The 72089-nt window shown below is 40.0% G+C and overlaps 2 protein-coding genes across 2 annotated transcripts in view; one reads left to right on the top strand and one right to left on the bottom strand.

Annotated features, from left to right (window-relative positions):
- SMAD9 (SMAD family member 9) overlaps window positions 1–15019 on the top strand; it is a 25369-nt gene extending 10350 nt beyond the window's left edge. Inside the window, exons 4-5 of the mRNA XM_059996046.1 lie at window positions 8353–8609; window positions 11510–15019. Of these exons, the coding sequence (XP_059852029.1) occupies window positions 8353–8609; window positions 11510–11653 (401 nt within the window). The 3' untranslated portion in view covers window positions 11654–15019. The remainder of the gene's footprint in view (window positions 1–8352; window positions 8610–11509) is intronic.
- Window positions 15020–25952: 10933 nt separating this feature from the next.
- Window positions 25953–47651, bottom strand: RFXAP (regulatory factor X associated protein). Its single transcript, XM_059996196.1, has 5 exons — window positions 47219–47651; window positions 33431–33631; window positions 32635–33389; window positions 29032–29139; window positions 25953–27415 (listed from the first exon to the last, which is right to left on the bottom strand). The coding sequence occupies exons 1-5, from the start codon at window positions 47649–47651 to the stop codon at window positions 27305–27307; spliced, it is 1608 nt and encodes a 535-aa protein (XP_059852179.1). The 3' UTR covers window positions 25953–27304.
- Between the last annotated feature and the right edge of the window lie 24438 nt (window positions 47652–72089).

Genomic DNA, 72089 nt, shown 5'->3' with positions numbered 1-72089 from the left:
GCTGGATGATTATTTATATCAGGTGAAGTTACCTTTAGAGACTGAGAAGCCAGGCAGTTTAAAAAATCGTTGAGTTATTAATGTCAGGAAGCCTTTGGTAGGTGATTGGGGTTCTCTTGTGTCCAGGCTTTGTTACAACAGCCGAATAAGCACAGGCCTCACTGGGGTCTGGCTGTGATGCTTTTGGAGCCTGTCTCATTGGCATAATCAATCCCAGCTGAGCATGAGGCCTCGTTGAGGATTTTAAGTTCTTTTCTTTTCTATTCGAATAGTTGGCAGTATCCGAATGGTGCCTGGTTGTCCACTATTCTACTCTGGAATCACAGGTGTAAAGAACCTTCAGAGTCATTTGATCTTTTCTCTCCCCATCTATCACTTATACCACCTTGGGAAGTAGCCACAAGCCTTTTATTTCAAATTTCCAGGGGAGATTCATTATTTCACTTATGATGCTTCCTGTATTCTTCCTAACGTACGTCCTAAATGTCTCCTGTTGTAAACCTACAGACCATTGACTAGAGACAGGCTGAGTTCCTTCTCTGATGTTGACTCTTAATGGCAAAAGTTACTTTCTGTTTATTTTATCCTGTATCTTTCCATAGTAGCTTTGAGGTGGCTTACAAGAAACCTTTACAGTGAAATGATAAATGAAAAATAGAAAATCAGGAGCTGGGGGTGCGTGGGAGAGAAGAATACAGGTATGTCATCTCCAAGAGTTACCATTGTAATTGTAACCATTGTGATTGTGATTAAACTTTTCCTCTGGAGGTCAGAAAAAGGAAACTTAATCTGTAATGTAACTTTTATCCCAAAGGAGGAAACACAGTCATTCCTCAAAGGAAGTAATATTTTGACTGAAATCTTAAATATCTCAGGTATGGTTTTACTTTTAAATGATTTTTATAAGAATCTTTAGGTGAAATCTAAAGGTAGAATGTTAAAACGTAATGTTGTAGAGCTGTTTGCTAAAGGACTTCACAGATTGGTCTGCATATTAGACTTCTACTTATGCCACTTGATCTAAAAATATAATTAAAATATGCAAGGACTGTTAAATACCTTCTGGGAAACTTTCTGCAAGTAGTTTGTTCAAGGTGCTGCTGATGTGGATGGACAGATGTGGAGGGTTGGTGTCATGTTAGTAACTGAGAGATAATCCACAGGGTCAAAAAAAACACATAGGAGCAAGAGCCAGGACTGGTGACCTGTTAGAAAAACCAGCCAACCTAGAAAATGCTCACCTGGATGGAAGGGCACTCCACCCTCAACATGGTCCCCAAGGCAAAGGCACAATTTTCTCAGAAAGCTGCTTTGGAATTGTCCTAATGTGAAAAGATAAATTTTTTAAGGGGCTACAAGCCATGCCATAAAGCATGGCATGGAATATTTCAAAGCAAGAGCTATTGGTTTCTGTGAGGTCAGGGGGCTCTCTCTCAGGGGCCCCCATGGATTATCTGGTTCTGAGCTGCGTGGCTTCCTGGAGCACCAGCCTGAATAAGTTTGCAGCCAAATGCACCTTGAGGTTAGTGAATGAGTTAACGTGTTCTGTGGAGCTAGTTGCTAGAGACAGTCAGACTTCACAGCTATGCATTCATCTCGCAAATATTTATTGAGCATTTAATCTTAGCCAGACGGTTCTGCCACTAGGGATGTAGCAGTGGGAAACAAACAAGACAAAACAAAAATCCCTGGCTTCGTGGATTACCTACAACTAAGGAAAGACAAACAAGAAATAATACACACGCACGCACACACACGTCAAATGATAATTGTCCAGAGAAAAACAAAGGATGGGAAGGGAATGGGGAGGGTAGCCAGGGCAGGCTTCCTAAGGAGGTGACATTTGAGCCGAGCGCTCAAGAGGGAATCGACAGTGTCGGTAGCAGCGGGGAAAGCTTTCCAAGCAAAGGGAAACAGCAGGTACAAAGGCCCTGAAGCCTGCCTGGCATAGTGAGGAATAGCAGGGATGCCACAGTGAATGGAACCGTGAGCAAGGGAGTGAGGAAGTCATAGAAGAGGAGACAGGACCAGGTCTCAGGGCCTAGAAGCCATGGAGAGTGCTTTAACTTTGCCTGTGTGACATAGGAAGATGGAGTTAAGTTGGAGTTTATAGATCTGAGTTTTCACTTCAGAAGGATCCCCTGGCTGTTATATTGAGATGAGACTGTAGGCGGGGGTGGGGGGTGGGAGGGAGGCGGGCAAGGGTGGAAGGTATCTACCAAAAAAAAATCTTTTTATTATGGTTAATTATGGGCCATTTCTCCCCTCAGTAGTTATCAGTTGCTTTGAGGTCACTTCCGGTTTGTGTTCCTTGCCACTTAAGTTAGGGAAGATGGCTGGTCCTCTAAAGGAAGTTCATGCCACCACCGGTCAGCAGTGCATGTACTTTGAGTTGTTTTCTGTGGCGGTGATGGTTTATGCTGACTCACCCATGCTCTTTCATCCTGCTTTCCATCTAATGCAATGCACTGTGAGGCAGCAGGCTTGGTACCAAGCCTTTAGTTGTGTCCTTACAACAGCAACAAATCTATTACTTTGACCTCTCCAGCCAAGTGCTTTAAATAGCCGTAGGCTAGTTAGCACTAGAATAGCCCGGGCTGCTGCTTCAGTGTCAGAGGCAGGGCTTCAAAGAACCTGGAAGGGTGCATTCTACATGAAGTCTGTCCATATTCTTCCTTGAAGACCAGGCAGACCACTTGAACCCTTTCAAATGACTGATAGCTGCCCCCACTGATTTTCCCTAATGTGTGTGAGGCACCCTGGCAGACTCTTACTCATATTATTTTTATTGTCACCCTACAAGTTAGGATTTCTTAGTCCCGTTTTATGGATGAGGCAATGGAAGCTCAGAGAATTCAGCAGCGTACCCATGGTCCCACGAGTGATGTGGGTTTGCACCCATGGCTCTGTCTGTAAGGTCCCGTCGCTCCCTTCTGCTGGAGGGGAGGGACCCTGCTGCTTTTTCATCTCGGCACCCCTCTTAGTTCAGCACTTGAGGAGTTGAATCTTTCGATATGGAATGAAAATACTTACCATATGCTGCAGGCATGATATGTCAGAATCACCTCTGAGATCTTGAAATAAGGCCCTCATAGTACTAAAGTGACGAAATTTTACAATGATTTACTTTAAAAATGTAAATCAGAGAAGATTTTGTGTTTTCCCCACAAGAATATTCTAGAAAAGGAGTACCTCACTGAGTTACACAGAGCTCCATCGGAGGATTATAAGGATCTTTACAGAAAAAAAGATGAAGAACTGCTGACATATCATACCTATCTGTGACTGCGCAAAATAAAGCAAAGGTTATTTCCTGATGTTTTGGGAGTGATGGAATAGCCAGGTTGGATCACTGGAGTATAAAACGTGCCTGCTTTCTTAGAGGGGCTTTTAGGATGGCCCCGATTTCCAAATAATGAGGAAAACCGCAGTTTTGAATGGACTGCATGGACATATGTGTGCTGCTCTCAAGGTCATTGAGGTTGGATTATATTTCTTAGAAATGCACAACTTAACACAATCCTAATCAATAGCACTGTCATTTCTGAGCACCTACGATTTGTGCTGTAACTGAAGTCAGAGCTGTTGACCTTGGTAATGAGCCTGTGCCGGGTTCTTGGTGTGAAAGGACACTTGGAGCAGGACAGGCAGGTTTCTCCTTTGCAGCTGCAGACATGCGTGTGTCCTGGCTGCTGGCTGTTCTTCCTCTCACGGGAGAAGGAGTGGGTGATTATAATTCCTGAGGCATTAGTCCCAGGGATTGAACTTACTGAGGCAAACCAAGACCTTCCCCGAACATAATTATCATAGATTCCAAATCACTGAATTGCTTTTGGAATTAGTTTTTCACCTTTTAATGCATCTTTATTTTCTTGCACGTCTCAGCTTGTTCTGTAGAATCCTAGTAATGCTTCCATGTTTTATGAAAGGAATTATCCTGAGGCAAGGGTTTGGTTTGTCAGTTCCTTAGAAGGAGGGTCTGCACCTCAGGGTGATTTTTTTTTTTTTAATAAATTTATTTATTTTTGGCTGCATTGGGTCTTCCTTGCTGTGTGCGGGCTTTCTCTAGTTGCAGCGAGCGGGGGCTACTCTTCGTTGTGGTGCGCGGGCTTCTCATTGTGGTGGCTTCTCTTTCTTGCCAAGCATGGGCTCTAAGCGCGCAGGCTTCAGTAGTTGTAGCTTGCGGGCTCTAGAGCGCAGGCTCAGTAGTTGTGGCGCCCGGGCTTAGTTGCTCCGCATGTGGGATCTTCCCAGACCAGGGCTCGAACCCGTGTCCCCTGCATTGGCAGGCGGATTCTTAACCACTGCATCACTAGGGAAGTGCTCAGGGTGATTTTTGGATTGCTTCTTTCCCAATGGATTTAGTTTCCCAGTCTCAAAATGTCCTTTCCATTCTGCCTTTGAATGTGTATAAGGTTTCTCATCCCGGAAAAAGCAAATCCTAAAAAATTTAACACAGAATGTCATACTGTTGCAGTTATTACACAGGGCATTGCAGAATACTTCATATCATGAGAAAATGTTCACACTATTTTTTTTTTTTTTTTTTTTTTTTTTTTGCGGTACGCGGGCCTCTCACTGCTGTGGCATCTCCCGTTGCGGAGCACAGGCTCTGGACGCGCAGGCTCAGCGGCCATGGTTCACGGGCCCAGCCGCTCCGCAGCATGTGGGATCTTCCCGGACCGGGGCACGAACCCGTGTCTCCTGCATCGGCAGGCGGACTCTCAACCATGCGCCACCAGGGAAGCCCCACACTATTTTAATATGTGAAAAAAGTTTATAAAAGATCCTGTAGAGGATGATCCTAATTTTGTTTAAAATGTGCACATAAAAGACTGAAAGGTATGTGACAAATATTAGCTTTGAATATTTCTGGGCTGTGGATTTGTGGCTGATCTTTATTCTTTGCATCTCTGTATTTTATAAATTTCCTCTAGTGGGTTTTGTTGCTCCTGTGAAGATGGGGTGGGACCGGGCATGTCCAGGCATGCTGGGGTCACTGAAGTAGTGGTGAGAGAGAAAGCATCACGGTTCACCCACCCTGGCAGAGTCGCCGAGTGTGTGAGTGCACAGTGGGCATTCAGTGTAGGTCAGTTGGGACCAAAGCTGCTTGTTCATCATATTGTCCAGAGAGACTTAAAGTCTTCAAGTATAGCTTTAGGGAACTGACTTTGCTACCAGCCCAGAAGTGTCTTTGTGTGAATTGGAAGGAACCCATTTCTCAAGAGAAGTTACTGCCATCTGCTGGAGGAGTCTTCTAATAACTGTACAAATCTCGGAAGACTGAGGCACACCCTGGGTTTGTGCAGTGCACAGCTGCAGGCACTGTCCTGGGCGGGCCCACCTCCATCCTCTGGACCAAAGCCCTGGTGTAGATCTGGAAATCTTTACTTTTATATTATTTTTCAATCATACATTAAAAAAAATTTATTTTGGAAAATTTCAAGCTTACACAAAAGTAGAGTCATGTAACAAATTTTCATATGACCATCTCCAGCTTCAATAATGAGTCACATTCTGTACCGTTCTTTTCCCCTGTATTTTTACAAGAGTATTTTGAAGCAAATCTCAGACCTCGTATCCTTTCTCCCATATATTTAAGTATATGTCTAACTACATAAGGAATTTCTGAAAGTATCATCATTAATCACCCTCAGAAATATGCACTTTCTTCAAGCTCCAGAGGGTCCTGACAGTCAGCCAGATTTTAAAATAGTTGTGCATCTTTGATGGGGAGTAAAGACTGGTGAGGCCCTTTGCCTTTGGGTTTCTCTGAAATCTTGATCTTACCTTAGATGGCCTGGACTCAAAAGAATGTCACCCTGCATTTCATAGAGTTTCTAAGTCAGTATGATTACACTTCTTCACAGCGACTAGTTGGATAATTCACTTGTATTTCAATAAATAGTGCATTTTTAATGGGAAAAAAATAAAATAAAATAGTTGTGCAGAAGAGAGGGCAGCAAAGCCAAGGGGGATATCAATTACAAACTCCAGGGAAGGTGTTGAGTTTGTGCTCATAAGTTCAGGGTGTTTTCCAAGCAGAGTGGAGAGGCATCAGGGTTCTCAGAGCTGGGCTGTGGGGTGATGAGATCTACTTTCTGCAGGGATATCCTTTCCCCACCCCCACTCCCACTCTGGAGGGGATTCATGCATATTCCTTCCACTTTGGGACATCCCCCTCTGACTGTTTGTGGGTTCCACAGCATTGGAACCCACTCACAAGCCTAGCTGAGCCGCTATCCTCCCCACCTCCCCTCCATCATCTCTGTCATTCAAGGCTGCAGAAGATGCCAGAAGGGACCGACCTGCAGCCTGACTCAGCAGATCCAAATCAAGCCCACAGAGTCCTAATTAACCACCACCCAGGACTCCAGACTCCCTAATCTCCTACAGGGTGGGTGCAGGCACACACAGATGGAAAACTCAGAGGAAGAAAGATGCAGCCCCGGAAGAGAGGTCGTCCGAGGTGTGGGTGCAACTTGCCCGAGGACCCCATCGCCTGGCTTCTCTCTCGTCTCAGGTAGCGCCTTCTTTGGGCGTTTACCCTCACTGCTCACTGTTCTCTATGGCGATCTAGCATCTCACACATGTGGTTTGAAGCCACTCTTCTGGCCTGTCAAATGGATGCAAATAAAATCCCTTGCTTACTTGACTCCTTCGATGCTGCTGTCTCTAGCCCAAATCCAGCCTCCTTTGCAGTGGGGTTGAACTCCCCCCGGTCCCGGTACTGAGGCCGGCCTGGGCTTCTGCGGGTGCATCCCGTCGGCTCTGCCCCCTCTTCTCGCTCAGGATGCTAAACTACTGCCTCCTTGTTCGGTCTCTTCTCTGCTTTCCATGCTCTGCCAGCATGTCTGTGGCTGCGGATAAGACTTTAACAGGACTGAAAATCCTCCCCTAAATAAACACCAGAGTCAGATGACAAAAATCTGTTCTCCTTATTAGGTTCTGGGAGGATTATATATTTGAAGGTCATTCAATTCAAAGACGTACTAAACACTTAGCAGCCTCATGTTCTGGCTCTCTTACCACCTGCTCGCTCTCACTTTGAAAAAACTCACAGCTACCCCAGAGGCAGGCCTTCCCCCTGGGAGTTTTTAAAGGAAGTCTGCTTGGATTTGCCCCTGCCTCACCTCCAACATGTCGCTGCAGCCAAGTAACTGTGTCCCAGCTAATTAGGACAGTCCTTCTGCCTTCTCCTCACGGCCAGGGCCACGAGGTGTCAGACCCCGGGCCATTCAGGGGAAAGAATGATGGAGATGAGGAAGAAAAGGGAGAGGAAGGCTGAGCAGAGGAGGGGAGCTGCTCTGATCTAGGTGCTGAGAGGGGAGCCTTGGCCTGAATATCAAGAGCTGTGCTTCATCATTGTGACCCTGGGTCCATTTCTTCAGACTGTGTTGGAGTCTGTGGTTGGGATACATAATACTGAAAACCACTCTTCCCTAAAACTGTATCAACGGAAAGGAGATGGGAAAAGGAAGCCATAAAGCTGGCGGGAAGTATAATGCAGAAGTGCCTCCATTGCTGCGGCTGTGTCCGGAATGTTTCCTAAATGCCGAGTTACGCACACCAGGGTCTGAGAACCCCTGCAGGTCAATTCTATTACTTTTAAATGTTTTTTTATTTTTAAAAGATCCAAAATCTATCTCTGTAAGTACATTCAGGATCATTTCTACAAACCCCTTGCCACTGCACAGTGATTGTATCTACAATCATGTTGACACTTCGTGCTGGACCATTTTGTTCCTGCTAAAAGGTTGGGGAACAATTGTTCTAGTCTTTAATACTCACTAGACTAGAACATCTTCATCTCATCTAACCCCAGTCCCTTGTTATAAATTGACGTGGAATCTTAAACCCAGACGTTTGGAGGGAAAGCAACAACTGAAATTTACTTTGAGCAGCAGCCTTCTCAGGATGCTTTGCCTTTCAGCTCTAAGAAAGGCTGAAAGAGATCTTCCTTTTGGAAGGAACAAGAGATCTTCCTTTTGGAAGGAACAAGAGATCTTCCTTTTGGAAGGAACAAGAGATCTTCCTTTTGGAAGGAACAAGCGTGAGATTGAGCAAGTGATGGGAGTAGGACACGAGAGCCTACTCCTGTGCTCTTGGTGCTGATCGTAAACCTGGGTTGCAGTCCACTTTTAAATGGACTCATGAAAAAAATATCGATGATAATTAAAGCAAGTCAGCCTTTGGGGCACGTGTGGTACTAATCAATGATTGGTGATATTAAAATTAACCTCACAGTTGATAGTCACATCTCTTGAGGTTACAGAGGTTGATGAGAAGGGAAGGGTGATAAATCCAAGCGAAAGTCGGTGCTGGTGTTGGAAGACTGTTTTTGCCTCGTAGGCGTGCATCTGTACTACGTTGGGGGAGAGGTTTATGCCGAGTGCGTGAGTGACAGCAGCATCTTTGTGCAGAGCCGGAACTGCAACTATCAGCACGGCTTTCACCCGGCCACCGTCTGCAAGATCCCCAGCGGCTGCAGCCTCAAGATCTTCAACAACCAGCTGTTCGCTCAGCTGCTTGCCCAGTCTGTCCATCACGGATTTGAAGTCGTTTATGAGTTGACTAAGATGTGCACCATCCGGATGAGTTTTGTCAAGGTAAGGAGTGCTTTCTTCCCAATTGTAAGATGAAAAATAAAAGCAAAAGCACTCTTTGGTTGATGTGGCAGTTAGACAGCCAGGGTAAGTAGACAACAGTTTGCCGGGGGGCGGCAGTCTCTTTAATTGTTTTTTTTTTGTTTTTTTTAAGGTAAATACAAATTTAATTTAAATTTTTATTATAAATTTTACAGTAAAACGAACAATATCCTACAAGTCAAAATTCTACCTACAGGTAATAGCAAGAGTAGGGAAACTACAGAGTCCAAATTTTACCAAACAATGTACAACTTTCCTGATCAGCAGCTTAACTGGGAAAAGCATGAGCTCTGTAAGCAAACAGATTTCAAATCAAATCCCTGCTCCCCTAACTAACAACTGATCAAACAAGGTAGCTATGCTATCTTTTTTTTAAACATCTTTATTGGAGTATAATTGCCTTACAACGGTGTGTTAGTTTCTGCTGTACAACAAAGTGAATCAGCTATACGTATACATATATCCCCATATCCCCTCCCTCTTGCGTCTCCCTCCCACCCTCCCTATCCCACCCCTCTAGGTGGTCACACAGCACTGAGCTGATCTCCCTGTGCTATGCGGCTGCTTCCTACTAGCTATCTATTTTACATTTGGTAGTGTACATATGTTAGTTGTTTTTTGGAAGAGCTCCTCCATGAGTATGAAATCTCTTGTTTAGCAATTTTAAGAAAATTCTTAAGCATATTACTTTTGGAGGAAAACCAAGATAAGATAGTTACCTGATTTTTTTTAACACATAAGATAAAGTGACAATAATTGTATAGAACTTAATGCTACAGAGATTCTTCCATCCCTCAAACTGCTGACCACCTATGGTCACTGCTGACCACCTATGGTCACTCAGTTAATGTTGAATTTACCTGAATCAAATAAGACACTCTCCTTACTCTTACAAAGCATACAGGCAAATGGAGCAGTCATATTTATAAATAAGCTACAAAACAGACAGAACTGACTCTAATACAAGATAGTATGAATTAAGTGCTGTTTATAAAGGTATAAACAAATTGGAATAGAAACATTATGGGGCTTGTGATTAATTCTGAGACAGCAGTAGATGTTCTGTTTATGAATATTTGTTGAATTTATCAAATTAGATCTTACTAAAATTGATGTGAAGGTTGGAGAACGGAGGAAAAGTTACTTAGCGGGAAGGAAAAAAATGGATTTGCACGTTGAAGCTAAAGACCTCACTTTCATTGTCTGCTATTTCATCCCTCGCAAAGCACTTGCAAATAATTCTAATATTTCCAAATCTGAGCTTGTTTATCAAACTGAGTATATGTTTTCCCATTGTCATATATTCATCCAAGGAATCAGTATGGCTTGTTGCAGGTTTTTTCAAAGTAAAATTTATTTATTAATCCTTTAAAATTATCTTGAAAAGTGTGTCCTGTTTTTCTATACTTCTTTTTAAAATTTTATTTATTTATTTATTTTTGGCTGTGTTGGGTCTTTGTTGCTGCACGCAGGCTTTCTCTAGTTGCGGCGAGCAGGGCTACTCTTCGTTGTGGTGCGCGGGCTTCTCATTGCGGTGGCTTCTCTTGTTGCAGAGCACGGCTCTAGGTGCACGGGTTTCAGTAGTTGTGGCACGCGGGCTCAGTAGTTGGGGCTTGCGAGCTCTAGAGCGCAGGCTCAGTAGTTGTGGTGCATGGGCTTAGTTGCTCTGCAGCATGTGGGATCTTTTCAGACCAGGGCTCGAACCCATGGTGTCCCCTGCATTGGCAGGAGGATTCTTAACCACTGCACCACTAGGGAAGTCCACTGTGTCTTTATTGTATATATAATTTTAGTAATTATTTAAAAAATAAGAATAGAGTTTCCAATTGAAAAACTGACTTCTTGAATCCATTTCTTTCATGGTGACAAAGCAGTTTTATTCAAATTTACTGTTAAGCTTTAAAAGTATTTTCACACGGTCAGGCAATTAAATACCTGAAAATCTTTTCAAACGTTCTGATGCTTCAGAGCCAGCAGAGGGCGTTAAATTGCCATTAACGAACAACCATTTGACTTGCGGTTACTTTTGTCTAGGCCTGTGTTTTTCAAATTAGGATGAAATGCCAATATCTCAGACGTAATTATTTCACTGTAATGTAAGCTTGCACAGAAATCTTATTTTGCTAAGATCAGCAAGATGTATTTCTCAGATATGCAACCTTTAAATTCATAAAACTACACAATTCACAGAAAATAAACTGTTATTATATTGCAGGGACTTTTAAAAACATAAATCCCTAGCAAATATAACTACAGGTGATCGATGTAAAAGAAATGTACAAGTTCTCATCACAAGAAAAAATTGCAACCATGTGAGGTGATGGATGTTGACTAAACTTATTATCTCTATTTTTACTGTCTCTCCTATGGATGGTCACAAATGGCAAATTGCCAGAAGTGAGCCAGCGGGGGAGAGGAGAAACAAGCTTTGTTCATCAATCCTGAATAACCAAGAGCACTCTCAGCCCTCGCTTTACAACGTTCAGATCAGTCATTGGTCTGTAGTGAGCAACCATCTTGTACAAAACATGGGTCTTCAGCATTAGGGGGTGAACATGAGTTCAAGTTCCTTTCCCTGTGGAAGAGGAAGTGATTTGCCAGGGTCTCCGGCATGGCTAGAACCCAGGCCCTCTCTAGGTCCATGAATTTAGTTGTGAACCCAGGAGGAAACCATGGATGGGGACTCAGGGTATCTGGTTGATGCAAAAGTCGTCCTGTACTTGCAGGAACGTAGAGTTCACGTTCTCAGGTCCCAGGCGCTGCCCCGGGTTGGGTGGGCTGTGTCCACCGGGCCTGCTGGGGCCTCTGAAGGCTGCCTGTAAAGTCTGGCACAATCACTCCGCTCCGTTTTTGCTTTTCAGGGTTGGGGAGCCGAGTATCATCGCCAGGATGTCACAAGCACGCCCTGCTGGATTGAGATTCACCTTCATGGACCACTGCAGTGGTTGGACAAAGTTCTGACTCAAATGGGCTCTCCACACAACCCGATTTCTTCAGTGTCTTAACAGTCTTGTCTTCATCCACATTTCTATAGGATAGATGCTATTGCAGGCAGTGGCTTATATCATTTCAGATTTGCAACTAACTGAAGTTTCTAAGTACATGTGTAAATACATATAATATATACTATTCACATTTTGTATCACCATTTGTTTTGTGCTTTCTAGTTAACCTGATGCCAGTACAGTGTAATTAGAAAAGCAGGTTTTTTGTGCCTACGCTCTAATAAGCAGCAGCTTCTTTTGTGGGAGAGAACAAATGAGAGGCAACTGTAGGAACAGTATTTGAAGGGTGTTGGTAGAATAAAGGCAGCTTTAGTCCACCATGTCATGTAAGGCATGTTGTGTGGCCAATCTGGAAAAATATTAAAACTGTTTACGTAGCAAAAATCAGGTACTAGCAGCACTAGAGCAAATAACACTTTAGGACAAAACAAAGCTACCAAACCCATAAAATTGAAATAACCTCACTGTTAGTGCTACTGGCCAAAAAAAAAAAAAAAAAAAAAAAAAAAAAATCAAGCTTTTAAAATCAGTTATGTAAGATAAGTCACATAAACTTTATTTCTGAAGTTGAAATGCCTATAGCTGGACTATTGTGCTGATATGAACGGTACATTTTAAACAAATTAAACTGTGATGGGAAAAGAAAGAAACTGTGAAGCTGAGAGTCATGTTGCCTCATTATCTACCACTGTAAAAAAAAAAAAGAATGAGTCTAATATGGGAAGATACATATGAAAATAGCATGAAATGAGCTATATCCCCCAATTGCAAAATAAGACCAGAACTTAGTCTGAGAATCACCCACGGAGATGCCTGCTTTCCACATAGGAAATCTCGGGTTCCTGTTTTCCTGTTGATTCGTGTCAGGCAGCTCTGCAGATTTCTGAGTCTGCACAGTGAGCTCTACGGCCATGTATGTCAGTCAGTCCTGTGTGCGGAAGCAGTAAACTAAGAGCATTGGACAAAAGCACCCTGTTTACTTATACCTTCTCACATTCCCATGTTCAGAGTCTCCAGGTGAGGGCATGCCTTTTGCCACATTTTCCTCACATGGTGGCAAATATTAACTATTCACAGATGACCCAAACAGTGGTGAAGCCTTTGAGAAAATCTAGGCACACTGCTGGGATCAAATTTGAGTTATTTAACTTAGTGTCTCTATTGATTAAATGATCTGCTGGTCATATGTGATAGCCTCTTCTAAAACTAAAGCTTCATACCTGGAAATACCTTCCCAAGTAAGATAATAATTTCACAATTCCTATCATTTCTGAGGAACAGTGGTCCTGAATAACAGGATATTTAAAAAAATGTATCCACAACATCAAAACCTGTTCTTATTTACCCTTGGATGATAAAGAGAGGAAAATTTCCCAAATTCCTAGGTACTTTCATATATATATATAATTCCCACCCACTAAACACTGCATTGCTTGGAAAAATATTTCACACACTTTATAAAATGTGTAATTTAAGAAGGTAATTATGCTTGTAACAGACGGTACTTCAGTGATCCAGGAGGTTTCTTCATTTATCCATTCTGTCTCAACTCTTTCTAGCATTAGTGCATAGTAGTTGTTTCTCATTAAATTGTATTCAAGGTAGGAATGATCATGTGAAAAAGACGTATGTGTGAGCTACTGCTGTCACCTCTTGTAATGACTAGTGTTACGTAATAGAAGCTTCTCTATATACAATAGAAAATATTACATTTTACATTAATGCTAGGTGGTCCATTTAGTGTTTAGCAAACTCCGTAGTATATTGGTTCATCAACTATGTATGTGCCTGGCACAATGTTAGGTACTGTGGAATCGAATGTAAACAGGAGACCCGTCCCAGCCCTCTGGAGCTGAGAGTCTTAAGAGTAAATCTGTTTGTAGAATCATCTTCATGTTTCAAGAACTTTTAAAACAAACCATGCAATCTTTCTTATGCTTGAAAAAAAGTATAATTTTCTTAATTATCTCTATTTTGAAGCTGATTTCCCTTCTCTTCTGAGCAATCAAGTAATGGTTGAAGACTTCCTTGGATAAATGATACTTTTCTTCTGTGTCTCAAAATTGAGTTTTTCGCCTTTTGCTTCCCTATTTTCCGATAATTTCCCCATCTCCCCTTTTCTTGGAAAAGGCATTAATATGGTGAAGTCATCCTCATACAAGTACTGTTGCATGAAAGAGCGTTAGGTACACGTGGTTTGGGCTCCAGAGAGCAAACACAGCTTTCTGAGTCTCTCCATCAGTGGTCAAACTCCTCCTCTGGTAATCTTATACCTTTACAGGATTAATCAGTACTAGTTGCTTATAAATGACATGAAAAAATACATTCAATTTTCATGCAGCTTTGGGAAACCAGGCCAAAATATTCCAGTGAATCCAAATTATTTCTTCAAAAAATAAATAATTAAAGTGGTACATATGCATCATTACCAGTCCTATCTCACCTTTATTAAGATACTGTGAAATTCAGAGGATTTAGAATTGATGAGAAGTTAATCCTTCAGTCACTGTAAGTCACATTTTAAATCAGCCTTTTAACATTTTTGCTGGCAAGAATTGTTAAAAATAGTAATGCAGTATTTGATTTCAAACTTCTAAATGTGCTCATTTAGCATTCATTCCTTGAGACAGACAATCCAAAAAATGTCATAGCATTCTTTTATAGGGTAATGAGCAAAGTGGACATGCTAAGCCATTAATTGCATCAGCCAAACATGTTTAAGGTTGCCATAGACGAGGATTGTGCAATAGAGAATAACAACATCTGGCCTGCTCACAAGACCCAGAACATTTATGGTGTTGTTCAAGCCTGTTTTTTGTGTTTTTTTGTTAAAAATTTGAGATGTGAAAAGTTGTTAGATGATATTTTAATACCTGCTAGTGCTTTGGAACTATTAAGATGTCACTTCTCAATACATTTATGTTTTGTTATTCTTTTCTTACACTCAGTATAAATCTGGAAAAGTTGTACAACAACCTAGCATTTAGAATTTCCTTTTCATTGTCTTCTTAGGAACTGAATACCCCCATCACAGCAACAAAAGCATTTTATAAGTACCACTTGCTAGACTTTAAGCACCTGCTTAACTTTGAGTATGTCCTGAATATTTGGTATATATAGTCAACAAATAAAGCAAAATATAACAGGCATTCCAAATTTCGTCTTTTCCTATTAAGGATTTAACAGCTGAACTATATGACAAGATTAGGTGATCCTGGCATATGTTAAATTCAAATTAATGTAAAACAAACCAACAAAAAAGAAACTATTTCTATTTAAGTAATGTTTTTGATTATTGTAGCTAGGCTTCAGTTATCCTTCAAATGCACACTTACACTGTTACCTGATTGTTTATAATAAAGAATACTGTACCTATGTGTCTTTTGGCTCATTTTTCCCTGCAGACGTCATAGAAGGATTTCTTGCATATGAGTCCTTAAGATAATCTTAAACCGTCCTATTTTGAAAATAGGATGTTTTTGAAATCCAACATCCTATAGAGAAATCAGGTAACAGTTTTGAATTAAACACCTCAGAATAACTGGCATTAAATATAGAACCTTGCAGGGAGGGATAAATTAGGAGGTTGGGATTAACATACACACATTTATATATAAAATAGAAAAACATATATTCATATATAAAATAGAAAAGAATATAGAACTTTGAAGATACTTTGCAGTAATTTTAGAAAGGATATGCATAGAAGCTTTTTTTCTGGATATTAGCAAATATTAAGTGATATTACAGTATATAGGAGAGAATGAACAATTTTATTACTGCATACATCTGTACATTGCTATATATTACCTATTAGAAAGGTGCTAAAGAAGGCAACTGAGTAAAAACTAAGATGAAATCCAGGAGGAATATGAACATATCTAAAAATGTAAATGTTCTATTCCCTCCATTTAAATTTCCTTCCAGTCTATAAATGGAGGGGGTTAAATATGTAAATATTTTGAGAAAACTTAGCTGCCTTAACTTGATCAAAGTTTTCCTTTTTTAATTTTTTTTAAAGAAATGGAGCCCTTTAGTCAAAAGAAATATTTTGTGGAGTTCCAAAATGTAAACAGATGAAAGACAAGCTATTCTGGTTCGATACAGGTGAGGATTATGAAGCTGTAAGTTTATGGAAAGCAGTGTTTGTGTCTTGCTTGTCTTTGCATCTCCCATGGTTCCTGACCCTGTTCTTGCAACCAAAATTTGGTATTGGCACTTCAACCACTAACTAGTACAGATTTTTAAATATATCACTGTATAGACATAAAATATTGTCTTTAAACGTCAGCCCATCTAAGAGAAGGAATATTTTCATTATCCTAGGAACTTCCACATATTCGTTTATTAGACGATTCTTGTGCATCAGCTACTACCAGGCAGGCACCACAGATGGCAATGACGACACAGTTTCTGCCTTAAAGAAGCTTATCATCTGTGGAGGAAATGAACAAGTAAACCAATAAAGGTCAGTGTGCTCTCAGTTGTGACAGGCTGCAGGGGACCAAGCAATGACACCTCTGTCGGGCCCTGGATGGGTACCCAGGAAAGCTTCTGGGCTGACCCACCTTGCCTTCCTTCCCATCAGTTCCCTTAGCAAGTCTCCCAGACATTTCTAAACCAGCCTAGGTGCCTGATCTCTGTGCTCCCATCATAATTTGTGCTCATCGATGGTCAGTTATCAATTCCTGCACCATACTGTTTTCTTGTCCATCCATCTCTATGAAGCTGGGAGCTTTTTAAGGGCAAGGATTGTATCTATTCCTGTCCAGCATTTTCCAGCTGTTGTTTGTTTAGAAAGGCATTTGGGGTTCACATTATAAAGGCAGAAATGGTATTTGTCTCATTCTCCTTTTTTAAAATCAGCAATTATTTAATCTCTTCAAAATAAAAATAATTGCAAGCCTTCAATTACATGTCCAGTGACCATGCTGCAGCTGGTGGGGATGGGAGAAGCATGCTTATGATTTAGTTTGCAAATATTCAGCTGCACAGCAGTAGCAAGGGAAGATAGCTTTGACAGTTAAACTGTTAAAATTGTTTTTATTCTAAGCACTTATTTTCAAAATGTGAATTTGAGCAAAGACAAGATGCATAGGAATTCTGATGTAACAAGTTAACAAGGAGCATAAAAAAGGTAACAGTTCTGAAAGTTTATCTCTGTATGATCACTGATGATTCCATTATTTGCATGCATCTGATAAAAATGTTATGTATGGCCTCAGATTTACTCCAGTAATCTGAAAGATGATGTTAAATGGAGTAAATATAATGAAAAGTATATTCAGGTTTGTTTTTTTTAAGCCAGAAATTACTCACACCTGCAGTATGTTATTTGGAGATAATGTTTGCAAGTGACAGGCTAAATTTTCTCTAACCTCATCATTTAGAAAGAAGAACACTAAACATTCTAAAAATAACCCACTGATGTTTAATGAAGATGCCTGTGGAGAGAGGCTCAGGAGTAGCGGTAAGAAGACTTTTTCTATCAAGGGGCAGACAGTAAATATTTTCAGCTTTGCAGGCCATGTGGCCTTTGTGACTGTTATAACTACTCAACTCTGCCAGTGCAGTGCAAAAGCCACCCTAAACAGTATGTAAGTGGATGGGCATGGCTGTGTTCCAATGAAACCTTATAGACATTGAAATTTGAATTTCATATAATTTTCACATCATGAGATGATTTTCTTTTGATTTGTTTTCAACCATTTAAGACTGTAAAAACTATTATTAGCCTGCAGCAGTACAGAAATGAGCTGTGGGTTGGATCTGGCCTGGGGCGGGGTGTCCCAGTTTGCTGAGCCCTGCTCTGGAGGATGAGAAGTTGTCTTGAACGTACCAACCACAGCCATACTCCCATCTGAATGCAGCCTCAGGAGACACCCCCCAAGCCCGACCACGAGAACCCCTCAGCTAATCTCAGCCAACCCTTAACATTGTGGGTTGGGCAGGGAGGTGATTATGGGAAGCCACTCTGCTTAGGGGTGGTGTGCTAGATAACTAGTCATAAATGTGTGGAATGTTGATGAAACTTTTTCTTTGCTTCATCCAGAAGCCTCAGGTGGGAGTAGCTTCTCATCACAAAGCACAGGCATGCCTGTTTGGAAGCACCTACAATTTTTTTTTTTTTTTAAACATCTTTATTGGAGTATGATTGCTTTACAATGGTGTGTTAGTTTCTGCTGTATAACAAAGTGAATCAGCTATATGTATACATATATTCCCATATCCCTTCCCTCTTGCGTTTCCCTCCCACCCTCCCTATCCCACCCCTCTAGGTGGACACAAAGCACCGAGCTGATCTCCCTGTGCTATGCGGCTGCTTCCCACTAGCTAGCTATTTTACATCCGGTAGTGTATATATGTCCATGCCACTCTCTCACTTCGTCCCAGCTTACCCTTCCCCCTCCCCGTGTCCTCAAGTCCATTGTCTACGTCTGTGTCTTTATTCCTGTCCTGCCCCTAGGTTCTTCAGAACCATTTTCTTTTAGATTCCATATATATGTGTTAGCATATGGTATTTGTTTTCCTCTTTTGACTTACTTCACCCTGTATGACAGTCTCTAGATCCATCCACCTCACTACAAATGACTCAATTTCATTTCTTTTTATGGCTGAGTAATATTCCACTATATATATGTGCCACATCTTCTTTATCCATTCATCTGTCGATGGACACTTAGGTTGCTTCCTAAGTGCTCAGTGCCCTGTTTTCAGGCTCCTGTCATATTTGCAGAGCTGCCTTTTCTTTCTAAAATAGCCTTTAGGACCGGGACACCTTGCCTTTTGTGCCAGTGCGTGGACCCTTGTGGCCTGGGATCTGCCTGTCCAAGAATAGCCAAGCGTTCCTCTCTTATCCTGTCCTGGCTATTGTAAATAGTGCTGCAATGAACATTGGGGTGCATGTGTCTTTCTGAATTATGGTTTTCTCAGGGTATATGCCCAGTAGTGGGATTGCTGGGTCGTATGGTAGCTCTATTTTCAGTTTTTTTAAGGAACCTCCATACTGTTCTCCATAGTGGCTGTATCAATTTACATTCCCACCAACAGTGCAAGAGCGTTCCCTTTTCTCCACACCCTCTCCAGCATTTGTTGTTTGTAGATTTTCTGATGATGGCCGTCCTGACCAGTGGAAGCACCTACAATTTATGATATGGTAGCTACTCTGGTTCTGAACAGTACCCCGGCTCCATTTGCTCCGCCAGTGAAACCGCTGTTAAAGAGATCTCTGTTCAAAATACTTCTCTTTCCCAGACCATGTGGGAAGACTTGCCAGTTTGGTTGCTACAGGTAAAGCATTCAATTCCCACCTCCTATTAACACCAGAGGCGAGCTATGACATTCCCCAGCGAGGGTACAGTGCAGGCAGTAAGGCAGCACTGGCCTCTGAGGATACTGCTGTTCCCACCACTGCTGTGGTGATCCCAGCCTCTGACCTTCATCTTGTGGCCAGAGAAGAGTCCAGAGAGCCTAGAGTTCTGCTGGTCAGAAAGCACCCCGCCTTCCTCTCCAAACTGGGTACCTGAGAATTAACTCTGTGCATCTCTGTTTTAAATTCTCATTGCCCTTCGGAATGGGCGGTGCCTCGCCTGGGCAGAGGATGTGGTCATTTTCCAATTGCTAACAAAGCAGGAAGTGTTCAATAAAGTGAGGTCCTGGATGGACTTTAAACCCCATTTAAAGGTAGCAAATGTCTGGGACTGGGAAGCAAAGGGCAATGCTGATTGTTGCTGGCACTGGAGAGGTGAATAAGAAATAGAAGAGACACAGGAAACACGGTCACATAGCATTTGAACATAAGAAGAGAGACAGGTACCTGGATAAGAGAGGAATGTTTGGCTATTCTTGGACAGGCAGATCCCAGGCCACAAGGGTCCACGCACTGGCACAAAAGGCAAGGTGTCCGGTCCTGAAGGCTATTTTAGAAAGAAAAGGCCAACTCTGCAAATATGACAGGAACCTAAAAACAGGGTCTCTGAGCACGACACTGCTTAAGTTTCCATACTGGCAGACAACTTTTGGTGATCTTAGAAAAATACTGATTTCTCTAAGACTCAGGGTCCCTCATTTTCTGAAAAGAAATAATGCTGTCACAATTACCCGTCACCCCCGCAGATGGTTCTAATCAACATGATGGTGAAGTACAGGTGCATATGTGTATTTTAATATGATATATTACCATAATAAATAGTAATAAATTTTTGTGCAATATATTTGATGTTAATATATCCTGCTCCTTATTAGATTTTCAAAGGCAACCGGTGTAAAATCTTATTAGTGGACAGTGGTCTCCAACTGAGAACAGTATATGACACAAGTTGCAATTATATATAAGAGAGGAAAACAAACAGAAAATCTCATTACTCATAACTATCTTTTCTGGTTGTTTTCCTTAGCTTTCTGTTGTTGTTTTCCTGCTGCATATACTCTTGGGCCCTTTTAAGCCCAAACTACAAATAGCTCATGAAAATCAGTATCTGTGCTCAGTAAATACACCTTAAGAAAGGCTACATGCATTTCAATATTACTAGGGTAAAGCTACGAAGAGAAAAGATCTATTTAGTTTGCTGCAGTACATAATAATAAAAAAAAGCTTATCTCCGATGCATTAGAATAGTACAAACGATTATTTAGAGGGTGGAGTAATACATGTTAAGGATAATAGGGAAGGTTAGAAGATGGGATCAGCTCACCTAATTAGTAAACATGTCAAGTATTCTCACTAAAATATTTTGCAAATATTAACTGTAAACTCAAGAAAGGCAGTATTTTGATCAGTTTTTTTCCTATAGTGAGGCAAGTCTGCTAAACAAATGGAAGTTCAGCCTATCACCAAATAAACTGCTATCTGAATACAGGTCCTATGTATGTACCATTCAACAGCATCTGTAGTCATGATTATAACGCTCATTTTCATAGTTAAAGAAAGCTAGAAACTGAGGGAGTGATGATGATAAGAACACTAAAATTTCCATGTCAATTAGTTACACAAAGGAAATCAGGACTACTTGCCAATATCCATATTAACTATATTTTCCAATTCTAGAAAAAGAAACAGGAAGGTGTAAATCAACAATCATTTGAAAGATCCCAAATTGAGACCTTTTAAACCAAGACTGAGAACCTAGAAGTCATAAAAGAAGTGTCAGATATGTTCAAATATTCAAAAATTGAAAGCTTGCATGGCAAGAAATACCATAAAAAGGTAAAGAGGCCAATTTTAGAAGTGGAAAAAAATAAATAAAAACGACATAGGGTTAATTTTTATAATAGTCACCAGAGTTTTGCACACTGAGTAGAAAAAAGGAGCTTAATGGGAAAACAGACAAAAGACACGACGAGGCAATTCACAGAAGAGTAAATCTAAGTAGCCAACAAGCATGTGAAAAGGTGCTCAAGTTTACCAGCGTTCAGGGAAACGCTAATAAGTGTAACAGTAGCAGTATGTAGCTATCAGAAAGGCAAGAGTTACAAAAGAACAGTAACTCCTGCTGCTGGCAGAGGAAAAGAAATTCTCCCTTGTTACTGATGGATGTGTGAAGTGATACAGCCGTTTGAGGGGAAAGGAATATAACGGTATCTATTTGAAGGAAACATGTATCTATAGATCTCCCTCCACCCAACAATCCCATTCCTGAGAATCCCCCCCAAGGCCAGAGAACCAGCAGTAAACACCACTACATAGGGACACACCACAAGGACGTTTGCTCCAGCTTTGCTCATAGTGGCAGAAAACCAGACACCAACAGTGCGATGATTGAATATGATGGTACGTTCACATCATGAGATGCTCTGCAGCCACTGAAGCAATGAATTCGAGCTACACAAGTGACTCAGGGACCTTCTACACGGTACTGGTGTGTAGAAAAGCAGTATACTGACATGTGTATAATACACCCACGTTTTTATGTAACAGTGACAGTTGCAAAATGTGTATATATGTGTATCTATAGAAAATTACACAAACATAAAAAAAAGAAGAATCCCTGCTGACATTGCATGGAAGACGGTGGGGGAACCACAAAAAGGACCAAAAGGGGAAAGCCAAAAAAAAAAACCACCCCTCCATATATACGATATGATTACACTGCTGTATTTATATAAAATTATATACGCGTGCATACAGAAAGTTTTTTAAAAATTTAGCCTTTACTGAAGCACCTACTGGGTTCGAAACTAGGTACTTAAAAGTGATAGCTGCTGATTTAGCAACAACATTCTACTGCGGCAAGAGCGTCGTTTTCGGAGACGGAAGATTTAGCTTCAAATCTTAACTCTGCCTCTAATAGTAAGACCTGTTATTTATGTCACTTCTCTCTTTCCTCATCCAAAAACAGGGACAATACTTGCCATGCCACGTTCTGAGGTTCAAAGGAATGAGCACATAGGAAAGTACCTTCTAAATTGTGTTCTGAAGTAACACAATTAGGGTTGGTTTAAATAAAATCTGTCATTTAACACATTCTAAAACTCAAGGCTTAATATACAAAGGCTTTATTCTCATGGCCCAGTGACAGTGCATCCACTGGTAAAAGTAAAGTTCACGTTCAAACTGCACTGGCCTCATCATGATCATGTACGTGGATCACACTGCTTACTAGATTTAAGTCCAAGAGCCGTGTGATCGTGAGCAAGCAGCTTAACCTCTGCAAGCCTGCTTCTGTATCTATAAAATAATCATTGTGCATATATTATGGAATTGTGAAGAGCAAGTATGTATGCACAATTGTTTTGAAAATTATAAAGTGCTAGAAAATCTGTATCATCTGGTCATGTTTTTATATTATGTACCTCCAGTAAGGAAGTATACGTTTTGGGCCTCAGAAAAGACGGTAAGAAACTCCAGGAGGGGAAATCTCACTACAAATAAGTGCTACGTATATGGAAATAAAGATTCATTAGTAAAAATGTATTTCTTCCTATAAGCTGAAATAGAAAGCAAAGGAAAAAGCATATCCTGTCTACTGTTTTCAACCTGTAATAGGATTTCAGTTTGTAATAAAAACATTTTTGAAAGGGTCATTTGTGCATGGTGGAAATTCAAGCAGTACAAAGGGTTATTTTGAGAAAAGATATTGTCTCCCAACCACTGAAGCTCCTATTCTTCTACCCCATGCTACCAGTGCCCCAATTTTCCTTTGCAACTTCCAATTTTGTATATAAGCATACATGTGCGTATAATTATATCTTTACATATAATTTTTGGTAACATTACTTATGACCCTTTGTATTTCCCTATTCATAACTAAGTAACTATAGTCCACTTATAATTTTTGGCCAATATCGTCATTGATGGACACCTCTTTTGAGGACTATCTTGTTGGTTGTCTCCTTTTTCTCCATAGTCATTTGGATTAACTACTACTGAAGCAAAACATCTATCTTATAGTTTGCTTTCTTTCCTTTTCCTTTTCTGATCGCTTTCTAGCAAGGTTTGGTAGTACTCTAGGGCTGCTGGTTGATGAGCTGAAGCAAATCCCCCTGGGTTTCCTCCCTGAAGTGGGCTGTTCCTGAGTGATTCTCCTGCCATTAAATCCTACCGACTTGTTTATTCAGCCCCTCCAAATCCCACTCCTCAAGTGGAAGCCTGGGAATGGTCTTAAAACCAAGGAGTTGAAGGAGCTTGAGTTACTGATATACCCGCTGTTACAGAGTAGTGTAATAAAGATTGGGGCAGTTGCTCATTCATTGTCATGAATACTGCTAGTTTCCTGGCTGAAGTACCTCGTGCTCTCTGATTCTTCCTACACTTGCTCTGCAATGTCATAGAAAACTACATTCCCTGTTGGCCTCATTTCTTCTCTGTTCAGTGAGAACTCTAGCTTCTATTCCTGAGAGTAAAGCATCCTAACTTCCGCCACTTATTCCACTAAATGAATCTGAGCTCAAGCTTGCAATCTATCTTTCCTCCTCTATGGCTGGTGGAGCCCTGAGATATACTGTCACCTGACTGCAGACTGCCATTTCAGGCTCCTGGTTTCCAGGCCAAACCTTTAATGCCCAACTCATCAATCCCTTTACACACAGTATTACTGAGGATATAGACCTGGCTGGATATAACAGAGACACCTTACTAGCCATGACAGACACAAGAAATTCCATCTCTCTTTGATGTAGTAGTCCAAAAACAGGAGGTCCCTAGTCCAAAACAGGTTATAGGATAGTAGCTCTGCTCCCCAAGGCCATCCAAGGACACAGGTTCTTTTTCTCTTGTTCTGGCTTTCCCAGTGAATTACCTTCATTTGGTCTACAGATGATGTGCTGCTTTGTCCACATTCCACGCAGCAGGATGGAGGAGGAGAAATGGGCTGCCTGTCTTCTGCTTCAGGGCACCGTCTGGAAGGTGCACACATCTTCTCTGTTCATAGCCCATTGGCCGTAACTTACATGGCCACACCCAACTGCAGGGGCAGCTGAAAAATAGTCTTAAAACTGAAATAAAAAATATATACTGAAAAGTACAAAAATCATACATGTATAGCTTGCTGAACTTTCATTAACAGAACACACATGCATAACCAGCATCCAGGACAGAACGAGAGCATCATCAGAACCCCTGAAGCTTCCTCATGCCTCCTTCTAGGCTCTATCCCCACCCAAAGGGAAACCACTCCTCTGTGTTCTAACAATAATAGTTTCACCTGCTTCTGTACTTTATACAAATTGAATCATCCACACATCATTTGTGTCTGGATCCTTTCGCATGACATTATGTGAAAATCGGCTGTATTGCTGGGTGGGTACATTCCCAACCAAAACTTCTATTATTATGAAAGAAGGAAAAAAGTTATCAGGGGACTATTAGCAGGCTACTAGCTACTAGCCATCTTTCTCACTGACTTCAATGTCTTTCTAATTTTTCCTTTTCCTACAGCCTCTTATCAACTCCCCCGCTCCATATTAGCAGATGACTTCTCTCTGCTCCTTTCCCCAAGTCTACAATAGCAGATGACTTTGCTGGAAAATGCAAGCTGTGAATGCCCTTACATTATTACTGCAAATATACCATATCTCCACTTACTATATCTCCTTTCCTCTAGACTCAAATCAACTAGCATTAACATCACTTTGTCATGTGGTTAGAGCAGTCACAGGGCCTGCTCAAATTCAAGGGGGCAGAAAAATAAAATCTAGTTCTTAATGGGCCACATCACATAAGAGCATGTGGGATGGGAGATTTTGTTGTGGCATCTTTGGAAAGTGCAGTCTACCACACCTACCTTGAAAGCTTTTGCAGAGTTATTTAAAACCATAGTAATCATATACAGAACTGTGAGAAAAAATAATAAATTGTTTTCAAGCCACTAAATTTTGGGGTGATTTGTTACACAGAAACAACTATACAGTTAGGTGTATCAGTTACCTACTGTTTCAAGAATGCTGCATAACAAACCATCCCACAACTCTGTGGCTTACAATCATAACTATTCTTGCCCACAAGTCTGCAGGTCAGCTGGGTGGTTCTGCCAGTCTGGACCAGATCAAATGCACCTGCAGTCAGCTGGCAGGCTGGCTGGGGCATAGCTAGTCTAGCACAGCCTCACTCACATATCTGGCTGTTTACTGGCTATTGGCTGGTACAACAGAGGTGACTGGGCCATGTGTCTCATTATCCTGCAGGCTGTGCTGGTCTGGGTTTGTTACCATGGCAGCTGGGTAGCATTCTAAAAGGACTAGCCAAAGTGTTCAAAACCTTTGGAAGTCTGTCTACTCAGAGCTGCCATGTTATTATTTCCTCTGCATTCTATTGGCCAAAACAAGTCACAGGGCCAGTCCTCCAGATTTAAGGGGTAGATAAACTCAACCTCTCCGTGGGAGGAACAGCAAAGTCACATGACAAGAGTTATAAATATATGCAGGGATAAAAATGTTGGGGACACCTTGCAATAAATCTACCCTAAATATGTAAAAAACCTTATTGTTTTCTATAATATATATTATGTATATTATATATATATATATATATATATATATATATATAAATAAATTCAATTCCTTTTCTTTTAATTCAGCTGTCACTGGCCTATTACTTTCCCTCCTTTCCTAATCCTCGTGTTCCATTTGAAGAAGGATAGCTGGGTTTTTTTGTTTTCTTTTTACTACAAAAGTTAACTTATACTCTAGGGATTCCATAAAGCTCCTAACACCATAAGTAAGAAAACTCTAGGGATTCAATAAAGCTCCCAATGCCATAAGTAAGAAAACAAGCTAACAGTTAATAACAAATGGAAATGAATTCCTCTGCATCCAGTGCGGAGCAACTAAAGAATAGAATAAGTGACTCAGACAACTCAAAGGTCAATAACTGGACTTTAATGAATAATTCTGGTAAAAGCATTTTTGCACAGATATGCAGGTATAAAACACGTATAAAAAATGAACATAAGATTCTTTCCCTCCTTAAGTACATCTTAGAACAGCCATGACTAAGTTTAACTTGATACATATTTCAGAGCTTAAAACCCAAGAAACTAACAAATTTTTGCACAGTTTAACTTGAGGCACATGCATTTATTGTCCTAACACTGGAAATACTTTCTTGGCATTTGATTTGATACTCTTATTGGTAAGCTTTGCCTTTTAAAAGTTTTCCTAGGAGAAAATACAAGAAAAAAGTATCTATCCGGATTACCCATCACTCTTTGAACAATACTTAGGAATAACACAATCTTAAAATAGCTCAATTTTGAAAAAGACTGACAAAATGCTGGAGTGTTATTCTTATATTCAGGATCTCTTTTTTAAAAACAAATGAGTATAAAAAGGTAATTTTGTCCTGACATTGGTGGGATGAGATACATTTGTACTGTTCACAAATTCAACACACAAGAGTGTCTGTTTTAAATGAGATCAACACTAATAGGTAACAAGAAGTAGAGAAGCCAACTTTAGGAGATGCACTCATTCCAGGGTACTTGGTTAATCCCTCTCGAGTTTTACCAGCACATCTCTGAAAGGAGATGCACATCCTAATCTCACAGCTATTTAACAATGATCACTTTCCTTATACACAGAAAATATGCTTACCTCTTTGACAGCTCCAGTCTTAACTGCAAAGAAAAGGTTATTACGAGAACCCAGTTCTAGGTGCCCCAACTACATTTTATCATCACAAGTAGTTCTCAGTGTTTCTTAACAGGGGGATTATTGGCATTGCGTGTAACATAATTCTTAGTTGTGGAGGACCATTCCAGACACCTAGCATTCCTGTCCCATTCACTAAAAACCAGCAGTTTTCAAGGTCGCCGTGACAAGCAAAAACATACCCATATGTTTCCAACTGCCCTTTGATGAGAATTACTGAGTTAGATGATTCAAGATTAATATCTATTAACTTCGTGACTTCCACAGAAAGCAACTGCTTCATTACCTTCAGTAACAATGACTGAAGAGAAACATTTTGTTTAAAAAAACATTGTAATTAAATATTACTTTGGAAAGATAAGCTGATTTCTTCAAATCCACAGTGATCTGAAAGGATCAGATGCACAATGTGCAATACTTATTTGTCCCCAAATGCACACATACAGTCACAGGAAAATGACTGTTTACCTTCTACTGGCAAATCTTACCCCATTTATCTTTAGTATAAAAATATGTCCATCCACTACAATAAGATAAAAAACGTGTAGGACTTCTTGATAAATTCGCTCACACTGATGTTCCTGGAAACTGCTGTTGTCTTTGCTCCAAAACTTGCTGATTTAATAGCTGTTGTTGTTTCTGTAAAAACTGCACCACTTCTGGACTTCTTAGTAATGACTTAAAAAGGAAAAATAAAAAAATATTTATTAATAGCATTATTTTTATGGGATTAGATCATATTCATGCTCTAAAATTACTCTTCTATATCCTTACACAAGATACAATATGCTTACGAAACGAAACATGCCTAAATTGAATTCACTTCTGCATCTGATGTACTGCAATTAAACTGCAAACTAATAATAATAAAATTTGATGTCGTATATCAAATACTAAAACCTAAAACTCACTGGTGAAGCCTGATCTTATTGGTGATTTTGCACACAAAGGAAATGCTTTTATGATATGCCAGCATGTATACCCTTTACGAAACATAAGAGCCCAAAACAGCACTGGATTACAGCAAGAAAAAAAAGGAAAAGGCATACCATGGGAACATGGTTAAATGCCAGTTTAGAAACACATACATGTATGACTAGTACTGGAACTCAAGTTCCTGCCACTAGTTTACTAAGTCTTTCTGAGAAATTAAAAATGGTGTGTGTCTGTGTGTATAGGTATGTGTGTGTGTGTGTATATAGGTATACATGTACAATTAATATTAGCACATTACCAAAATTTCAGAAAAGAAATACAACTGCTCTGAAACAACCAACATAGTTTTATACACTCACCATTTTTAAATATAGTTATACTCATATGACAAATATAATAGACTATGGCTAATACGTTTTTATTAAAATACTTATATAAATTGATGAAGGTAAAAAAACCTTGAACCTAATAAAGTGAACAAGATAAACCAAATAAGGTGGAAACATTATCACTAAAAACTGATTTTTAAAATGTAATATTACAGCATAGTATATTTCCTATTTATTACTTTTCTTTAAAATTTATTGGTAAAGACTGCCCAACATTTATTAAGTAAATGTACTAAAGTCTACTTAGCTGTTATGAGACTGTTGGACATTGAGGTTGTTTAAACTACCATTTTACTATTTGTGATAAATACATTTCTGGCAAATATCCTTATGCTTAATTTATCCATATTTAGGATTTGTTTCCTGAGAATGTCTTCACAGTAAGTATGATTTCTGAGTGAAGGGATACAGACTGCCCAGCTGCTTTCTAAAGTGCTGTACTAATACAAGATGCCATCAGCAGAATGAGTCCCTTTCATGGAACCCTCAACATCACTGTGTGTTATCATTTAAATAATTTTCACTTATTGTACTGTTTATTGTGTGATCTTTACTGATATGAAATATCTTTCCATATCATATAAGGGAAGCATTCTGCTTTTTTCTGTTTATATTTTTCGCAATGTATGGAGGTCAAAATTTTTTCCTCCCCTATCTGTGTGATAAAAATGTCAACCATACCAACCACAGTCTTTTACATATTTGTTGCAAATGTTTTTCCTGTATGTTATTTTCAAGTTTGCATTTTTATTTTTACCACCATTTTAAACTACAATATTCATTTTTATGTAGTGAAATTATACTTTCTTTGTAATTTTGTCTTTATGAGATTCCAGCGTGTACTGGCAGAGGCACAATTCTATTCTGATTACCAGTTTAACAAATTTTAAGATCTCAAAAGCTAAATAGTTCCATTTATAACAAACAACTTTTGTTAGATTTGTAACTACTTTACAAACAGATATTTACCAGTCTTTTCTGATTTAACACTTGTTCTAAAAGAGTAGGTCTTGCAGGTCGATCCCCAAAAGATCCTGTTCTCTGTTTAACAATGGAGAGTATATTATCTGCACTTTCCTGGGATAAAAGATAAAAATGCAAATAGGATTAAATGTTGATATAGTAATCCATGATTAGAGGCATTTCAATGAAGTAATGAACAGGTCTTTGCTTCTCTTCCTTCTTGCCCAGTTCCTGGGAGCCTTTAAAGTCCCTCTTTAAGTCATTAGGCAAAGTGTTGGCAGTTAATTTTATATAACATGCCTCACTCCCTCTCCCTCCAGGGCTTCCAACTTGGGATCTTCTGTCTCCAGAAGGTCTCAAAAATCAATAGTGGAGCAGGGTAGGGGAAGGGAACCTATTTTAATATTTGTGAGTGATTTTCAATATTACAAAAAAGTGCCAAGTGTAAACTGAACATTCTCCTCAGATAAAGCTATCCAGGCCAAACCAAAGTTTGCCTGCCTTTGAATATATGAACTCAAAGGCCATTCATGTAGTGCTAATAAAACACTCTTGATAGTTTTTTGCCCAACAAAACAACAACAAACAAATTAACAACAGCAAAAAAAATGGGGAAGGGGAGTAAAATATTACTCAAAGAAGCAATTGATACACAAAGATTTCAAAATTTGGAAGTCACCAGGAGAAAAATGACAAACTGGCTTTGAAAAGACTGGAAAGCACTGGTATAAGTAATCTCCTGCCACTGGTGTAGACAAAACAGGCAAGTCCTAAAATGACACCATTCTCTTTGAGACATCGTTCCTCAAACAAAATCAGCAACACTTACTACCAACTATGTATCCCCACTGACCTGATAAAATCTTAAATACAATTTTCCTGGCTAACAAAATGTTAGTTCACTGAAACATTCTGACTCTTATAAAACCATGATGCAATACTGACCACATCCAAAAATTCTGACCAAATATAAAGTCACATAAGCTGTGCCACGTATGAATTCACTCTTATTCTGCTCTTCATTTTGGTTATTATTGAAGCCGTTTTCTTCTCTTGACCTTCTTTCTAATGTCCTCTGAGTTGTCTATTAGAATACTCCCTTTCTTTATTTCTTTCACTATGAGAAGTTTATCAATCTGATGTTAAAAAAGATGTTCAATCCCTTAACATTTTAAGCCTCACAATATAAAAAACTGTAAAAAGAGGAATCTAATACCCAGAGAAAACAAAAATAATTTTTTCCTCCCTCTCTCCCCATAGGATTAACTACTTATGGGACTGTGCTTCATTTTTATTGCACAAGAAATGGGATGCCGAAATTGATGATGGAGTACCCTGCATTCTCACAACCTCACACACAGCACTGTGTACATTCTGAATGTTAATAACACAAAATCACAGAAGCTTGTAGTGAAAATAAACTTGAGTCATCTAGTTCAAACTTCTACAAGTGTTGGAATTCCCTTTTCAAAAATTTTCAACACTCTTTGTCCTAAGGAGTTACCAACTTTTGAGGCATCCTATTTGGTTTTGAATATCTAACACGTAGGGAGTGTTTACTTAGGTTGAGCTGAAACACATAACCCCTGTGATCTTCACCTAAGAGCCCTAGTTACTTCAGAACTATGCAAAATAAGTCTACTGCTTCTTCCAAACGATAGCCTTTTAGATATCTAATGATAATGATCAATCCCACAGGTCAGTTCTTTCATCCCTGGTTCCTTTATGTGTCTCTCACACAGCATAATTTTTAGATACATCGACTAAATATTATATACGTTTGTTTCTCATTTAACCGTGATTTGTGTAAGAAATACTGATTTTTAAATCTCTTAATTTCTAATCTTGCTGCTCACACTATGGCAGAAGACCCCATCACCACCTACCAGTCCTACTATAATCATCTCCTAAAACATCTCTAAATCTATAGGCTCTTGACTTTAATCCACTCCATCAGAGTTGGAGCCCCTGTTACTTCCTAACTAGGAACTTTCTTTTGAAGACTCCGAATTCAAAATCCATTGCCTGGCATTCAACATCATACAAAAATTGGCTTCAAACTCTTAAATTTATCTTTTGGGAATTTTCCACATAAATATTCTGCTTTAGCTAGAATGGTCCCCTTGCTGCCTTCCCAGAAGTGCCTTCTGTATTCCCACTTCCCTTCCTTTACTAAAATGTATTCTCTTTCTTTTCATCACCAAAATTCTAGGGAAGCAGTATAGTGTGGGGATAAGAATGAAGGCTCTAGAACCAGATTGCTTGGGTTTGAGTACTTGCTGGCTGCACGACCTAGGCCAAGTTACTTAACCTCTCTGTGCCTCAGTTCCACATATGTAAAATATAGTACTTATCTCATTGCTGAAGGGTGTGAGGCTCCATTTACAGTTTAGCACAGTGCCTGGCACATTAAGAAACTTAGCTGATTAAGCACATACTATTAGCCGTCCTTTCTGGCTTACACTGAGTTGTATTTTCTTTGCAAAGCCTTTCTAGAATATCTCAGCCTACAATGATCTATCCTCTCCACTACTAAAGCACCACTGTACAGTTGGCCCTTAATGTATCCTGCCTGTCCCTGTTAGTTATTTTCTTTACACTCAGTTCAACAAAGACTTACAGCTCTTGATTCCTCAGAACTGGTAAAGTGTCCCAATACTGTAAGATAAATGGCTATTATTTGTTGCTTATAGCAATTAAGTATCTTCCCTAAAAAAATCATGCAAATTATTTTAGAATAGGAAAATTATTAAGGTTCTTTGCGGGGGTGGAGGGAGAGATTCGAATTCAGTATCTATTTGCCTTTTGTACATTTTCCTCAAACTGTAGATGTAAATGCTGGGCAATTAAAAAAAGAAAGTTGCTACAGGTAAAATACTTCCTTCTTGAAAAGAAGGATATTATCTCCTCTCTCTGTAAAGAATTCTGAAGTGAACGGGTACGTTTGGGACAAACAGAGGGACAAATGACTATTTCATTCTGTAATAAGTGGCTTATTTACTGATAATTGGGATACTAAGAACAAAATCAACTGAGGAACAGGACACTGAGAACACAGTAGTACTAAGCACAGAGTACTAAGAACAGAGAACTGAGAATAGGTTTAACTAAGAAAATAACACTAAGAACACTAAAAGAGTACTATTAATAGGGGTACTGAGAACAGGGTACTAAGAATAAGTATACTAAGAAAAGGATACCGAGAATAGGGTAGTGATAACAGGAAGAGATTATCTTCTCCAAAGTACCAATTTCACGCAGGTTCCTAAGTCTCTTTGCCTGCTCCTCTAGTGATGAATCAGGTCAATCATTTACTATCTGCCCTTCCAGCCCATATCCCAGACCTTTGAAACGACAGCTTTGCTGACATGTCACATCATTTTCATTGAGATTTATTCATCTCTCACAAGGATGCACCAGAACCTCACAAGGATGCATATGTTTGTATAAACTGTAGTTGAGGGCAAGCACTCATTAACTCTCAGCCACAAGTCCTGCCACAGCAACCTGGCTCATTTGGGAGGCGGTAGGCAGGCGCTGGAGACGCGGTCTGCGGCCAGAGTGGGGTTTCTTTTTCCACCTCCCACTCCCCCAGACCCCAGTCGATACCTCAAGTTTGACATTTCCTGCGCTGCCAGCCTGGGCGGCCCCACCGCAGTTCAGGGCCTGGTCGCTTTTCTTCTTCTTGTATTTATCCTTGTACATCTTGTTGCGGTGTTTCTTGCACATCCACGGCTTGCGCTGCTTGGCCACCTGGCTCGTGGTCTCGCTGCAGCCCTCGTAGGTGCAGGTCTTGCTCATGCTGCCCCCGCCGCTGCCCCGTCTCCGGGCTCCACCGCTGCCGCCCTCTCCCCCAGAGTGGGTCTCCTCGTCCTCCAGATCCTCCAAACTAGCCGTGCTCTCGCCTCCCCCCGGGGGGTCCGAAGTGTCCAGCAGGTCTGTCTCGTCTTCCCCCGCCTCCTCCTCGCCATCCCCCGCCACTTCGCACAGGTACCGAACGGGCTTGCCCGCCCCGGCGCTGCCCCCCAGGGCCGGAGCCTGCCGCAGGACCCCCTCGGCCGCAGCCTCGTCCGGCCCTCCACAGGGGCGCATCACCAGCAGGGTGAACTGCGAGGCCGCGGCTGGGACGGGGGTTGGAGCCCGGGCCTGGCCGGAGGCAGGGGCGGGGGCCCCGGGGCGGAGCGCACCGCTAGCGGCGCCCGGCCCCGCGCCCTCGGCGACAGCCTGCACCTCCGTGCTGCTGAGACCTGGCGGGGGTCCACGACCCCAACCCTTCAGCACCTGCCGGGCCCAACTGCACTTAGCAAACCAACGACCCGGGACCCGCGAGAGGAAAAGTGGCTGGCTCAGCAACGGCGCCCCGACTGCGCCTGCGCGGCTGCAGCCCGCGCTTGAGCGTCTCTACGCTCTGTCCCTTTCAGGGAACCCGGCGCCTCCGAGGGGCGGAGCTGAGCGGCCGCCGGAGGGTCTGACTGCGCATGTGCTGTGGACTCTGGCGGGAGATGCTGCGCCGCGCGGTCAGCGCCGGCGCCCGCCGGTTTGCTGAACGCACTTGAGGTACTGAGGTGCTGGGCGGGACAGCGCTTTTGCCTGGAACCTACGCTGCCTAAAACGTTTCAAAGCACTTTTGTACTGGAACTCCACAATGTAAATTCAGATTTTTCCTGAGCAATCTTATGTGGCGTCAGGACGCTCATTAAAATATTTCTGACTGAAAAGCTGACTGAAAAGGGAGATGTGGCAGTGTCACAACCGGGCCCCAGTAGTTAGCAGTCAAGGAAGGCAGAGGCGGCCGATTTGAAAATGGTACCGTGGAGGAGTGGACCAGACCGGGGGCCAAGGAGTATCTGTGTGGAGAACTAAATGATTTACTCCTGAAACCTTTTTCTCTCTTGGAAACATTTGATTTTTAATACTTGGCCTTTGCTGTGACCTCCAAGGTAAGTCTTAAATAACGTTTTCAGTAACTATAGTGAAAATGTGTGAAAAGGAATACTGAATGACAAACGTTAAAAAAAAAAAAACCCACAGTGATCTATCATTTCTACCAGTTGTCACACGATGGCTGATGGCTGAATCTGAACTCAGCCAAGTCTCGGGAAGGGCCGCATCCTGTCATGTCCTGAGCAAAACTGTCGGTTAGATGTGCTCTTTCGTTTTATTTTTTCCTCCTGCCCTGGTCAGAGTTCCCATTCCACCTATTGGAAAGGAAAGCAATGGTTATCCAACAAATGACCAGTCCATTGACGTTAGTGTTTGGGTGTTGATGTGTGGGTCGGTCACCAGCTACATTTGAAGGAGAGGCACGGTGGATGGGAGAAGGTTTGGAATTAGACCGACCTGGGTGGCACCATGCTGTGTGACCAGGGCTAGTGAGTGACTGCCTCTCTGAGCTTCAGTTTTCTCACTGGTAAAACGGGCAGTCGGTTGGTTGTGTGCTAGAGCCAGTTGATGAGTGCCCACTGTTAAGATTTCACGAATTCATTTAAAAATTAAATTCCGTAAATTTACAGTTAAATTATGTTAGAAACAAAGGCTAAAAAACTTGAAACACATCTCTTTCTAATTGCTTTACTCTTAGCTCTGCGATAAGATTATTTATGTCTATTGTATCTGTATGTGGAAATACTGTTTAGTGGTATGATACTGCATATTTCTTCCCAACTCTGCATTCAGTGGTATGTTGGTAGCTTGAAACCAGCCATGGTGGGACTGTTTACACCATGGAAATTGTCAAATGCTACAAAGCAGGGTTTGAATTATTGTTGGTTGTCTCCAGACATAAGCAAGTAATAGTAAAAATGTTAATGAAGATTAAACTTAAAATGTTTCATGTCTGGGGCTGTCACATTGTCAATACCCCCTCCCCCCAACTGAGGAAATATTCTTTCATTTTTTTAACAGCTATCATTATTTCAGCAAAAAAGTTGCTTACGTCATTGAAAAACAAGTGAAGTTTTGGCATATGTCTTCATTTTTTCACTTTTGTCCTTAATGTAAACAGAGTCTCCGCCAACATTCATGTCAGAACTACACTCTTGGTCAATAACGTGAGCAACTTCCTTGCTGTATTAGAGAGAAATCAAGCATTTATTTATTGTTTGAATTTGTGACACTATTGTTGGTGAAATAATTATAAAAACTGATAGTGGATTTTGCAAGAAATGGCAAGTCATACTAAAGTATAATAAATAAAGAGCCATATATTGTATCATTAATTGTAAATTGTGTGCTAAACATTCTTTATATCAGTTAACTTGTTTTAAAAAATTTATGAGCATATCACTGAGGGTAGTACTGTTTAAATCCTAGTACAAATTCCTGTTATATAGTATTTAATAAATGACAGCAGGTTTTTTTTATCTTAAGTTTTATTGAGATAATTTACAGGCCATGAAACTATCCATTGTAAGTGAACAACTTAATGATTTTTAGTGAATTTATTGAGTTGTGCAACCATCACCACACTCCAGTTTTAGAACATTTTCATCACCCTGTATAAGATCCTTCCTGTCCATTCTCAGCCAACCCCTGCTCCTATTCCAAGCCCCAGGAAACCACTAATCTACTTTCTGTCACTGCAGATTTGCCTTTTGTGGGCATTTTATGTAAATGTAATCATATAAACATGGTCTTTTGCACCTGGCTTCTTTCACTTAGCAGAGTGTTTTTAAGATTTGTCTACTTTGTTGATTGTATCAGTAGTTTATTTCTTTTTATTGTAGAATATTATTTCATTGTATTGCTTATCTGCTCACCAGTTGGTGGACATTTGGATTCTTTCCAGCAATGTTCCATAACGGCAGCAGGTGTTATTATCTAGGGCTGAACACATAATGCGCTCTCAAAATATTTCCTGAATGAATATATTAACAAACGAATGAGTCAGGGTGAAAGAAGGAGCGTGGATGGACACAGACTTCTAGGTTCTAGGCCTGGCTCAGTCCCTAAGTGTCAGTGCAACTGACCAGGTGGGGACCAGGAGTCTCTGGGCTTTAGTTTCTCAGTTATAAAATGATGGAGTTGGTCTAAATGATCTGTAAGCTCTTTCCTAAGTTTAGAATATAATATACTGTAATGATCTTTTACTGTGCTTAGGCCTACTCCTTGGGATTCTGATTCCAGTGGTCTGGCGTGGGCCTGGGCATGTATATTTTTAGAAAGTTCTCTAGGTAATTCTAATTTGTAATCAGGGCTGAGAACCATTGACTTATCTGTTACAGCTAAAATGTTATCTAGTAGACTTATATATACAAACAGATAACCTAGCTTTGGCCTTCATTAATATAGTGTATTTGTCACCAACCAATAAGATTTTGCATATATAGTTTTTTTGTTTGTTTTTTTGCGTACGCGGGCCTCTCACTGTTGTGGCCTCTCCCGTTGCGGAGCACAGGCTCCGGATGCGCAGGCTCAGCGGCCATGGCTCACGGGCCCAGCCGCTCCGCGGCATGTGGGATTTTCCCGGACCGGGGCACGAACCCGTGGCCCCTGCATCGGCAGGCGGACTCTCAACCACTGCGCCACCAGGGAAGCCCTGTGAGAGGCTCTTTGATGTCCAGCGTCTCCTTACCTGTGCCCTCAGCCCATCTTACTGGCTGACTTTGTTCTCAGTGCTCAGAATGCAGTAAACAGGAAACAGTAGTTCATTTCTTCTAGAACAGAATCTCCAGTGCTTTATGGACACTTTACAGATTGGTATTCTTAATTCATTTCTAAAACTTTAGTGTACAGCTTCTGAATAAACTTTTTCTTAAATCAGGGAATAGTACCTCTATTCCTAGCCAAAAAAGGTTTGACCTGCTTCTCCACATGAGGTTATTTTAGATTTGCAAGTCTGAGCCTGGTTGACATTTAGGGAGGATTTCATGTCGACCAGGGTCAGTGAAAGTCTACTTATTCTATACGTCTGTTTACTCCCCTCCTGTGTGGTTTACTTCAGCTTCTGTCTCAGGAGGACCATCTAGACCGGTCGTAATGCAGCCCCAGGGAACAGGACTTTCTTAAAAACATGTTGAATCAATCAAGGAGTCATGCAAATAAAGTTAAAAAAATAAGGAGAGTTGTTGTTAGAAGTACTTTTTCAAGTAAGGTAAACAAAAAAGAACCTAGGTTTCACACCATCTGTATTATGTGTACTCACCACTGCTTCTTATGAACTGTTGTCTCACATTGTCAGACAAGGAGAAAAGAATATACTAAATTCAAGGCTCTGGAAGAGCAAGAAAAATACTTTTGAGTTGAGAATATACTTTAGGTGCTACTGAAATTCAGCAGAAGAATTAAGTCAAAGTGCCAGGTTTATTAACCAATTATTAATAACAGAAGTACTTAATTTTTCCCAAAGGAAAAAAAGGGGGGGAAAGTAATTGTCAAGTAACTTCTAGCTGGACAGTAACTCCAAGGTGATGTTTAATGTTCAACACCATACATTCGTACATCTGTATTTTCTCAATATGATAAAAAGCTATCTTGGATTTTTCTTTTCTTTAACAAAGTAACTAAATATGAAAATTTGACTCTACAAACTAGTATACATAAAATAGATAAGCAACAAGGATTTACTGTATAGCACAGGGAACTGTATTCAATATCTTGTAATAACCCATGAGGGAAAAAAAATCTGAAAAAAAAATATAACTAGATCACTTTGCTGTATACCTGAAACTAACACAACACTGTGCTTCAATTTAAAAAACTGAACAATGTTTAAAACTTTTTTCCATTCCAGTAGTCTTTTTAGAAATATATTTAGGATGAATAAGGGTATACTAATGGTATGTCAAAATGGCAAATGGCCAAGCTGGAAAGGCACCAAGCCTTCTGGAACAATGTCAAGCTGGGCATGGGGGGCAATAGTATTTGTGTCAAACCACTGTTGCCCATTGCCTTCTAAGGGCCATTTGTTAGACTCTGGGAGAGGAATCCAACCGAGACGCTTAGGCTATGGAGCTTTAAACTGCGAGTATAGGATAGCATCAGCCCCTCCCCTGGCATAGTAAGGAATTAAGGTCCAAGGTAGTGTGACTCTGCAGAACCTTGGCTCCAGCCCTAAGCTTCCAGCTCAGCTAGGGAAGCACCAGCTCCTTCCCAGGTGAGATCAGGTGCCAGGATCCAATCCTTGAGACTGACCAGGGTTTATTTCTTATGTAGTTGGCTGAAACTGTTTTCTATGAAGCTCTGCCTGCAAGGGATCCACCCTGGACACGTTATCCCTTACCTCTTAGGTATTTGTTGTTTAATTGAGCTTAATGTAAGTTACCAATATAGGAAGAAACAAGTCAATATTTCTCTTCTCTTGAATTTACACTATGCTGCTGAGTTGGTGTATTGAATAGTTTGTTCTGATGTTTAAAATACAATGTAATTTATATTTTGCTTTGGATATAAAATGTATTTGTATGTCTAATATTCTGAGAAGACCTAGAATTTCAAATGAAAGTGTAAAATCATAATTGGCTGAACATTTGATAAAGTCCTATGATTTGTCAAGGACGGGGACTATGAGTTTAAGATTTATTCAATCAATCAATCATTCTTTTTTAAAAAACCTCATTGGGATATTTCTATATCATAAAGTTCACCCACTTAAAGTATACAATTCAGTGTTTTTAAATATATTTATGGAGTTGTGCAACCATCACCATTATCTAATTTTAGAGCATATTCATACAAAAGACTATGGAGAGATTGTGCTAGGCCTCTGGGGACTCTGAGTATCAGAATTAAACAGGAAAAAAAAAAAGTAACCAAAAAATAAATACATAGTTTCAAATGTAAATTTCATAACATAATATCTTATCATACTACTTAGAAATTTTTAGATTATATAAAAATATGAAATATTTGAGAACAGTACCTTTCTTTAAAATTCAAGGACATGTCTGTGTTTCCGATGTCTGTTGTAATATTTTGTACTGTCTATTTACGTTAATTTAAAATGTCCTGTAGACTTTTATAGTAAGTGCACGGACTGAAACCATTCTCGACTATATAGGTAGTAGAAAATGCTGCCACAACTTAGCTTCTTTTCAGACAAGTGGGTGTGAAAGTCTTAACTGGATCCCAAACCTTTTAAATTAGACTGATTAAATCATGCTTTGTCCTCAAAGTTCTTCTGAAGCTCAATTAATTTTTCTTGTAAATTCTGGGTAACATGTTCCACATCTGCTTAAAACCACCCCATCTGGTGTTGTAAAATGTTAACTGATCTTTAAATCTAATCATCATAGCATCCACATGAGAGCAATCTGTTTCTGAGTCAGTATCCTTTTGTCTATCCTCATGTTAGATAGATTATGCTGCAAAGCTGGAAAATACAAAAATCATCAGTGAACAAGGTTATTTTAAAATACTCGATTTGTCGAAAAAGCCAAGATAATTCCCTGCACTGTAATGAGATCGATCCCCTTTCCTTTAAGTTTAAGAGGGAACTCATTTACACTGTAAATATGCATTTACATTGGAGAGATCTGACTGCCCCTTCTAACCCAGGTAATTGCATTAGTAATAGGGGTAGAGTCGACCTCTCCGATCTCCTATGTGAGCAAATAGGAAGTATCAGCATCACATGAGATGTATTCTGGCCAAAAATGTTTAACATGAATCGAATGAAACCTATAATTTCCTGTTTATAGGGGAGGGAGGGAGGAATAAGTTAAACCACACAATGAGGAGACAATCAGAAACATCTAGAATGTGGAAATTCTAAAAGATGACTGGTCTGGTGGAAAAAGTCAATGTAAAAAAAAAATTTTTTTAAAGATAGGGTTGACAAATTTTTTGGATTAAAAGAGACTGAATACAACAAACAAATGCAATATGTGAAACTTGATTAGAGTCCCCCTTAAAAACAATAACAAAAAACAATAATAAAAGGTATCTAGGGGACAATTGGAGACATTTGAAAATGGACTGAGTATTAGGTTACATAGATAATTATTCCAAAATTTTTTTGATGTGGTAATTACATAGTGGTTATGTAAGAGAATATCCTTATGTTTAGGAGATTTATGCTTGAGAATACAGGGATGAAGTGGCATGATAATGTATATTTTATTTTGAAATGTTTTAGCTAAAATATACATACATATAGGAAGCAATTATGGCAAAATAAATTATTGAATCTAGGTAGTGAGGATAAGTATGTTTATTGTCCTAGTCTTTCAATTTTTCTGTATATTAAAAAATATGCATATTATATACAAAATATAAATTGAATAAAGAGAAAGACCTTTGCAAATATAGCTTAGAAGATATACCTCATTGTTTTGCAGTATTTCAAATTTGATATTTATTTTTTTCATTGATTGCATCAAAAATTCCACATAAGTCCATAATGTGAGCCAAATCTTTTTTTTTTTTTTTTTTTGCGGTATGCGGGCCTCTCACTGTTGTGGCCTCTCCCGTTGTGGCGCACAGGCTCCAGACGCGCAGGCTCAGCAGCCATGGCTCACGGGCCCAGCTGCTCCGCGGCATGTGGGATCTTCCCAGACCGGGGCACAAACCCGTGTCCCCTGCATCGGCAGGCGGACTCTCAACCACTGCGCCACCAGGGAAGCCCGAGCCGAATCTTTAAAAGAAAAAAATTCCTTGGAGAACCATCTTATTTGGACAAGACATTCAAACTCTTCATTGACATTTGATAAATTATGGGTAATCTGTCATTGAAGGGATTACTTTTAAACATTCATTGATCTGTGGCCTCTTTCTCTAAGATTCTTGGTAATTAAGTATTGCTAATGAATAATGAAATGACTTCGTAAAAATATTTGGTGGTTCTTTTTTAAATTGGCTCTGAACTAACATTACTGACTCTCCATCTGTTAAATAAGTAATGATGTCGGAAAAGTTTTTTTTTTCTTTTAAGTAATTTTGACGGTTTCAAGTATTGACAGTTCTTTTGTATTCATTGTCAGTCATTTTGAAAATGACATTTTTGCTACAATTTTTTCAGGCCTTGGAAACTTTACATATGCAAATGGTAAAGCTTGTTTATCATAAAGGATGCTTTCATCTACTCGTTTACATCATGCAGCTGATTTCAGTGTCTTTTGTAACCCTCTTAAAGCAGCATTGCAATGGAATAGAGGAAATGATTTAATATGATCTTTTCTTCCTCTTTGTAGTTATCTTTTATACAGCTAAGATTAATTTTTCTTGAATATTGTGTGGCATGCCATATTTTGTGATCATTTATGTTGTTCTGTAGAAAACAATGAGACCTGTCTCCTTCTGCATAGAACATAGTCAAACGTTCCAGGGACAGTATTGCAGTTTTTAGTATTCTTTAAATATAGAAATATATATCTCTTCCAATCAACATGTTCCTTTGTAAAATGCTCGCTTAATCTTGATGTGTTTGTCGGCTTAATGAGAAAAAGCATGCTGGCAGAGTAGGCACATTCGTGACTGTTCATTTGTACAAAAAGCTGTAAAACCCAGCTTCTAATATGTAACTGAATACTTGTCCATATTTAAAATCTATATTTGACATTTTGAAAGAAGAGCTAAATGAGGAAATTTGTACATTTGCTTAGAATCACCATGATTCTATAGCTACAAATGCAGACCAATGCAGTTGTGTTGTTTTGGTGACTCAGATATCACCCATGTTGCTGCCCTTGGTGACCTGGCTTTCTGTAATGGGAACAACTCTTGGTAAAATTCTGAACGAAAACCAATGCATTCTTTCCTCAGTATATATGGTAGTTACATTCCTGTGAGTTCAATATACATTAACACCATGAACTCATACTTTTGGTTATATATAAACCAGAATTTGAATCTCAACTCAGACAATTATTGATAAGTTTTTCACCTACATGGAAGCCCAGAAGAACATTCAGAAGTTGGACATGATGCCTACAGTTCCTTTTTGGTACTGGCCTGTCTGCATATTGCAGGCATCTCGCATCCCTGGCCCTACACACTGAACATTTGTAGAGTTCCCCAAAGCTCCAATTTTATGACAACCAAAAATGCTCCTTGCATTTGCAAAATGCCTTCTAGGGGCCTACATCACATCGTCTGAGAACCACTCACTTAGAATTTAATAAGCACTGACAAAATATTAAGAAAAATAAAATGTTATAGGTGCTATGAATGCATGGGTAATTCTACCTGGAAGACTTAAGAGCTTCAGAGAAGAAGTGATAAGATACCTTAAGTTGAGCCATGCAAGATCTACATGGACTAACATAAAAGGGCATGACAGGCAGAAGAAACATATGATAAAGTTTATAAAGCTCAGAGACCTACAGCTGGAAGGTACAACTGGCACCCAGGTTGCAGAGGTACCTGCATGGTATCAAGAAATCATTCAGGGGGCTTCCCTGGTGGCGCAGTGGTTGAGAGTCTGCCTGCCATTGCAGGGGACGTGGGTTCGTGCCCCGGTCCGGGAGGATCCCACATGCTGTGGAGCGGCTGGGCCTGTGAGCCATGGCCACTGAGGCTGCGCGTCTGGAGCCTGTGCTTCGCAACGAGAGAGGCCACAACAGTGAGAGGCCCGTGTACTGCAAAAAAAAAAAAAAAAAAAAAAAACCATTCAGGGAAGTACACAGAAACCAGGTTTTGGAAAGGCTTGTCTTCCATGCTAAGGAGTTTGCATGCTGGGAAGTCCAAGATCAAGGTGCCAATAAGATAGATTTTCTTCTGAGACCTTTTCTCTTGGCTTATAGGCGGCTGCCATCTCACTGTGTGCTTATATGGCCTCCTCTTTGTGCTAGTGGAGAGAGAGAGAGAGAGAGAGAGAGAGCGCACAAGAGCACAAGCCTTTTCCTGTCTCTTCTTATAAGGATACTAATTCGTATTGGATCAAGTCCCCACCCACCCTTATGACCTCATTTAACCTTAATTACTTCCTTAGAGGCCCCATCTCTGAATATAGCCACATTGGAGGTTCAGGCTTCAACCTTTATATATAAATTTTGGAGGGACACAAATATTCAGCCTGTAACAGGCTGCCATGACAAAATACCATGGACTGGGTAGCTTAAACAATAAGCATTTATTTCCTCATCATTCTGGAGGCTGACAAGTCCAAGATCAAGGTATTGGCAGATTTGGTTTTTCCTGAGGCCTCTCTCCTTGCTTGCAAATGTCTGTCTTCTTGCTCTGTCCTCATATGGGCTTTTCTCTGTGCACATGGAGCTAGAAGGATCCCTGGTGTCTTTTCATCTTCTTATATGGATACCAGGACTATTGGATTAGGGACTCAGCCTTAGGACCTCATTTAGCCTTAATTACCTCTTTAAAGACCTCTCTAAATACAGTCACATTGGAGGTTAGGTCTTCAACATGTAAATTGTAGGGAGACACAATTCAGTACATAACAGATTTTGGCAGGATAATTTTGAAATTTTTGATTTACTGTTTCTAATCTAGTAGCAACCAAATATATTCCCTCTATCTAAAACCTTCTTTAATACCAGTTAGAACCTTAGTGTGTTTTTCTTTTCCTTTTATATCTAAAGGTCTTTGAGGTTTCATTTTAGTTTAATTTCTGTTTAATGTATCTCCTAAGATTTTAACCTTACTCATAAGAAATATTCTTCCAGCTTAATCTGTCTCTTCCTTTCTTTTATTTTAATTTTCCCTCTGCTTATGTTCTGATATGAAGACTGACATATTTTTCATTCCAGTTTTTCTGTGAGATTTTGAGCAATCATGTCCCCCTAGAGACAGTATTTTTAAATGATCAGCATTTTTATTTGTCGTTGGGTCAGCAATAATTTATTTCAGTTATTCCTCTAGTATAATCTAAGAAGATGACATTTTTTTTCAATACAGATGCCCATTTGTTCTTATTGTAAATATACCATCCTTTTATGGTTGAGCCTATGATTTCAGTCTGAAATCAAAAGCCTTGGCTTGAACTCATGAAATGAACAAATTTGGGCCATCTTGAGTTTGCATAGTTGGGGGTGACTCAAGACTGTTGACAAGTCACATAAATTTAAGACTGATTCCTCTGGCTCTGAGTATAGAATAGAATTTGGGCAGTAAGATCTGGTACTACCTATCTGAGCTTAATGTTAACAATTTAAAGCTAGAATCTCATATGCTATTGCTCAGTGACCCATGTGGAACTTAACTATCTTTACCGACCTGGCTGAAAACCACAGGTAGACACAACATCCTAAATCAACTATACTTCAGTTAAAAAAAAAACAATTAAAATTTAAAAACCACAGCAGAAGCAGGAAAGTATGCTGCTGAAACTCTGCCTCTTTCAAGGCAAGACTTCACTGGGACTCAAAGGCTCTCTCCTGATGGTTAAATCCCTGTATCAGCCCTATCTTCAGGCATAGACCTACCTGGGCATGTATTGTTCAAGGTCATCTGCAGCTACCCACAGAGTAAATTCTACCTCAACCCAGGTTTGCTTGCTAAGGCCTGTGTGGCTAATGTTCTAGATCACCTGAAGTGGTCAGTGCCTGCAGCCCAGGCAATATAGAGAGAGCCCTTGCCTGTATACAAAGCCAGCAGATCAAAATCTTTAGGCAGCCGAGGCTTAAACTCATTCACACTGGCTGAAGCAGCTAAGAGCCAACTTCATGAAAAATCAAGCACAAAGTATTAGCTGTGAAAAACTGAAAAGATTAAAAATTCCTGCATGACCTGAGCTTGATATAGTCCTCACAAAACTGAAATTATACCAATCAACTCCTCCAGCCTCCAGAAACCTCAATTTTCATATGTTTTAGTCTTGGTCTTCAAATTCATTCAGGTGTGTGGCAACAATGGAATTCCTGATGCCAAACCTCAGAACTGGATTGGGGCTTGTCCATCCTGAATAATCCCAGCACTCCCCTCATCCCTTCCCTTCCCAGGGGCAAGGCCTCTCTCTACGGCAAGCTTATGTCAAGTCTAAGAGAGGCCCAGAGTGCATGTTCTCAGCAGGCAGGCACACCCAGGAGAGGGAGGAGGGAGGAACCATTGAGCTACAGCTCCCACATCTGCCACTAGCATTATTCACTCTTCCTCCCCCTCCATGAGTGAGAGGCCAGTGGTATCTGGGACCTGGAAAGAAACATGAAGAAAGAAAAGTAGACACCCCCCTCACCTCACCCACATGTGCACTCAGTTTAGGAGATTCTAAAAGTGTTTGTAGCTTTTTTTTATAGTATAATATACTAAGAGGAAATCTTTAAAGCCAGAATGAAAGGTTTGAACTTAATTTATCAGCTCTGGTGCATCCTCAGAGTTTTAAAACGGAAAAGTAAAAATAATCAATTTAATATGGGAATAGTGCATAGTCAGAAGGTGTGAAGAAACTGGCTAGGAGGCTAATGGAATTTTTAAGCAAGAAGAAAAGATTAAACTCATAGCAAGTAGGAATGAAAAGGAGGGGACTGATGTAAAAATTTCTTCACGTGCAGACAATCTGATTGTGAGCAACAAAGGAAAGGTAGGGGGAAGAGTCATTGCTAGTTGATGAGGTCTGAAAGCTAGTTATGGGAGAATGGATGGCACCATTAGTAAGTGAGGAAGACAGGAAAGTATTTTTTTCTTTTTTTTTTCCCCACATCTTTATTGGAGTATAATTGCTTCACAATGCTGTGTCAGTTCCTGCTGTACAACAAAGTGAATCAGCTATATGTATACATATATCCCCATATCTCCTCCCTCTTGAGCCTCCCTCCCACCCTCCCTATCCCACCCCTCTAGGTGGACACAAAGCACGGAGCTGATCTTCCTGTGCTATGCAGCTGCTTCCCACTAGCTATCTATTTTATGGTTTCCTTTGCTGTGCAAAAGCTTTTAAGTTTCGTTAGGTCCCATTTGTTTATTTTTGTTTTCATTTCCATTACTCTAGGAGGTGGGTTGAAAAGGATCTTGCTGTGATTTAGGTCATAGAGTGGGGAAAATGGTTTTGACTGAGGATATGGGGCTGATGAGTTGTTTGGTTATTTTGTCATTTTAAGGTATTTTAGACACCTTACCAAAAAAGGATATACACAGCATGACAATAAAATAAGTATAGATGGTAAAAGTCAGGATCAGGGAAAAGAAAGCCACAAATGACAAGAGTCCATATTATTGCTATGAATGAGATTTAAATTTGGCTCTGAGACAAATGACCAGTTCCCTCATTCTCATGAGTGGATAGCATAGAGCATATCAATTATTTCGAGGGGTAGGGAACACCGTTTTTCAGCATAAATTTTTTTTTTTCACTATTCTGATACTTTGGCTCTCTTGGCTGGTCCCCAGAGTCAGTTACCAAAATCCACTGATCCTAAGTTGATTTCCTCTCTTGAGTCCTCATGTGCTCCTCCACCACTCAGAGCTGTTACTTAGGTTTGGGCCATTCCTGTTATACAGGGATCTCTGCAACTGTCTCCAATTAGTCTCCCTCCAATTCTGTCTCCACATTGCAGTGTCAAAGATCAACAAAACCAGACACTAGGTAAAGATGGATTTTATTGGAATAAAGGAGAGACCCCAGGGTATCCCGAGTTCAACTCTAATCTGTGCCTAGGTGACTGGGTGTTTTAAAGGGAGAGTGAGGGAGTAGGGAGAGGGAGTGAGTGGGGGCTGGAGCAGAGTCAGGGATGTGAAAAAATTACAAAAAGCAAGTAAGTGGTTCCTGTCTGGGTGATTAGGCCATGAGTGCCTGCTAACACATTTACTGAAGTTAGTATACCCTCCCACAGAGGGTGGGAGACAGGCCCTGTCCTTAGGATTACATTTCAGAGGAACAGCTTAGAGGTCATTAAAGACACTCTTGGGCTATGGGAGGTACAGGCAGAATTTTCTGTAGGACATAAGAAGGATTTACAATTGAAGCTTTTAAAATAAATACTCTCAGAAAAAGGAGGTCAGGGGCCTCTCTCAGCTGTTGGCTGGAACAAAGGGTAAGTTCTTTTGGTAACCTGGAGCTCTTCCAGGCAAAAATGCATCACTGTTCCAAACATGCGACCTTAGGCTGCTGGAAGCCACACCAGTTTGGTGCACGGGTTTGCATGTTCTTAGCAGCCAGAGCCATCTTTCTAAAATCTAAACGGAATCTGTTACACTCCTGTTCCAAACCTTTCATGTATTTCCCATTTTCATCTGGAAAATGGACACACTTCTCAGCATGACTTACAAGGCCCTTTGTGATCTGGCTTCCACTCCCCTCACCAGCCCAGGTCGCATCATCCCTGAGGGAGGGAACAGTTACTGTTTTTTGAGCGCTGACACCCACCCTCTTCCTGTTGAGTCTTGGGTTTCCTGAACCTCTTCTGGCTGGTGAGCTGCCTCTGTGGGACCATCACGGAAAGTCCTGTCTTCCTCCAGCCAGCAGCGGGCAGCTTCAACCGGGCTCTCTCTTTGGGGACCTCGAGTCCAGGGCAGAAGGGCACAAGGGCAGACACCTGTTTAGGGTGCCTGCATCCCAGAGCAGTGCTCTGATACCAGTGCAGATGACCTTGGTGACCAGCCCCGAGCATTGCCTGTTTCTCTTTCTGAATCTGGCACTCCTGCCCTTTCACTGCTTCTATGAAATCCTGATATCCTTCCCATAAACTGCTGTTTACCTCAGCCAGAGTGGACGGGCTTCTGCTGTGGCCACCAGAAAACCCACCGTTCTTCTGGCCAACTCCTGCTTTTCTTTCAGGCCTTGGTGTAGATATTGGCATTTTTTTCCTTCATTGTGCAAGAGGCAATTTCATCTGCCTTTATTTCCATCATTTTTTTCTCCTACTTCCCGGGCTTTGTATCATTAATCAGAGGGGTGGATCCCTCTTACTTACTCATTCTCTAACCCTGTTTCCTTATTTTCCATAGTTTTGTTTTTATAATGAATTTTGCGATCATATTTACAGCAGTTATTTATGCCTGAGTCCCGGTACTTAACTGATTTTGGTTTTCCTATTCTTTAGTTCTTAATTTTTAATCTCCTCAGTCAGCAGGGTATCCACAAGGTGTTTAATTTCTAGATCTTTGTCTTTGCATAAGAACACACTTGGGCTGGGAATAGAATTCTTAATTACATTTCCTCCCTCTAAATCTTTACAAATTTGCTGTTACCTTTAGGAACTCAGTGTTGCAGGGAAGTCTGGGGAAGGCATCTTAATTTTGGTCCTTTTAAGGAAAGCTGCTTTTCCTGCTCTCTACTTGGATATTTATAGGATTTTTCATTTTTATTTTTATTTTTTTTGATAAGGCATATCTAGGTATGGGCATTTAGAATTAATTTAGAATTTGCTTGGGCTATAATGAAGCAATTTTCCATATTGACTGTTTTTTGTTGTTGTTGTTAGCATTTAAAGTTTATACTATTCTATCTCCTGTATCAGTCAGGGTAGGACCAGAGAGGCAAAACCAGGGGGGTATTATTTCTTTTAGGGAATTGACTATACGGTAGCCAGGCTTCAAGGTAGCTCACCCAGTGATCGCTGGTATTTGTGCCTTTGTGTGGACCCCTCCCACAATGTATTAATCTTGGTCTGTATGACCAACAGAACATAACGGAAGTGGTAATGTGTGACTTATGAGGCCATAAGGACATTGCTTCTTCTGCCTGTTCTCTTGGATCGCTCACTGGAGGAAGCTGGCCACTGTGTTTTGGGGACACTTGAGCAGGAGAGATGAGGGACTATCTCCCGCTAATAGCCAGCATCAGATTGCTGAGTGAGCCATTTTAAGAACAGATGCCCCCGCCACAGTTAAACCTTTAGATTGGGGATTGGCAGATTGACTCACCATGTCAACCAGCCTGCTGCCTATTTTTGTAAATAAAGTTCTGTTGGGGCACAGCTGCAAACATTTGTAAATGCATTAGCCATGGCTGCTTTTGCCCCTTCGCAGCAGAGCTGAGTAGTTGCAACAGAGATTGTATGGCCCACAAAATCGACAGTATTTGTTATCTGGCCTTCAGAGAAAAAGTTTGCAGACCGCTGCTGGCATTTTTTTTTCATTAATTTATTTATTTTTGGCTGCGTTGGGTCTTCATTCCTGCGCACGGGCTTTCTGTAGTTGCGGTGAGCGGGGGCTACTCTTCGTTGTGGTGCACGGGCTTCTCATTGCGGTGGCTTCTCTTCTTGTGGAGCACCGGCACTAGGCATATGGGCTTCAGTAGTTGTGGAGCGCGGGCTCTAGAGCACAGGCTCAGTAGTTGTGGTGCACAGGCTTAGTTGCTACGCGGCATGTGGGATCTTCCCAGACCAGGGCTCGAACCCTGCACTGGCAGGTGGATTCTTAACCACTGTGCCACCAGGGAACTCCCTGATGCTGGCATCTTGACTGCAACCTCATAGGACAAAAGTACCCACTAAGCCACTTCCAGATTGCTGACCCACAAAAACTGTGTGAAACAGTAAATATTTCTATTGTTTTGAGGTAATTTGTTGTACAGCTATAGGTAACAAACACATTGACCTTATATCATTGTGGGAGTTGATTAGAAAGTCTATGTGAGTCGGTATTGTTTCTGTATCTGGTGCTGGGGCCTGACATGCTTGGGACAGATGGTTGGGAAAGGAAGACAGATGTGAACTGGAGCTTGCAAGGCTGAACTGAAGCACCCGGGGAAGGACTAGAATGCACACTGGTCACTTAGCCTCCACCCGTGATGATGAGGCTGTCCTGTAGGAGGTGCTGGCGCCCTTTGTCCGGGAAGTAAACGTGTACCTGACTTGAAAGTTGGAGAAGCTAAGGAAGGATCCTGTAGGAGCTGAACAGTTGTGGGCCCCCCTACCACCCTCATCAGGCCGGGTGAGCTGATATGCCTGAGTGCCTTGTGCCCTGCCCTAAACTTTTGAGCATAAAAAGATGGCCCCTATTTCACTTCTGCCTTGTGAATCTCTAGCAAAATGTCTCTCGTTGCCTATGCTAACACAGAACAAGGCATGAAAGTGGATCTAGGAAATAACAGCTCCAGCGTACCTATCCATTGTACTTTCTTATCCTCAAAGGGTCAAACACTTTTATTTAATTAGCATCATTATTAGGTGATGTATCTTTCCACCCTCTCCATTCCTAATTACAAGTGGTTTGAGAAATTGCTCTCAAGAGGTCTGACCCAGTCTGCAGATCGTTACAGGCTTCAGAAAACACACAGTCCCTCTACACAGTGGCTCTGGCACAACTATGTGAGGGCCTACTGTGTAGAGAGATTGAAATGTTTTCAATATTGCTAGGCTGTCTCTACCTTTACAGAATGAATGATAGAATGCTAGAGGCAGCTGTGTGCCAAGATCTTTGGTCCAAATCCTGCAGAACCCCAGGCATCTGAGCCAACATTGTGGGATCTGTGTTGCACAAGGTGGTAGAATGTTGCAGCAGTGACCCTCAAATTGCTCACAGTTCCCTTTGTCCACACCTTTGGGTAGTTTCCTCCCACACTGACTCTGACCTTGGCTGTGCAACTTGCTATCCCCAGTGAGACAATAGCAAACATGACACAATCATAGACTTGAAAAGTGCTTGTGAACTAGCTTTTTATACTGCTGAGAAAATACTGCCAGGTTATAATGTTAAGCAAACAAGGCAAAGCGAAGATGAGTATGTATAGAAGGTTACTAATTGCATAACAAGGAGGGCAAATACTGTACTAATTCATTTACAAAAATGCACAAGTAAATTTAAAAACAAATATTTATCAAACCATTTCTTCTTGCATCTCATATTCTCTCTTTTTGAAGTTTACCCTTTATAAGTATTTTAGTGAGAGTAGGTTGAAAACCTTCTTGGTTGTTGTTTGTCTGAAATGTCCTTGTTTCATTCTCATTCTTAAGGTATGATTTAGTTTGGTATATGTTTTAGATTGGCAATTATTTTCCGTCAGAACTTTGAGGGTATTATTCCACTGTTTTCTGGATTCTGTTATTGCTGTTGAGAAGTCAGTTGTCAACCTAGCTATAGTCTTTTTGTAAGTAATTTGTCTTCTCTCTCCAGCTGCTTTTAAAACTTTTTCCTTGCCCTTGGTGTTCTTCAGTTTCCCTGTGAAATGTCTGGGTGTATATTTCCTTGATTTGTCTTGCTTGAGGATCATTGTGCTTCCCAAACCTAAGGATTCATATCTTGCATCAACTGTGGAAAAGTCTCAGTCATAATCCTTCAAATACAAATACATTATGTGAAATCCTTCACATAATGTATGCTCAGCTAATAACTCTTGAAAAATTCTGCCACTTTTTGGACAATTACTTTTTTTTCTAGCTTAATGTCTTTTTTTTTTTTTTACCCAATAACACACTAAATAAATATATTACAGTTATATTTTAAATTTCCATTTCAGGCAAAAACACACTCATCAATTGACTTGACACACAGTTCCTAGTCAGAGAATATCAAAGGAACAAGTGTGAATTGCACAGTTTTGCTGAATCCAGACTGTTCTCTGTAAGAGAATTGAGGTGGAAGGATCTTGCTTTACATGTGCAGTATTTTCACATTTTGAAGCACTACTATGTTTACCCATAATTTTGCACTAAGGATATTTTCCTGTGCTATATTCAATGCAAGATAATCACAAACTCTCTGGAAGGTGAAGAGAATGATGCAGAAAGAGTAATGCACCATCCAAAGTGTGCCTTTCATGCACTCCTGTGCCATCAACTGCCACCTCCTCAAAAGTCTTCTCCCATTAGCAAATATAAATACAAATAGTTTATGAGCAGACTGTTTTTGTTTCTTCTTAAATTACAGTTTATCATGGATATATAGATGCCAGGTAAGAGCAGCTTGTGTCTTTTCCTCTGAAATCTCTGCCTCTAAGTACTATGTAAGTGGAGAGTAGGTGGTGAGCATTCTTGGTACATGAGAAAAGCCTGTCTGAGGGTGAAGCTACACACGGAGGAAAGCAGGGCTGAGGAAGGAGAGACAGAGTCCAGAACATTGCTTGAACTCCTGAATCCACCCTGCCAGATGTGCCTCTTGACTTTTCATTTTTGTGAGCCAATAAAGTCGATTTTTTAAAAATAAATTTATTTATTTATTTATGGCTGTGTTGGGTCTTGCTGCAAGCAGGCTTTCTCTAGTTGCGGTGGCGAGCAGGAGCTACTCTTTGTTGTGGTACACGGGCTTCTCATTGCGGTGGCTTCTCTTGTTGCGGAGCACGGGCTCTAGGCGCGTGGGCTTCAGTAGTTGTGGCACACAGGCTCAGTAGTTGTGACGCACGGGCTTAGTTGCTCTGCAGCATGTGGGATCTTCCCGGACCAGGGCTCGAACCCGTGTCCTCTGTGTTGGTAGGTGGTTCTTAACCACTGCACCACAAGGGAAGGACATAAAGTCGATTTTTGTTTAAGCTAGTTTGTTACATTAAATCCAGTGGAGTCCTGACTAGTACTTAACTTGACTTCTTTCCTGATGTCAGTCGTGTTTTAGTGAAGGTCCATGGTGTGCACACAGAGGGCTGAGAATTGGGAATATAGTTGATAGGGGCTTTTCCATTTCGTCAACAATTTTGTAAGGTTTCTCATAGTTGCCAATTCCAAACTATGTGACAGCAATACCTGTCCATAAGAGGAAAGCCATCTTCACTCTTTAGACAAACTCTCCATGCTAATATTTATATCATTTTAACTAGATCTTTTTAAAAAAATTACTCTTTCAAAAAAAAGTTAATGGGCCAAATGTTGACCATATCAAAATATAAAAACCAAAATATTAAATATATATTTTTAATCCTTTATATATAAATATAAAATATTTTAAAATATGGGTTTGCACTACAGGAAGCAAATCATCACCATCATTTCAGGCATTTAAATGTTCCAAATATGAAATAACTAGAAACAGTCAGGAAGTTGCTGTATGCAAGCTTTATGTTTTTGAGGGGTGGAGATGCTTCTAGTTTCCTCGCAATTCATTTTATTTCCTAGCTTGATCGGTCATTCCAAGAGAACATCTCTTAGAGGAGAAATAGGATAATACTTTCAAGGTTCTGAGGGCCTCCTTGTAACCTGAGTCAGGTGTGCATGGCTGCTGTGGGAGTTGCGATAGAAATTCCAGAGCTGAGCAAAGCGAGTGCGGATGGGAGGGCTGAAATGTGCTGAGCACAGTTCCTACTCACCCCAGGCGCTAAAGTTCCAGAGCAGCGACCTATTGTAGGGAAAGAGCATGCTTGAAATTTCACGGTGTTTGTTGTAGCAATAATCTTTCTCCAAGACGTACAACACCAGAAAACACGAGAACATTAAGCATTCAGCTGTTTGATGATGCACATCAATAAAAAGATGGTATAAGTGGAGGACGACATGGGCTCCCACATCGTGTTAGGGGTTCATCCCCTATGAGTCATAGGGCTTTGTGTGTACCATTCTCATTTTTAGCAGGTTTTAATTCATCTAGAATATGATCCACACATGACTAAGAAGAAAAAGCTAAAACTAAATGAAACTGTCCAGGAGAGAACTGCCTGATTGAAAATGTGATTTATAACTATGGCAGCATGAATAGTCCTGTTTTTATTGTGTTTTCTGATCACCTTCTCCAGAGGCAGAAGCATCCAGATTAATGGCCAGATCATCAGACTTTTGCACTTTCATAATAGAAGAGTAAGGCCGCAGTCTCTCAACAACTTTTGTGTATATGTGCTTATTCTAGAACACAACAAGATTGTTCTTCCTTCCATAGAGCATTCAGATACATCAAGTTTAGGAGATTTATACTGTCAGCACACTGAGAAGCATCCACGTGCTCTAAGGGAGTTCTTACTTTTGAAAGCCAGATATTTTGCTGAATATTAAAAAATGAGACATATTAAAAATGACAGAACTAGAAACTCACCATGCTCTAATTACTACTGTCGTAATTGATTCAGCCAAGAATCATCATTGGAGGCTAAAACTACTGGGAGAAAAGTTGTTGGAAAACAAGATATTCAGTCTCAAAATATCATCCCACAAATTGCTTTAAAAAAAAAAGAATGAGGTATGACTGACATACAAAAAGCTGTACATGTTTGAGATATACAACTTGATGAGTTTGGAGATAAGTATACACCCATGAAACCACCACTGCAATCTGTGCCATAAACCTATCCATCACCTCCGAAAGCTTCCTCCCACCCCTTTGTTTATTATTACTATTATTATTTTAATGTATGTATGATAAGGACACAACGTAAGATCTGCCCTCTCAGCACATTTTTCAGTATACAATACACTATGGTTAGCTATAGGCTCTACCGTAGATCTCTAGGATTTACTGATTTTTCATAATTGGAACTTCGTGCCCTTTGACTAATACCTCCCAGTACCTTCCTCCTCCTCCCAGCCTCTGGCAACCACCATTCTACTCTCTGCTTCTAGGAGTTTGACAATTTTGTATTTACCAATTCTGAGGTAATTTTTTAACTTAATATGTTACTGTTACAAAGATGTGCAGATCTTTAATCATTCACTATGTTAATACTGTAATATCAAAATACTGTTGCATTCTTTAAACATTTCACATTAGATACATTAAAAGGAAGTTTTTTTAAAAAAAATGGTACAGTTGCTGTGGAAAACAGGTTGGTGGTGCCTCAAACTCATAGGGTTGTTGTGAGGATTAAGTGAATTAATAAGGGTATAGTGGCAACCACTGTACTTACTACACAGCAAATATTCAATACATGTTAGCAATTGTTTGCCTTATTTAAATAAATACAAATCCTTCATAAGTTGCTTTTAGAGTAATGTCTGCTTATGCTGTTATCTATGCAATTCATTTTACTTCATACCTCAAAATCTTATGTTAATGATTTCTCACATAAAGGTGTTTTTAAAGACATTCACATTTTCTGACAGATTTTGTGTCTGTGTTTTTGCACCCATGATTCACATGTACGAATAAGGAGTGCCTAAGTAATTCAGATAAAATGCCTTTCTTGGACTGGAATCAGCATTCCTTTTCAAAAAATTGAAACAAAAGTTCAGATTATAAAATAGTAATGGAGTTGGCTTTTACTCACAAGTGTGAAAACTTGCTGCAATTCAAAAATTATTTATGCATTCAGATTTGGGGGTTGGAAGGAACTTTAGAATGGTATAAGGGGTTTTAAGGTAGCAATACATGAAAAAAAGTTCAGCTTTCACTCACAATGACATTTATGTTGTCACCATCAGAGATTCTTTGAGGCTAAAGATATACAAGATTTTCCTATCTCTATGGGAAGTTTCTGTTTATCTATCCCATGGTTCAATACATAAAATTATTTATTTGAATCTTGCCTAATTTAAGCCATTTACTAGGAATAAAGAATAAGTATTTGTGACTTACAACTTTAGCTTACAAAATACCACCGAGCAGACTGATGGCCTACTTTACCTGAGAAGAAATTCTGAGACTGTTTATGTGGAGCTGTGATTTGTATCTTGTAAATAGTAAAAGCATAAGGAAAGTATCAGCAGTCATGTGAGGTGGTGGTGTGCTCTCTCCTGTGAATATTATCCAAACCACTCTATTGGGACCTTTCTCGCTCCACTCACCACATTCCATCCTATGGGGTTTTATAATTTCCGAAGTACTTTGACATATTTCATTTAATTGTCATAAAATTTTTCTGAAGTAGGTATTAACTATCTCCATTGGATAGGTAATCAGGTTAGGTATCTTTTCCAAAATCCTAAAATTACTAATGGAATAGCTAGGGCTCACACCCAGCCCTTCTTAGTCCATCTCCAGGGCTCTCTCTCCCTGTTGCCTCTCACCTGTCATTGTCCCTTTACACTAAGGACATTTTGATATGCTCCCTTCAGCGACAAACTCAGGGCTTTGCCCAAGCAAATATACTCAATGAATATGAAGGAGTACATGAAGGAAGGGTCATAGTGGAGGAGACTTTTGAGGGTTCTGAAAGAAGGGAAACTTGATGAGAAAGAGGAAAAGGGATGCTAAGAGTAGTGAGAATTCTTTCTTGACCCTTGTTGCACTGTTGCAAATTAAAAAAAAAAATGGAATGAAGGAAAAAAGCAAGCACCTCCTCTATTGATGACATCTCCCCATCTAGACCGCCCTCTTAGGCATTCACTGACCTCCCCTTCTCCCTCTCCACCCCTATCAATTACTGTTCCTTGGCTTCTGGGCATCAAAATGGGATAGTCGATCTATCTTCAAAGAAGCCAAGTTGGCAAAGGAAAACAGCTTTATAAAAAGGTGCCACAATAGTGATTCATGGGGAAAAAAGTAACCCTGAGGGGATAGAAAGGATGTGCAAATGCTGAGACGGACTGCTGGTATCTGTTTATAGCATTCTTCACTTAACCATCTGTTGACTTAAAAAAAACTCACTGTGAGTTGAGTTTACTCAGTGTCTTACTGAGGACTGTAGCCAGGGAGACAGCCTCTCAGAGAGCTCTGAGGAACTCTTCCAGCAGGTAAGGGGGGAGGTCAGTATACATATATATATATATATATGATTTTGGCGAAGGGGGTATATGTAACCAAGCACACATCTTGGTAGACAATTACTGCTGGTCACCAAGAAACAGTAATCTTAGTTAATGGTTTTAGTGCTTTTCTAAGAATGGGAAGATCAAAAATACAGGTTCATAAAAAATTTCTTCTGAGAATACATAACTATCTGAAGGCCTGTTCTGCCAGTTTTCTCAGAGCACAGAGTGTCTTATCTTGATCTTCACCCTGACCTCCTTTCAGGGTGTATTAAAGGTCAGCAGCTACAGTGGCTTATGACTCAATCCTTGTAGAGCAGGATGGCAAGCAACATTTTTTAGTTGTCACATTCTAAGGACAAAACTCTCTCAATTGCCAAATCTCACTTCTCCTTCTAACCCTTTTCTCTGAGGAAACAAAGAAACTCAGCCAGGAAACTAGGAGGTGCAACCCATCCATCCCACCTCAGCGAGGTCCATGTGGGATGCCAGGTCCATTCAGGCACCCAAACCACCTGTGCCTGAGTCTGGGTATTGGGGTCAACCAGTTCCATCCCTGCATCCTCCTCATCTCATCCCCATCACCTCCCATCTCTTCCATGTGTACCCTCTACTCTTTAGCTCAGTGCCCTTCCCTCTGACTCTCACACTTTATTGGCCCACAGTCCTTATGACTAGGTATTTGGGAATCATATTCTATTTTAAGGAACCCCGTCTTTTGCTTTAACACCTTCATAGAACATTCACTTCACCCTTCCTTCCTACAAGATGCCGTATCTTTTTCAGCTCTTTCTGACAGGAAGGACTTGTTCTCTGACACCTGATATTTCAGGCCTGCTGCTGGTGGTGGAGAGTGGGGTTATTCAGTATCAACCAGGCTCCCCGTTTGCTGATTCCCATTATTTTACGCATCCCCCTCATGGCAGTACCTGTCCTCATTTAATGCTTAGAAACTGACCACACCACCCTCTATCCCTCCCTCCTAACTCTTTTAATTGGTGGGCCAGCTATCTGCAGCATCCCCGGGAGATTTTTTTACTTCATTCAGTGATTCCCAGCTACACAAAGAGCCATCCTGGGATATTTCAACCACACATCTGGTTTTACGTTCTGTGACCTTAACTCTATTGATCTTTACTTTCCGTTTTAACGCTCTGCTCCTTAGACATGCCCCTCTCCCCACTGGATTTTATCATCATTGGAATTTTCCATTTCAAATATCTTAAACTCTTAACTTTCCACACACTCTATCAATCTGCCCTCAGTTAGTTTCCCAATGACTTCTTAATTGCTAAATTCAAAGGATTCTTTTCAGTCCTTTGCTTATCAGTCCTCTCTGTGGAATGTGAATTTCTTCTAGAAATTCTGTTTTCCCTCAGACAACTTAGTTGGTTTTTATAATATCTTTGGCCTCCTTTACCACTGCTGTTGTGGGCCTTTCCATGGTATTCCCCAGAATTCCGTTCATGACCTTCCTCTCGTCTCAGGTCCATACTCTCTGGTTGCTGTCTTCTGCTCTCCTAGCTCTAATAATATACACTCAGATTCTGGTGACTCCAAATACCTTCAGCTCAGATAGACCTTTCTTTTTTTTTTTTTAATTAATTTTTATTGGAGTATAGTTGATTTACAATGTTGTGTTAGTTTCTGCTGTACAGCAAAGTGAATCAGTTATACATATACATATATCCACTCTTTTTAAAATTCTTTTCCCATATAGGTCATTACAGAGTATTGAGTAGAGTTCCCTGTGCTATACAGTAGGTTCTTATTAGTTATCTATTTTATATATAGTAGTGTTTATATGTCAATCCCAATCTCCCAATTTATCCCTCCCTTCCCCTTCCCCCCTTGGTAACCATAAGTTTGTTTTCTACATCTGTGACTCTATTTCTGTTTTGTAACTAAGTTCATTTGTGCCATTTTTTTAGATTCCACCTATAAGCAATATCATGTGATATTTGTCTTTCTGTGTCTGACTTACCTCAGTCAGTATGATAGTCTCTAGGTCCATCCATGTTGCTGAAAATGACGTTATTTCATTCTTTTTTAATGGCTAACTAATATTCCATTGTATATATGTACCATATCTTCTTTATCCATTCATCTGTCGATGGACATTTAGGTTGCCTCCATGTCCTGGCTATTGTAAATAGTGCTTTAATGAACATTGGGGGAGACCTTTCCTTTATATATCAGCCTCATACACCCTACTGTCAGATCTACATCCCTCCATGGATATCCCACAGCCACTCAAGCATATTCCAAACTAAATTCTTTACCCTATGAACTCATTTTTGCTCTTTATTCCATATCTCAGTTGTTAGCAAATACCTCATCCATGGAACTAAAAACCTGGAAATCATCATTCTGTTCCCTTTTCCTTCCTTCTCACTCCCATAAACAATAAATCATAAAGCCATACTTTTCATCAATTCTCTACACTGTGCCTCCTATACCTCTATCCCCCCAACCCCAGACTAAATGTTCCCTGCACTTTCCCTCTTTTCCTTAGCCCATAGTGCAGTTCTTGGTCCATAGCTGCCTACTATCTGCTTCATCTGCTCTGTCCTGGAAAGAGAGCTTAGCTCTTGCTCGTGATCTAGCCCATTACTTCAGCACCTACTTCCTCAGAGACCAGGACCAGCCCTGACTCCTTGGATTTGTTTCATATCATCTTGTTCATTCCTATGAAGCTCAGGAATGATGCCAGGCAAGGGGTCTAGCTTTTAATCTGGGCTCTTATTAAGAAACTTGGAGATGCTAGACATAGAAGCGGGGACTTTGGGGAGTGGGAGGAGGTAAGTGACCACAAACTACTTTATCACAATGGACAATTAGTTACTGATGGTGGGTGATTTGGTCTTGATAATGATGTACTAGAATGGTACAGACACACCTCTAGATTAATAGTCCATCCTCCTTTGAACATACCTCTTCTTCAAAGCTTAATTGGTAGCCCTTGCAATCTAATCAGAGATATACTAAGGATCCCTTTTGGGATAGGGAGCTCAGGCTAGACATCAGTATATTCAAAAGGAGTGACAAGACACCAAAGAATTGGAACTGAACAAATGAACCATGTGAGCATTTCAATAGAGATTAAAGAAATAGAAATGTCCTCCTCCTCATACTGCATCATTTAGAGTATGGGAAGATGCTCATCATTGTCTCCACGCTTTGTGGTGGGAGGTGTAAAATCAACGTACAAACAGACAGCTAGAAATTCTGAATAGGATAGAACAAAAGGATGCATTATAATGAACATGTTGGTGGGATGATGTATCAGACAACATAATAATTTTTTATATCAAATTTCTAGTCTTCATTATGTGTGCTTATATTTTCTGTTCCTTTAGCTCAGGAGTTGGCAGATATATTTTGTCTTAAAAAATATGACATGTGCAATCACAACTTTCCATCAAGTATGTTGTGCTAAACATCCCACAGGACAGACTCAGAATATTCAAATCAATAACAAATCTTTCCACTTAGTAAAACCCCTAAATTTATGGCTCATTCTTGCCTCAGATTTTTCATACTGAGAAATGACTTTGTTAGTGGTCAAGGTCTTGAAATTTTCAGCCCAAGTTTGATACTAAGGAGTTTAAAAAATCATACCAGAAATTGGTCACATATTTTCCCTTCAAATGTAAATTTCAATGCTTTTCCCCTGACAGGTGACCTTGACCCTGGCAGGATGACTTTTTACTAGGAATAATTTGCTTTTCGAGGCAATGATGCCTCTGAGGGCCCAATCCTTGCCTCTTACTGCATCCTTATATTTCATACTATGGCCAGCCTTGTGCCTTATATATAGTAGATAAAAATTGTAAGTGTTGGACGTGACCATGTAGTCATCGTTTCATCCAACCCCTTCATTTTGGAGAAACAAGTCCCCAAAAGGTGCCTTCACTTATGAAGAGCTAATTTGGTGAAGAGCTACATGTAGAATCCAGGACTCCTGTGTCAGGACCTCCAGTCTAGTGCTCCGTCCACCAGTATGATAGATATCTGCTCAATGAAGCACTAAAACTGCCCTTGCAGAGGTCACAAAGGACCTTCCAATCACCAAACCCAATGGCATTTTTTCATTTCTAATATGCTTCAGTCTACATCCCTGGGAAACAGAAGAAATATTCCAGCTGGAGCCACTTCAACTTCCTAATTTCTGATGGATAAAGTTATTTTCCCCATCCTGCTGCCTTCTCAACCTGCCCAAGATCAACCCTTTTACCTGGGCTCAGTCTCATCCCCTCCAGCTCCTTCAGGAACTTTTCACTGTCAAGTGTATTCCTTCATCCACAGTTAAAATTATTTGCATCTTTAAACTCTCCCCTGGGCTGGCTATTTACCTGTAAGATGTAAACACACTCAGGTCTCACAGCTCACAAAGTGCCTCTGATCCTTGGTCCCCTCCCCTTCCACTATCTTTCTCTCATTACCATCAATGATAACCTTAAAAGAACCGTTTATTCTTTCTGTGCCCATCTCCTTTCTTCCCATTCACACCTCCACTCCCTGTGGCTGGCCTTTTCATGTCAGTCCTGGCACTGATCTTGCCAGCAGTTCCCGTGATTTCTGATGATCAAATCCAGTGGATACCTTTCAGTCTTTATTTCACTTTTCTTTGACATTTGACATCGTTGACCTGTTGTGGACATTTATCATCTGTTTTGGTGGCCCAGCATTGAAACCCACTTCCTTTGAGGAAATTTTCAACCTCATGGGGCAGATTGAGGCATTTGTCTGTCTCCCAAATGCTGGATACCTGTTCCCTCTGTGTCTTTTCTTCACCACCCTCTCCTGCAATGTAGATATCCTACAAGGATCTGATTTTAGCCACTTGAATATCTATATCAGTGGTTCTCAACCTTTTTTTATATCCTAGCACACACAGAAAAATGATATTATGGCACACTGGGGATAAACAAGAGGGAATTTTAGGATGACTGTGTCGACTAAAAAAATATATAGCCTAAAAGTTGAGAATTATGTTTTATTTGGCAGACAAAACTGAGGACTTAAGCCCAGACACAGCCTCTCAGATAGCTCTGAGGGATGGCTCCAAAGAGGTAATGGAGGAGCCAGGATACATAGGAGTTTTTGCAACAAAGACCAGGTAGTAGGAACTTCAAAAGGTTACTGTTAATTAAAGAAAACTAGGTATCTCAAGTTAAGGAATTTAGCACTTTTCTATGTATGGGAAGATGCAAGAGTCTGGGCTCACTGAAATCATTCCTCTGATATGCATCTCAACTATCTGGGGCCAGGATCCTGTGCTTTCTCTTTCTGAGTCTCCTCAGGGTGCACCTTTGGGGGTGGCTACAGCAGTTGACTGCTTGATGGCAGGCTTCCTGTTTCTATCCTGAGTCCCCTTAGGGCTCACTGTGGGGTGGCTGTAATGTGATAGCTTGATGGCTGCAGCATCCTTTGTTTACTGATATGGCAGGCAACATTTTTTTCACTGACAAGTACATGGGAGGTTTGGTGGAAAAAACTTGTTATAGTTTCTTTATATTATATAAGTCTGATAAGAGAAATAGAATGAAAACCTCCAAAAATATTTTTTTAAAAACTTTTCGTTGAGAAACTGGAGTTTGTTTCTGTGAATATAACTTCTTTTTAACAGGCTTTATGCTTGAATGACTTGCATTCAATTCTTAACCAAGACTTTTGAAATGATGATCTCTTCAAGTTCTTGATGGCCACCATGGAACAGTGTGGGTTCCACAGGGAACTTCATCAGATCTCACTCTGCTTTAGCCACTCTTCAAGGAACTTCACATTGAAGCTGCTCATGGCTGGAGGTGACTGAGGAACTCTGACCCCTCAAGAACTTACCAGCAGTACTGAAGCTTGTGGGATCAGTTTCTTGTAGCAGACCTGCAGCCCACTGAAGGCACAGTGCTGTGGGAATGCTGGTTGGGAAGCTGGGTCTATACCATTTCCTCTCAGCCTTGTTTATCCTCAACACACCTGAGGGCCGCATTAGTGACATGGTGACTCACAAGGGCATATCTTTGAAAAATCCTTCTGAGTAATTCTGTAATAGTCCCCAAGGACTTCCTAGTCTGTAATTTCTAGTCTGCCCTTCCTAGTCTGTAATTTCTTTGAGGGAAAACTGCACCACAGGTTTCTGTGGCTGCTATAACAAATGACCACAAACTTGGTGGCTTAAAACAACAGAATTTATTCTCTCACAGTTCTGGAGGCTAGAGGTTTGAAATCAAAGTGTTGGCAAGGCCACGCCCCCTCTGGAGACTCTAGGGAAGAACACTATCATGCCTCTTCTGGCTTCTGGTGACAGCCAGCATTCCTTGGCTCATGGCTGCATCACTCCAGTCTCTGCTCCATCTTTACATTGCTTTTTCCTCCTTGTGTCTGTCTCTAATCTCTCTCTTATAAGGATCCATTTAAAGCATTTAAGGTATCTTATTGGGATGTGATGGCATTTAGTGCCCAGCTGGATAGTCCAGGATAACCTTCCCATCTTAAAGTCCTTAACTTAATCATACATTTTTTTCCCTAAATAAGGTGACATTCATAAGTTCCAGGGATTAGGACTTGGATATCTCTTAGGAAGCCATTTTTCAACCTACCACAACATCTTTGAGTAAGTGTTCTCAAGAGCCATGAGTGATGTTTTCAATTAGAAATATTTTGGTTTGCCTCAAGATTAGTAATATAGAAAGAGAGAACTAGAGTTAAATCAGTGTATATAAAGCAAAGATCATACCTAATTCAATGTTCTGTTCACTAACTTGTATAGAGATATGGTGTCAGACAAACCAGCCCAGACACTGCCTGTATGTTGAGAGCAGAATCAAACCCAACCTGCTTCTTTTAGCGCAATTTGTTTGCATTATCCCAGGATCAGGACACACTCATCCCATTACTCTGGGGGCCATCTTTCTAAGCCACAGTGAATCAAAATTTCTGACACATTTAACACCAATTAATTCTATCTTTTGCAGAAGAAATGTTATGATTTTTGCTTCATTTTGTTTTTAAAAAAATTAAGTTCTTGTCAGTGTCAAGAATATTGATTTATTCAATTCACCAAGTATTTATGAAGTGCTTAGCACTATGATAGATTAAATGGGCAGACAAAAATGAATTTTATATATATATATATATATATATAATTCAAACCACTTCTATCACTAAATGAAACTATGAAGTGAAATCTTTAGGGGTACAGTTTTATTTTTCCAAACAATTTGACCCTTTAGATATCTAGTGCCTTCAGATTTGGGTGAATATATATGAGTCAAATGTTATTTTAATATAAAGCATTATATTACATAAGGCCACACCTGACAGACTTCTCCAAGAAGACAGGTCTTATCTTAGACTCCAGCTCTCAATTTTTCAGGCTTTCAGAATAAGTGGGAGTGGTATTATTTTTGAGAAGGGAAGTACACCCTATAGGTGGTCACAACAAATAGATGATTACTTTATGCATAAATGCAGCCATGATTACCATAATCCATATAAATAGTAAGTTAAGACATGTCTTAAATTTGACTTGGAAACTATATTAAACTGGAGAAGGAAAGAAAACAGAATGAGGAACTAGAAAGTAAACCTCCCAGTTTATGATTTCAGAAAATTATTGCACTTTTTTTTCTTCCCTCTTACTAATTGGAAGTTTTAGCACAGAGTCTTTCCATTGTACTGGAGCAGAGAAGCGGGAAAATCCATTAGCAGTTCAATAGTGGTGTTAGCAGGCCGTTGAGAGCGCAACTCTGGGGACTGCCCAAGTGCATGGATGGAGCTGCGTAGTTATGGAGTCACGGATGGTTGGTGATATTAGCTCATTTGCAGAGCAATATCCCAGTTCCTAAGTCCTGAACCCCGAATACCCAATCGGATCTGTATGTTCAGCTTCATAAGGCATAAATGTACCACTCTACAATGGTTTGATATTTATTGGAAATCATTATTTTTCCTTCCCCTAAAAAAAAAAAAAAAAAATACTGAAAAAAAAAATCAGCTTCTTGCTAATTAGTCCTCAAGTGTCAAGAAAGGGAATCTAGTAGTAATGGAAAAGTAGAATCGTTAGAAGAGTGACTCATCCGTGGGTGGAAGAATATATGTGTGTAGATTTTATGCTGTAGGATGTTTATATGTCTAATATAGTTAAAAATAAAACTGAAATTTTTTCTTTACTGTAAATGGTTAGGGTTTTGGCCAGTTCCTTGGTGATTCAAAGAGGCTGCATATAGTGTATCACATGGAAAACCAGGAGTTGAATAGCAGTGTTCTTTAGCATCCTGTTGACATTAAACTCCTCCCTTCCCCCTCCCCATCACTTCTGTTAGGTGAAAACTCGTCATTCATCCATCCCTTTCTTCAACAAATATTTATAGGGCACCTGTGATGCAGAAGGCCTGTGAAAGACAGAAGTGAACAATCGGGAGAACGGAGGCACCAAAGCACAGGCACCAGGAATGCAGACCCCAGGGTGGGCAGAGAAGCCTTTCCCAGGGTGGCCGGCAGTTCTGCAGCAGGGGCATAACTGCAAAGGCCCAGAGAGAGCAGAGCACCTTCTAGGGGCTGAACTGGGCAGAAGTAAGGGAAGAAGCTGCAGATTTAGGCAGGAGCCATATTTACAGGCCCAGATCAGAATTTGGTGTTAAAATACCCTGAAGTATTTTAACTTGCTGACAGATTTTGAATAGAGAAGTAATACGAGAATTGATTTCCACTATGGAGTTAGAGCTAAGAAGGGCTTGGGCTGCCTTTTCTGACACAAATGGAGAGGGAAGCGTTGAGGAAAAAAGCTGCCAAAAATTTTGGAAAACACTGCTTTTTAGATCCCCTTCTTGGAGTTTCTCTAGTCATATTAGCATATTAAGGGACTCTGAAAATCTGGGAGCAAAGAAACCATTCTAATTTTCTTTCAGCCAGGGTCTTTCACACATTTTGATTACAGATTTTGTTTTGCTTGTAGGATCTATTAACATTCTTTGTAATTCTCAAGAGACAGACTTCGGAAAGGATTGGCCAGTATAACAGTCTCTGCTGTATAGAAATAGATTCCGAACAGAATACCCCAGGTGAGGAAAATATCAGCCTGCATTTGCTCAGTATATGTTGGAAGAAGGGCACCCCATCTTATATTGAATCGCTGCAAGGCACTTATTTCCTTGAGAACAACTCTCATTTTCACTTTCAACTCTCCCCACCCCCATAAAGATTACTGTGAAAACTAAATACTTGCCGGGGAGGGGGAAGGGTAAGCTGGGACAAAGTGAGAGAGTGGCATGGACATATATACACTACCAAACGTAAAATAGCTAGTGGGAAGCAGCCGCATAGCACAGGGAGATCAGCTCGGTGCTTTGTGACCACCTAGAGGGGTGGGATAGGGAGGGTGGGAGGGAGGGAGACGCAAGAGGTAAGAGATACAGGGACATATGTATATGTATAATTGATTCACTTTGTTATAAAGCAGAAACTAACACACCATTGTAAAGCAATTATACTCCAATAAAGATGTATAAAAAATCTATTGATATATACTCTTGACATTAAACTACCTTTTCATTCATCGAAACAAAACAAAACAAAACAAAAACTAAATACTTACAACATAGAAGAGGGAAATACCATTGTATTCTTCCCTGATACCTGAACTCTATGCTTATTTTCATGACTGAATTAGCAAATCCTGCAGATGGATTTGATTAATCTGCTGCTGATAAATCTCAACATTAGCTCTACTAAAACTGAAGAAATGGCAGAAGAACAGACATTGCTTTTCTACCATATACACTGACCAGTGCTTTCTAACTAGATCATCACTTTTTATAACACATTTAAAAACAAATACAATGTTCCTCTTTTCTGGATCTAAGTATTATTTGTGTTTTACAATTTTTTTTTCTTCTCTAACATGTTTTTGAGCAAACATGGAAAGTTATTTAATTTTTTTTCGGTAACATAAAAGTTGTTTAGTCTTTTTAGAAAGTCTTGGAATGTAACTGAATATTACCCAAAAAACTGTAGTTGGAAAAACAATCCTAATTTTATGAAACATTATTTTTATCTTGGAGTATAGCAGTGCATCTCCTTTAAGTTTGATAGTATGGTATACATTCGGTGTAGAAAAGAAATATTTAAGATTGTATTCAGTTCTTTGGTATTGGAAGTTAGTACTGAAAAGGACCCTAGAGAACATTAATTCAGAGTGGATGAATCGAATTGTGAAAACAGTGGTGAATCCTCAGATCAGGTAAGGATGAGTCTTCCTGTATCCCCCTTTCTTCTTCCTTGCTTTTTCAGCATCTGCTCCCACTTCTTTTGTAGTTTTCCCTCTTCCATTCTTCCTAGTGGGTGAGGAGATCTGGGGCCCCCATCCTCCACTTTGCTATTTACTACTTTAGCTTTGGGCAATGACTAGAGAAGAGCTTGATATCATAGTATAAAGGGTCAGGCTCCACTCGGTTCTCTAAGCTTAAGTGATTTTAGCACAAATTTCAGGGGAGAGGAATGAAAAGACTAGTCTACCTTTAGACTCTGCCACTAACTAGTCATGTTCCAAGCATGTCATTCTATTGAGATGGAGCTTCAGTTCTGTAAGTAAACAAATTTGTGGCCTATTTTGGTAATTTCCCTTTGAAATACAGTTAATAGATGCCTAACTTGGTTCTTTTATTTATACATTTAAAAAATATTTACAAAATACCTACCGAGTGCCAGGCATTGTTGAAAAGTTCTAAGGATATAGAAATGAACAAAAATGATGTGGTCCCTGCCATATGCTCTTGTAAAGAGGAGACTTTAATGGTAAAACAAGGATTCTTCAACCCCTATTCCCATGACATTTTATTTCCTCCCTATGCGTTTAAATCTTGTATCCAAGCTAGCAGAGTTGCTGACTTCATTTTTTTTTTGTAAAAGAAAATGCATTAATATTTATATAAGAATGTACTGTCAGAATATCATTTTTTTAATGGAAGAATTCCACTAACTTTTATATGTGAAGATTAGCACTGGTTTTTCAGTGTTTAAACATTGGGATACCACAGATTCTAACAGCAGCCTTTTGATGTTTCTTTTTCTTTGTAGATTTATCATTACACATACTAAATATTATATTATTTTATTAAAAGTCTCCTTTTAATAAAAGGAGACTGTTGTCTTTGACACTTGCCCTAGGCATAGAATGAAATTTTAAGCTGAAAGCATTATAGGGTTTTAAATTTCATTATCCTTTTAGAAGAATTACCCCATATTGTATGTCATACTGTTAATAGCATTTAATTCCAAAGATTTCAATTAGAAGAAGGTCCCAAACATAGACTTTGGGGGAAGAAAACTGAGCAGGCAAGGTTTGTGTATGGTAATTCATCATAACTAGGCTCCAGATCTTGGATCAGCAAACTTACTTCATTGAACCTGACAGTCATTCCTGCGTGGTGTTAGGCACATGGATAGACTTTTCTTTTCTTCTGCATGTAAGTTCCATGGGAGAATTTGCCTGAATGTCGCTCCTTTTGCGTGCTTAGGAACCCCGGCACAGAGTTCTCTTACCATATTCACTGCAGCGTGCTTATCACTTATCACAAGTTCCACTTAGCATTTGCAAATCTGACAGCTGCTGTGAAGTTGAAAACACTGTGAGAACAGAATTTGGAAAGGAGGAGAAGGGCAGGATAGATGTTGAGAAAAGTCTCTATGTACTAAGGGAATATATTGCTGGTATCACTCAAGGTGCCCAATAGTTGTTTCCTTCAAAGAGATACACAAGAAATAAGCCTCCACGCCTTATTTCCAAGACAGACTTCTTTCCTCCCTTTCTTCCTTCCACAAGAATTAATTGAACATATGTTGTGCTGAGGATAAAGAAGCCTCCATCATCTACCCTTACTGTCTATCTATCATTCAGATATACGTACATTTTGATCATGGACTCTTTTTTTATTTTTGTATTGTGGTAAAATGTACATAACATAAAAGTTATCATTTTAAGTGTACAGTTCAGTGACTTTAAGAACATTCATATTGTGGTGCAGCCACCTCTTCCCAAACTGAAACACTGTCCCCATTAAACAATAACTTCCCATTCTCCCCTTCCCAAACTGAAACACTGTCCCCATTAAACAATAACTTCCCATTCTCCCCTTCTCCAGCCCCTGGCAACCACCATTCTACTTTCTGTCTCTATGAATTTGACTGCTCTAGGTACCTCAAATAAGTGGACTCTTACAATATTTGTCCTTCTGTGTCTGGCTTATTTCATTTTGCATAATGCCTTCAAGGTTCATTCATATTGCAGCATGTCTCAGAATATCCTTCCATGTTAAGCCTGAATAATATTCCATTGTATGTATATATCATATTTGTTTATCTGTTCATCTGTCAGTGGACATTTGGGTTATTTCTACTCTTTGGCTTATTGTGAATAATGCTGCTGTGAACATTGGTGTACAGGTTTTGTTCAAGTCCCTGCTTTCAATTTCTTTGGGTATATACCTTGAAATGAAATTGCTGGATCATATGATAATTCTATATTTAACTTTCTGAGGAACTGCCATACTGTTTTCCACAGTGGTTGCACCATTTTACATTCCGATCAGCAATATATGAGGGTTCCAATTTCTCCACATTCTCACCAACACCTGTTATTTTCTTTCTTTTTTTTTAAAGAATAGTCATCTTAATGGATATGAAGTAGTATCTCATTGTGGTTTTGATTTACATTTCCCTAATGACTAGTGATGTTGAGCATCTTTTCATGTGCTTATGGACCATTTGTATATCTTCTTTGGAGAAATGTTTATCCAAGTACTTGGCCCATTTTTAAATTGAATTGTTTGTTTTTTGTTGTTGAGTTGCAGCAGTTTTAAAAAATATATTCTGGCTATTAATCCCTTATCAGATTTGCAAATATTCTTTCCCATTCTATAGGTTGCCTTTTCACTCTTTTGATATTGTCTTTTTTTTTTTTTTTTTTTTTGCAAGCTGTGCTGCGCAGCTTGCAGGATCTTAGTTCCCTGGCCAGGAATTGAACCCCAGGCCCACAGCAGTGAAAGCACCTAATCCTAATCACTGGACCACTAGGGAACTCCCTTGATATTGTCTTTTGATGGACAAAAGTTTGTTATTTTGAGGAAGTCCAACTTATCTATTTTTCTTTTGTTCCCTGTGCTTTTGGTGTCATATCCAAGAAATCGTTGCCAAGTAGTCATGTATTTTTATTTCTTATATACATGAATTATGTACCAAACAGAAAAAAAATGAAATTCTTAAAGGACAAGACAAAGATGAAATAAGCAATTATATTAAAAAATTTTCACTGCATATCCCTGTGATTGAATATGCTACATTGTTTTTGAAAAACATGATTTTAACTTCTTTAATAATTATTCTATAATAAGTTCAGTTTCTTTCCATAGTTGGATCTAATGGTGGTCCTAGTGAAAAAGATACCTCACAAAGATACGTATATCCAAATTGGAGATGTTCATGGTTGGTTGTGCCTGCTGGGTCGTGATGCTGGTTTTCAATTCCATTCACTGGTTATACAAAGATTTTAGTTGAAAATTGCCCACCAGATGTCCATCTTCCCTGATATCAGTCAACTGTTTGTTCAGAGTCATCAAAAGGTCCTGAATTTTTTGTATTTTTATAAATAGATATAGTTTCACTGAAATCTCACATGTGGATGATTTAAAAATGGGTTTGAAATATTTATTTTCAACTTTTTAAAAGTGAGCACATAAAAGAGTTGTTACAGACAGCACACATTGTTTTCAGTTGTCTCATCAGGTAATTATGTAAATAATTTCAAACATTCATTTTTCAAAATATTCTCCCCAGAGTATGTTTCTTTCAAGAAGCAGTTATTTTCTCAACTCATTATTAAAATCAAAATTATCAAAATGGCAGCTCTACCTTGAAGGAAGTGATTAAGGGTGTTTATATCTTTGAAAATATCTTCCAAACAGCATATCCTGACAGCCACTTGTCATCCCAGAGAAAGACAGCAAATTTGTAGCATGGTGTTTGTATAATAGAGATGTACAATACCTTGATAGTCAACAAGTCTTTTATGTATTTTGGCACAAATAGCCCCCCAGAGTCCTCTGTGTCACTCAAAAGATTATCATGGTTATTCCCCACATCATTACAAAGTATTGTGAAAGAGTCTATTTTAAGGGTCTTGTCTTCATAGAAAGTAACTATATTTTTGACATCTCTAGCACTTGATACACTTCTGGCTTCAACTTCTTTGCTGTAACATCTTGACTATGAATGAAGCAGTGCAGGGTTTCATACGTGGAAATGTCTCTGTGACTTTATCCCAGAATATTTTTTTTCCACTTTAAGTAGCTATTCCATTAAGCATATTTTTCCATAAATCTTTGTTTTTATTAAAGAAATAACTGTTGAGAATACACCTTCTTTGGTACATGTTTTCCTTTAGTTGTCCATAAGAAAATGAATTATTTTTGTATTTCTTTTTTGAACCCGACTAGAAATCTTATACACTGACTTGTTAGGAATAGCTTTATTCTTTTCTATATATACAGAAAACCTGCTGTAATGTACAATTTAACATTTATCTCTTTACATTTTAAGCAGTGTTTGCTGAGAATCTTTCAATGATATTTGCTGATAAATGAATGTGTTTTGGATTGTCTCCATATTTGTTTCCTTGTATTTCAAGTATTTTTACCATAATAGGAAGAGTTAGTATTTATCCAATCATATGTAGCTTTTTGTCTTTTTAATCTTTCAATATTAAGTAAGGAGACTCAAAAGAGGCTTCTAAATATTCTCATTCATTTTAATGATATTTTGTGAAGTACTGGATTGACTATTGTCCAACTTGATTCATGGCATGGTTGGAAGTTCACACAGGGAGTGGCTAGGGGAGCACTGTCCAGGCAGAAGAAAGAGCAGTTGCAGATGCTGTGAAAAAGGGGGCAGCTCAGAAACCTGTCAGTTAGTTTGCTTGGTTTACCAAAGGATGAGATCCGGGGACCATCACGTGATGAGACTGGAAATGTCAGCGGAGCCGTATCTGAGGATTTCTTTAGGTAGAGTAAGCAGTGAAATGAGACTTAGCCCAGGCTCTTTACCAAACAGAACCCGAGGCAAGGATTAAATGCTAATGCTGTCCTGGGAAGGGTAATGTCAGGGAGTGTGATAGAGGGAAAGTGAAATGAGTCATGGACGGATGGGAGCTAACACAATGTCTTAAGTTATGGAGCTGGCTGTTGCTTCATGAAGAAACAGCCAGTTTCTCAGCCACGTGAACCCCCCCCCCTCCAAATAGGCTATACAGAAAAACTGTGTCTCAAAGCTGTCCATTAGAGGGTGTATGGAGAGGGAGTTCATCTGCTAGCACCCTCCCTTCTCTTGTCTCCCATTGAACAGAGTTCACCTGCAGAATGTTAACTCCCTGGACTTCTGGCTTGCATCATCCGGCACCTTCTGGAGAGCCAGGTTCCATGCCTCATAGTGTGGTGCTCCATATGAGTCTAGGAATAGGAAGAGGGACCAGAGACTCCAGGTGTCTGGCTTAGCAGCAGGACTGCGTGAGCCCACATGGAACTCGTCATTGTGGCAGAACAAATGGCCAATATAGGATGTGCCCTATATAGATGACCTCTTGTGCTCCTCAGATCTGCTTGTGACCTTCCATTGTATGTGGCTCCCTCATACACTACAGGGCTTCCATTGTTGTGAGAACAGGCTGTGCTCACTGTTTCCCCAAGTCAAACAGTCACAGAGCTG

This window comes from Delphinus delphis, chromosome 18, assembly GCF_949987515.2.
Source record: "Delphinus delphis chromosome 18, mDelDel1.2, whole genome shotgun sequence".
In the NCBI taxonomy this organism is placed as follows: Eukaryota; Metazoa; Chordata; class Mammalia; order Artiodactyla; family Delphinidae; genus Delphinus; species Delphinus delphis.
This window is presented reverse-complemented; position numbering and strand designations above follow the sequence as displayed.

What these genes read in the sequence shown, in the direction of transcription:
- RFXAP (XM_059996196.1), bottom strand. Translation starts at nt 47,651, where the DNA reads ATGCCAATATCTACACCAAGGCCTGAAAGAAAAGCAGGAGTTGGCCAG. An exon ending in CAAGACTCAACAGGAAGAGG is followed by an intron (nt 33,632 to 47,218) that starts GTGGGTGTCAGC and finishes GAAACGTTTTAG; the next exon opens with GCAGCGTAGGTTCCAGGCAA. An exon ending in CAGGAAATGTCAAACTTGAG is followed by an intron (nt 29,140 to 32,634) that starts GTATCGACTGGG and finishes CTTTTATCCCAG; the next exon opens with GAAAGTGCAGATAATATACT.